Source organism: Rosa rugosa, chromosome 5, assembly GCF_958449725.1.
Source record: "Rosa rugosa chromosome 5, drRosRugo1.1, whole genome shotgun sequence".
Taxonomy (NCBI): Eukaryota; Viridiplantae; Streptophyta; class Magnoliopsida; order Rosales; family Rosaceae; genus Rosa; species Rosa rugosa.
In genome coordinates this window covers 33304931-33365878 of record NC_084824.1, presented here as the reverse complement: position 1 = coordinate 33365878, position 60948 = coordinate 33304931, and the positions used below count along the sequence as shown (strand labels likewise).

Genomic DNA, 60948 nt, shown 5'->3' with positions numbered 1-60948 from the left:
AATCTGATCCTCCAACTCATTCTTGGACTCCTCCACCTAGTTACATGAAAGTTAATGTTGATGGTTCTTGGGATGAGACCTCTGGAAAGGCTGGTATTGGTGTTGTGATCAGAGATACCAATGGTAACTGGGTAGCTGGTTCTAGCACCCATAGCACATCCAATTCAGCCATTGAATGTGAGGGAGCTGCAATTATTCATGGTTTGCAACTGGCTAGAGATTTAAATATTGACAAGCTGATACTGGAGAGTGACTGTCAAGAGATAGTTAATGCTCTGAAGAACAAAATTTCCAGAGGAAACTGGAAGATTTATCCATTTCTCAATGAGTTTCATAAACTCAAAAGCTCCTTTTCTTGTGTTAATTGGGATTGGATTTCAAGACAAGCTAACCGCGCTGCTGATGCCGCGGCCAAGCTAGCTAGAAAGAGGTTGTGCACACATGTTTGGACCAATGGTCCTCCAAGCTCTATGATCGATGTTCTGGTGAATGATGGTCTCCCATGTCCACATAGGTCTATATGAGATTTTATCCCAGTCTATTGGACTGGTTTTGTTGCAGCTTGCTGCTGTATTTTTCTCTTTTTTGTGGTTTTGCTGTAATTGTGTTTTCTGATCTTGTATCTTTGCTCTTTTTTAGCTTTCAATTGAAGTATTTTTCAGACCAAAAAAAAAAATGCAGGAAAATCTGTTATGGTAATCTCCAATGGTGTTCAATATTTGTGTATACATGTTGGCACATATGGAAGTGGAGGAATAAAATGGTGTTTGATGAGGGGTTTCACTATCCTTTTAATCCTGGGAAAGTTGTTATTGATTCTGCCAGGGAATGGAAATCTGCTAATACTTTCAAGCCTCAACAGTCCAGTAAAACTTCTGTTAGTTTGTTGTGGAAGAAACCTCCTGAGCATTACTTTAAATTAAATGTTGATGGTGCTAGAAATCTTAATGGGAAAATTGGTGCTGGTGGTGTCTTGAGAGATTTCACTGGTGCTTGGATTTCTGGGTTTTATGCTAACCTTGGTTGCGGTTCTGTCCTTCAAGCGGAAGCTTGGGGATTACTTTTGGGACTACAAATGGCTCTCTCCCATCATTGGCGTCATCTTCTAGTGGAAAGTGATTCTCATGTGTTAGTTTCCCTAGTTCAGCAAGGTGTGGATGATTTGCACCCCTTAAAAACTATTATTGATTGTTGCCAAGCTCTCCAAAGACAATTGCACAGCTATGATCTTAAGCATGTCTATCGTGAAGTAAATCAGGTTGCCGACATTCTCTCCAAAGCTGGTTTGGATGCAGAGATTGGAGCTCAATTCATGGAGCAACCCCCTCCACAAGTTATTTCTAGCTTGCTTGATGACTTGTGTGAAAGTCCTAGAATTAGGATTATAAATTCTGAGATGTAATTTGTTCTTTGCTTTTGTTGGGCCTTTTGGTCCCCATATATCCAAAAAAAAAAAAAAAAATCTACTTCCTTTTCTAGATGAGGGAAAGTTAGGGTTAAGAAGCACCCACGAAATTACTATACCTGATCTTCAGACAAGGAGATACTTACAAAATTTCCCGTCTGATTTATCCAGAAGATGGACCATCACTCTAAGAATTCTGAAAAATTGAAACTATGGACAAGAAAGTATTGCAGGAGCACGATAATATGCAACTACAAATAGGCTCCTAAAGGAGAGTAAGGATAGCAATAGCTATTGCTTCTGTAAATACTTTCAAAATAAAGCTTTCCTCAAGAAATCGTGCAAGACATGTAGCCTCTTCAATAGCGCACCAGAAAAAGGTATTCTAATACCAAATGGAAGGATTTTTAAATTGTATTGCCATTGCATCCAGCAGAAACCTGACGAGAATTTCCCTTTCAACCTCCTTTTCCTTCTTCAGTTCAAGATGACGGACCTGGAGATACAGTTAATCCATCAGTGCATATTCAGGAAAAATTTCTATCATGGGGAAGTCCCAAGTCACCATCAATTAGTGCCTACACTTAATGAATCAGCTCATAAGGTTCAATTAACATAGTAGTCCTTGCTCTTATATCAATAATTCCTCTTACGCATATATGATTCCGATAACTCAATGACAATCCCAGATGTTGAAAATCCCCAAAATGTTGACAATTTTATATAGATCAAGCATGAGACGGATATCTTTGCCAAAAAAGAAGAAGCATGAGACGGATCTAGGTGGTCCCTATAAAACTTACAAGAACAAAAGTGTATGCTTTATATCAGCTATTAGTTTAGAGTAGGGCAAATTATTTATTACTTCATTTGTATGCTACAATTTTTAGAGAACACAAGACCACGCTTCATATCAGCTATTAGTTTAGACAAATTATCTATCATTTTATTTGTTTGCTAAAATTGTTATAGCGGGAATCTTGTATGACCTGTCTAATTATGGTTTCGGTGAGATCTATCCTCCCTGGGGCTGAAACCACTGCAGCTAGATAAAGAGCAACCAAGCTGATCAAGTATTGACTGTGACTCCTATCATTCATATGGAAACTTATCTAATTTTTTTGGTACAACCTTTCTTGTTTTTGATAATTTTATTTTTCTTTAGGAACGCTTTGGCACCTTCTATTTAAGCACTGGCATGACTCTTGCAAAACTTTGACGTACACAGTTCTTCAGAAACTATGATTCAAGACGTTATGCTGCACAGGGGCCTAAAATGAACTTATTGGATGGTTAAAATACAATATAGGATGGCCCCAAATGGATGTTCACACTTCACTTAAAATGTGGGCATCCTATTTTGAGAATTTACTACACACACACACACACACGCGCATAGTCCTGCTTCTTAAACACACTTCTGAATCGCTGCTATCATGGATGTTCCATGATAGATATAGTTTTAATGTGTTCATGTAATATATATGTGATTTATATTAATAAGCTATATATATAGCAAACTTATAGAAAATGAGACTCCTACATCAGTACAAGTATTACCTTAACAGAACCTTTCTGAGAAACACCAGTGTCTGTTATGATGACAAGACATTTAATATCATGTTCGTTGGCATATTCATACTGCTCCGTAAGGCTTGGATCTGGTGTTGGGAGAAACTCAGCCTGACAGACATAAGATTAGGCAGTCAGAAGTCAACATCAGTCTAGCAATAAGTCTGAAGCATAAATCTTTCAATCTCAAAACCTTAATGTTTTCTTCCCAAAGCTCATTGACTAGTTCCATGCGTTCTGCCAATAGACCCCCTCCTCCTTTTGAACAAACAAGAACACTATTGCTAACTTCATTTCTGCTGCAATAAAGAAAAGGAAAAAAAAAAAAATCAAACAGATAGAAATAACGATCTAACAAACAAATAATACAAACATTCTAATTGGCTTAGTGGAAGCCTAGAGATAAACAAAATCAACGAATAAGACATACCTAATTGGTTTAAAATCCACAGGAGAATGCTGAATTATGGTCTCTAAAGCAAGGCTGGTCCCAACAGAACCAGGAGGATTAGATTTCTGAAAGTCAGAAAGCAGAAAGCAGAAACAATCAGTAATGGTAAGAGAAAGGGCAGATGTAACTGCAACATAATATATTTGCATATGGCTTGTAATATGAGTTGCTGCTCAATATGTTCACTATAAATCGATCTACAAGGAAATGCAATAACTAAGAATCTGGGAGTGTCTTAGATAAAACCTTTACATTATCATGTTCTTCAATTACAAGACTGGTTGCAATAGAAAGAGGGGCAAAAACAAAACAAAAAAAACAAAAAAAAACAAAAGGAAGGTAATAATCATGAAGTCCAAACAAGATGCTTAACAAACCATAGGTTGAGAATTTGCGAGATATGAGGTACAGAAAAGATGACTCTTTTATTTACTAAAAACACAATCAACTACAATTATGAGTAATGACAGCACTACCAATGTTATCAACCAACACAAAACTTTGGATGAATGCTACATGAGAAACATTACACTTGAGCCTCTGGCCTTTTCGTTTTACTATGCAACTACTTTGAAGTTTACAAGAACCTTCCATAAGTAAAAAAGTGCCTCCAATGCATGTGGCACCAGGCTTACTAACAAAGAAGAGGTGATGCAGAATTCCCATGCAATATTCACATTGTGGGTTGTACATTTAACATTCAGTTCAATTCTTTATTAAAATTTAGGCAGCAATAAGGGCATTATCATATCGTACATACAACAACCGCATAATTTAAACTGTACACCAACATCTATTTAATCAGAAACCTCTCAGTTGACATGCTTTAAAGAATGAATGGTCATAGAAAAAAGTTGAGCTGTATAACCTACATGTTCAAGACCCCACATATGATGAAGCAAATAGTCATACCGACCCCCAATTGCAAGTAGTGCACCTTCGGTAAGTGATCCAGGATTACTATCCTTCACCAAATATACCTGGGAAAGAGATAATTTAACTTTAATATCAGAAAGAATTCCATCACTTATCAACTGTTTCTATGAGACAATTTGTGTATGTGTGCATGCATGTATATATACATATTACATTGTTAATAATTTAATAAAATATTGGTAGGACACTTGCTAAAAAGAAATTTGTAACAAGCAAATCACGCAGGCTTGCAAACACAGAATTGTGCCCTATAGAGAGTGCCCGATAGAACACTTATATATCTTAAAATAATAATATGTAAACTTATTGCTTCAAAGAGAATGCCTGCTTCTTATTTAGACACAACCATTGAGACTTTTGTGGCAGCTTGTGTTATCAGGAACACATGCAATACATTCTCATTGAGAACAATAAAAGTGCTCCCATATGAAGTTGACCTTCATGTCCTGAAGAACCTCAACTTGATGGACACTACAGAAATTTATTGTAGAGAGTATGCGACCAATGCCGCTGTCGATACACCCCAAGATCGGAAACTCCAATCTGTACTTAATTGACTTTTGGATGTCATTGGACCAACAAAAGATTAGTGATAGATAAAAGATGGATGTGGGAAGGTTGTTTTGTAATTTGTTATAAACAAGCAGCATATAGCCTAATTTTATAATTCATTGGAATCAATTTTAAAAGAAGAGGTTTAAGTGGTATCTTAAAATGTCAAGGGAATTTGAGAAAAATATATAGAAGAAAAAGATAAGCAATTGCTATCGGCACTCTATTCTAGCTCCCTGCACTCCAATGGAGTGCAAGGAAATTGTAAGATATTCATTTTGGACTGCAAGAGGCTATGCGTGTATAATTGTACATATACCTAATATTGATTTCTAAGTAGGTAACTAATCATAGGAACACTTTGCAGGACGGCCCTATATGCAATCCCCAAATAATCATAGATACATTACGCAGGATGGCCATATATGCAATCCCTCAAATTGATAGGGATACCTTAAATTGGAGCAATTTGGGGATTGCTGATAGGAGCATTTTAATGTGGTATTTTAATAGTTAATTCCTCACATTTTGCTTAGTTAATTCCTTAACGAATCGATTTTTAACTCAATTTCTATTTTCTTAGGTACATTGGAGTAAATGATGGTGAAATGAGCATTAGGTCCACACTTACCTATAAATGGTGGAGAAAAATGGAAATGTACTAAAATGTCAATTTTACACATTTTCCTACTCCGGCTAGGAGAAACCAAGCCAAGCAAGGAAGAAGGAGCGGCCGCCGGACCAAATGAACTTCAAATGAGCTGAAACTTTCCAGATCCATTCTAGACAGCCCAAGGATCATTTCTTATGAAGAGTGCAAGAACTTTTGTTGAGTGGAAGGCCTTCAAACAATCAGCCCAATTTTCTACAGAAGCAAAACTGGAAAACTGGACCTGTAAGAGGTCCAGCAGCATTTTCGGCCCAACCACATGGAATAAAAATCTGAAATTTTACCAGGGTGATCTACACTCATACTGGAACATTTTTTATGAAGAGGTCATAGTGAAATTGGGAATGCTTGTTGGAGAAATAATTGAAGGAATAAAGGGGCAGAAACTGATCTAAAAAACAGCTCAACATCACATGTTCATGTTTCCTACCCACATGAAAAAAGCTAGATGCTTTTCTCTTTTTCCTTGGATATATTTTTCTGCTCCAATAGATCATCATCACTTCCATACTTCTGCACATTCATGCCTTGCTTTCATTTCATCATTACTCCATCTTTTCCATATTTTACAAACCACTTTCATTATTTTTCTTCCATTTATCATTTCACTCTTCTTTTTCTTCCCTATATAAACACCTTCTCCTCTCACTCTAAACAAATTCCTTCATCCATTTCATCTTCTTTGTCTCTCCATTTCCATTCCATTTTTCTCTCCATTCTCTAGTTGCAAAATTCTGCGTTTTCAAGTAAGAAGAAGAAGAAGAAGAAGGAGCCGGGAATATCATATCCTCCATCGTCCACCTTGAAGGCTTGCTTCCAAGATTCAAGATTTCAACGTTTCAAGCACTCCATCTCCATCTCCAACTCACGGTGTAATTCATTCTTTTTCCTTATTTAATTTCGTAGGAATTTGTTTCTAGTTAACAATAACATTAAGGGCAAAGTTTAAGCCCAATTTCTATGTTTGAATAAAAATTGTGATTTCTTTATGTTGATTTTTATGTTGCTTATGTGAGATTGCTTAATTGATTTTGGATTATGGAAAACTTTTATATGTATGTGTTCTTTGATGGCCAACTTAGGATATATGCATGTAATTGGTGCTAGATTTAAGTAGTAAAGGCTTTGGACAAAAGTCGAAATCAATTAAGGAGGATTGCAAATAGATGGACTTTTTCATACTAGGTTGTGCACTTTGGTTGACATCCTTTCTTTGTTCTTCATGCATTGAATGTGTTCTTGATTAGCTAGCTTTCTAGACTATGATTGCATGTTCAATAGGTTTAATTTAGGTGCTTTCACTTAGATTAAATATTCAAGGAAAGTAAAATATGGGAAATCATTTGCTTCGAATGTTTCACATGATCAACTTATTTCTCATGACATAGATAATCAACTATAGGAATTGTAATTGGATTTCATTCATATGATTGTAGTTTTGATCTTTGTTTCTTGTGTTCCACCCTTGTATATGTGTTTTTACACTTTCTTTATTTCATTTAATTTTAATTCCAATTCTATAATCTCAAAACCCCCCCTTTTTATATTAACTTGTATATATTTTTATTCTTTATTTTATTTTTGTACATAATACTTTTTACTTTATTATTTTAATTCTTTATTTGTTTTTGACAATGACAGGTGTACCCTCAATCCCCGGAATAGAACGATCCCTATTTGCTTACACTACTAACGATGTTTTCAGGGTTAAATTATGCGCTTGCTCAAAGCGAACCAATTTTTGGCGCCGTTGCCGGGGATTGAAAAATCACTTGTTTTTGTTTATAATTGTTGTATATAAACTGTTTGATACTTAGTTTAAATTAACTAGGTTGTTTTTTTTTTTATTTGTTGAATACGAGTTTAATTGTGAGTTGTAAATTAAAGAAGGAATAGGTGAAGTCGTGTTTATTAATATTGGCCTAAACCCCTTATTGGTACCTAGTTCAGGTCCCTTAAGGTTGAGGGCGGCCTTTATTAACATTCATTGAACTGTCTAACACACTTAGGACCTTTTACATCCTAGTAAGAATATCCTATGTGAGATGGTGTCTAGGAAGGGGATAACGTTCATGACGGGTTTTTGAATCCAGAAGTGCATATAAATGGGCTTAGCTCATGCCAAAATGGATTTTTCCTCTCGTGTTCACCCTCCCCTACCTGGCCATTTCAGTAAGGTTGCCCAACGGATGTAGGAGGGACTTTGTGTCTAGACGACTATACTTGGGCCGCACGTCCACTTGATTTACCGCTTGGAATTAGATTTGATATCAATAATGTTTATAACAAAAGAAATACTTGTGCATACTCTTTACGTGTAAATTATTTTGTTGTTTCACACTTTATACTTGTAAAAATACTTTTTACGTTTTATACTCACTTGTGTACTTAACTTGTGTCTTATGTACAAAATACTTGTTAATTATACTTGTAGTTTGTAATTCATAGTTACTTGTTTTTTTTTTTTTGTATTTCTTTGTTAATATTAAGTTACTAACTTTATTTAATGTAGGTACCGTCTGGCTGCAAGACGTAAAATACAAGCGCTGCTTGGGAGGCAACCCAATTCAGAATATAATCAGATTTGCTTTCTCTTCCCCTTTTACTCCTCCATTTTCTTTTTGTTTTAGTAGTTATTTTCGTAAATTCCATCCCTATATGCTTACTTATTTCATTGCATGCTTTTAATTGATTACATTGAGGATAATGCAATATTTAAGTGTGGGGGAAGGGATTTATATTTTTGTCTTTCATTTTGAATCCTATAAATATTTTTGTCTTTCATTTTGAGTCCTATAAATATTTTTGAGTCCTATATTTAAAAAAAAAAAAAAATAATAATAATAATAATAATAATAATAATAAAAAAAATAAAAATAAAAAAATAAATAAATAAAAAAAAATATGCATTCATTCAGTCTTATTAAATTCAACTATTTACAAAAAAAAAAAAAAAAAAAAAATAATAATAATAATAATAATAATAATAATAATACTCTATACTAAGCCATGTCTGCATCTCTGTAGGAGTTGAGGCTGAGCTCAAGGGAAATGTGAGAGCCACCGCCATAACCGCTACCTCTCTCGGAAGTAGTCTTCATGATGCCCAAGATGTCCTCACCATGCATGGGGAACAATGGAAGGGTTTCAATCTCCTGGTGATCTCCTCCTCGTTGTTGCAGGGATGTTTGTCCTCCTGTTGTGCCAAAAGAGTTGTACTGGTATTAGTGTTGAAGTGTGAGGAAGAATATGAAACAAAATTTAAATCAAGAAATCCTTCATTACCAGTAGAATCGGTGGAACCAAAGTTGAGATTAATGGATCTACCATCATCAGTAGAACTAGTGGACCCAAAATTGATGTCAATGGATCCACCAGCTGGCCCAAAATTGATGTCGATGGATCCACCAGCACCAGTAGAACCAGCTGGCCCAAAATTGAGATCAATGGATCCACCAGTACCAGGAGAACTAGTTCCCAGGGGCACTTGAGCAGCCTGATTGCACCTCTTCATCTGCTTCTCTCGAGCCCTGACATTCTGGAACCAAAAATAAATGTTCTTGCCCTCAACATGTCCATACTGGTTCAGCTGGAGACAGATCTCGTGAATATGCTCTGTAGTTGGGCACGTAACTCCCTTGTCGTAGTAAAGATCCTTGAGGATCCTTATTTGATCTGGAGTAGGAACCCACCTGGCACGGCTTCGCCAGAAATCTGTGTTGGCACTACTCCCGGCTGCTTGGTTGTTTCCTCCATCCTCGATTTGTTGCTGGGTTTGTAGCTCCATCAGTTGCAGAGTTCGTGGTTCCATGGTGATGGGTTGAGGGGATGTGAAGATCGAAGAGTAAAGTTGTCGAGTGTTTGAAGGAGTTGTTGTTAAAGGGATTAAGGATGATGATGGTGTGTTGGAGATCTGAAAGTTCAGAGGAAAGATGGGATTGAATCAACTAGATGGGAGAGAAGATCAGAAGAGAAGGATTGAATCGAAGAAGAAATATTTTGAGTTTTGAAAGAAGAGGAAAGCTGAAGAGTTGGGAGAGAGGGGCTGGAACTCAGGAGAGATTTTCGTTCCTTTGGAGTGAACAGTTGCGCCCTCAGAATGCACCTATTTATAGAGCGAGGTGAGCAGATCTCCACCGTTGGATGGACGATTCCTGTGATTCATTCTACGCGTTGGATTAAAGTCGCCCTGAAACCCGGAAAAGTTGTTGGCGCGTGGAGAGCGTGTAAGGGGACCGAGGGAATCTCGAGGCGCTGTGGCAGACAGCTGTAGCCGAAAGCAGATTTGACTGCCGTAAATCACGGAAGGGATAAGCCGTGACACAAGTGGGCCGTACTTGGGCCTGTCTCAGATCAAGGCATCACTGTAGCTGTGGGTGGAGGCCTGATGGGCCGAGTTTCAGAAACAGTTTTGGACATGATGGGCCGAGTTTCTGAAACAGTTTTGGATGAGTTGGGCTGGGTTTCTGCAACAGTCTTGGATGTTTTGTGCCGAATTGTTGAAACAGTTGAAACAGTTGGTTTAAATAAAAGGATTGGTATGGATAATAACGTGAGCAGCCGTGCTCGAGTGGTTGAGTGTAAAGTTCGTGTACAAGAGGTCTGAGGTTCGAACCTCGCCTCTCGTTTATTTTTATTATGTTCGTTTATGACATAATAAGTATAAAATTTGTACACATTATATTAAGCACAGCTTGTGCTCCAGTGGTTGGGGACAAAGGTTTCGTGTAGCAGGTTAAGGTTTCGAACCTTGCCTCCCCCGTTTTTTTTTATTTATGTCACTCCATCAGAACCCTCCTCCGAAGGCTGAAACCAGCAAGAAGGCTGCCACTCGCCCGCATACCGCTCCTCCAAAGGAGTAAATGGAGGTACAAGTCTAGGCTGAAAGACTTTAAACATTAAGCGCTGCATGGGAGGCAACCCATTTCAACCGTAGCTGTGGAGGAGCCATCAACGCAGATTTGCTCTCTTAAACTCTATCTCCTCTATTACTATTTTCTGATTGTATCTTTGTTATTTGCGTTTTTAGTTTTTGTTTTTAGGTTTTCTTGAGTTAATCATTCCATTCACATGATAATTGTTCATTGCATGCTCTAACTTGTTTAACATTGAGGACAATGTATGATTTAAGTGTGGGGGGAAGGATTAATGCTTGTAGTTAGTTTTTGTCATAAAAATAAAACAAAACAAAAAAAAAAAAAATCGAAAAATGTCAGAAAAATAAAAAATTTCGTTGCTTTTGTTTTTGTTTTGAGTCTTAGGATGCCTTTCAACTGTCTGGGATGATTCTATATCTCTGAAATCATGACTAAAAGAGGATCACAACATTGAGATGATTTTAAACATGGTATTCTTTGGTTAATTGAGATATATGAAAAATGTGTGCCTTGTAGTGGATATGGATTGCATGACCTTGGTACAGAATATGAGCATGTTAAGATGAGTTGTGATTCATAAAGCCATGTGAGATAATTGAACCATGTCCCTTTTTCTTGGAGTGAAATGAAAAATATATTCTTAATTTCTTGGCGATGTTTTGATGATCTCATTATTCTTTCATCTTGATTGACTGCTTGCCATAGATTAAGTTTAATGGACTAGAGAATGCTAGAATTCGCTCTTGTGCTTGTTGAGACGTGATATCAATACATGGCCCTGATTCTGGAAGGGATAGAGGTTCTCTAGGAATTACCACCATTGCCAAATAAACTTGTGTCCCCATTTGTGCCCGTCGTGGGACCCCCCTAGATAAGCCCCTTTGAGCCTACTTTGAGCCTTTTCGTTCATCACCCTTAAAATCCTTAACCATGAAGCTTAGTATAGTTACAACCCTACCCTTTGTTCTAAGGACTTAGTGGAGCTATCTTTTGAGACATACTACATGGGTTTGGTGCTAAGGATGAAGATTGAGAAGAGGTGAAAGTTCAAGTGTGGGGATAGACTTGTCCATAAAGAAAAAGATATGTTGAAGCCGTGAAAAATGAAAAGAAAAGAGAAAAATTGTGTACGGCTAAAAAGAAAAAGAAAAAAAATATATATATATGTTTATGGACTTTCATCCCCCATACTTAGTGATTTTGGAGTTTGCTTTGAATTGAAGGCCCACTACAGAAAAATTTGGCCTTTGTCCATTTCACTAGAGTTCAAGGGAAGTTTATATTGAAGATTGGGCCCAACATGAAGACATTTGGCCCTCTTATATTACCTCTATGGGGAAGTGACGTTTTTGCAATGCCTTGGTGAAATATTTCGAGATCTCTACATTCATATGAGCTCTACTAGGTTTTTAGGACACTTTGATAATCCTTACCTTTCATTTCTTTAAACCTTGAGCCTTAGCCCCATTACAACCTTTGAGAGGACCTTCTTGATCCTTAAGATGGGACAGCCTTTGATGTGGAGATGAGTTACAAGAGTTGAACCTATGGCTTGGGTCCATTCGTGCAAGTAGTTGATATCCTTCATGAGATCTTTTGAAAAAAAAATTATATTCACAAAGTGCTTTTCGTTTCTTATATATGTGAGCTATTTGACTGCCTTAAAATATGTTCTCTCACATATAAATGAGTGATTATAAGCTTTTAAGCATTGCCTTGATCTGAGAGAAGAAAAAGTGGATATACCTTGTGAGGATATGAATCATACTTGTCTGAAGCATGCTAAGCTAAACCCCAATCACCATTATTACAACCAAGTCCTACTTGTGTATGTGTGGATCATATGTTTTAATTAACTCTCGAATGCTTAACATTGATTCTTGGTTGAGTGCTAATCTTGGTGTTGTGAAAGTAAGAGATTTCTGAGACAATATGTTAAAGGGCAATAGAGGTCTTTGTGATGTCAACATCTTGGTCTTTGTCTTTGAATTTACTCTTTTATGTGTGACGTTTTTTTTTTCTTTGTGTTTTGCTTTGTGTTTTACGTTTTTGGTTTCTTTGAGTCTTTGTGTTTTTGTTTCCATACTTAGTCATTTTTTTCGTTGGTTTCTTTGTTTTGTGTCATAGTCTTTTTGGTTTGTTAGTTTTTGATTTTGCTAAGGGACTAGCAAAAGCTAAGTGTGGGGGAATTTGATAGGAGCATTTTAATGTGGTATTTTAATAGTTAATTCCTCACATTTTGCTTAGTTAATTCCTTAACGAATCGATTTTTAACTCAATTTCTATTTTCTTAGGTACATTGGAGTAAATGATGGTGAAATGAGCATTAGGTCCACACTTACCTATAAATGGTGGAGAAAAATGGAAATGTACTAAAATGTCAATTTTACACATTTTCCTACTCCGGCTAGGAGAAACCAAGCCAAGCAAGGAAGAAGGAGCGGCCGCCGGACCAAATGAACTTCAAATGAGCTGAAACTTTCCAGATCCATTCTAGACAGCCCAAGGATCATTTCTTATGAAGAGTGCAAGAACTTTTGTTGAGTGGAAGGCCTTCAAACAATCAGCCCAATTTTCTACAGAAGCAAAACTGGAAAACTGGACCTGTAAGAGGTCCAGCAGCATTTTCGGCCCAACCACATGGAATAAAAATCTGAAATTTTACCAGGGTGATCTACACTCATACTGGAACATTTTTTATGAAGAGGTCATAGTGAAATTGGGAATGCTTGTTGGAGAAATAATTGAAGGAATAAAGGGGCAGAAACTGATCTAAAAAACAGCTCAACATCACATGTTCATGTTTCCTACCCACATGAAAAAAGCTAGATGCTTTTCTCTTTTTCCTTGGATATATTTTTCTGCTCCAATAGATCATCATCACTTCCATACTTCTGCACATTCATGCCTTGCTTTCATTTCATCATTACTCCATCTTTTCCATATTTTACAAACCACTTTCATTATTTTTCTTCCATTTATCATTTCACTCTTCTTTTTCTTCCCTATATAAACACCTTCTCCTCTCACTCTAAACAAATTCCTTCATCCATTTCATCTTCTTTGTCTCTCCATTTCCATTCCATTTTTCTCTCCATTCTCTAGTTGCAAAATTCTGCGTTTTCAAGTAAGAAGAAGAAGAAGAAGAAGGAGCCGGGAATATCATATCCTCCATCGTCCACCTTGAAGGCTTGCTTCCAAGATTCAAGATTTCAACGTTTCAAGCACTCCATCTCCATCTCCAACTCACGGTGTAATTCATTCTTTTTCCTTATTTAATTTCGTAGGAATTTGTTTCTAGTTAACAATAACATTAAGGGCAAAGTTTAAGCCCAATTTCTATGTTTGAATAAAAATTGTGATTTCTTTATGTTGATTTTTATGTTGCTTATGTGAGATTGCTTAATTGATTTTGGATTATGGAAAACTTTTATATGTATGTGTTCTTTGATGGCCAACTTAGGATATATGCATGTAATTGGTGCTAGATTTAAGTAGTAAAGGCTTTGGACAAAAGTCGAAATCAATTAAGGAGGATTGCAAATAGATGGACTTTTTCATACTAGGTTGTGCACTTTGGTTGACATCCTTTCTTTGTTCTTCATGCATTGAATGTGTTCTTGATTAGCTAGCTTTCTAGACTATGATTGCATGTTCAATAGGTTTAATTTAGGTGCTTTCACTTAGATTAAATATTCAAGGAAAGTAAAATATGGGAAATCATTTGCTTCGAATGTTTCACATGGTCAACTTATTTCTCATGACATAGATAATCAACTATAGGAATTGTAATTGGATTTCATTCATATGATTGTAGTTTTGATCTTTGTTTCTTGTGTTCCACCCTTGTATATGTGTTTTTACACTTTCTTTATTTCATTTAATTTTAATTCCAATTCTATAATCTCAAAACCCCCCCTTTTTATATTAACTTGTATATATTTTTATTCTTTATTTTATTTTTGTACATAATACTTTTTACTTTATTATTTTAATTCTTTATTTGTTTTTGACAATGACAGGTGTACCCTCAATCCCCGGAATAGAACGATCCCTATTTGCTTACACTACTAACGATGTTTTCAGGGTTAAATTATGCGCTTGCTCAAAGCGTATCAATTGCATGTATAGAAAGGAAAACCCCTTGATAAAAAAAAAAAAAAAAGAACAAAATCTAACCTGGTAGAGTTATTACGTGGAAGTGCTAGTGTGGGACAATCCATTTTGACCCACGTGCCAAATAAGCAAAATAAGGTGTATAAACAGAACTTTTATGCATTTTCCAGGAAGGTTAATACTAACTTATCTGTATGGTTATGTGGAAGAGGAATGTAAGATACCTGGAAAAACAAGTCTCTATGGTAACTCTCAGTTGGGGGGATAAGTGGATCTATATAAACATGTTCTTCAATCCTCCAAGCTCTCAAGTAGCTACAGAGATCTGACAACTCATCAAGTGCCTTCCGTGTTGGTTTATCTACATTAAATTACTGCAAATGATTATCATCCCTCGATTGATGTACATCAGCAATCAATATTTTGAACAATACCGTTTGGCAGGGCTCCCCTAAGTCTAGGAAGTGCCTGATCTGCAGCTCCACAGAACCTTAAACCAACAGTCTGCAACCTATTCACAACAGCCTCTTGTAAATTAAGTTCCTGAGAAATATAAACATTAGATGATCATTCAGACTGACAATATATTTAAAATAGGAGATTTTCACATCATATGGTAATTTCAATAAACTACTATTTGAAAACAGAGTCAGATGAATAGAAAATTCAAAGAATGCTCCCCCCCCCCGGGTAATATAAAGCTCTAAGGAGTCTTGCTACAACCAGATATCTTTATGCTCTATGCTTGTATTTACTGTTAATATTAGGTGGAGTACAATGATGAGAAGACATGAGACACGTTCACACCTGGGAAGAACATTAGCATCACGTATTCTACACAAAAATATGTGTGTCTATATAGATATAGTACAAAACAAAAAACCCTACATGGACAAAAAGAAAAATCACCAGATTACTGAATTATCAATAGGTATTGGTTAACTCAAAAAGGGATGCAAAAATTGATCAAACCGTGGACAATTTGGAAAAGTTTTTATTTTGAACAAAATTTCTATAACCCGACCATCTTTCACAATTTGTCTATTTAAATAGCTTCACTAATTATTTCACAGCAAATTTTTAAGGAAAGCACAGATGTATATGCACAAAACCTGAACAAATTTTTGGACAGGAAAATAACAATATTGGAAAGAAGATCAAGCCAGTTACACACATTCTATCTGGTTTCTAAATCATCATGACAGTAACATTCATTTCTGCTGAAGTGGTTGTTAACAGACTATAGAGTGTGCAAGTATTTTATAAAGTCATCAAACCTGAAAAAGCTGACGCCTTATTACCACCCATTTGGATTTCCGTTCAGAAGACTGAGGACGTAAGGAGCCCATCATAGAAAGAAGCTTCATTAAGCAAGGTGTGCAACTATCAGTACTTCACAATTTTACGTACTATCAATGAATCTTGCATATTGATCGCAGAAATATCCGCAGTATACTAATTGGTTACCTCCGCTACTTTTTGTCTATGGTCTGCCTTGACTCCTACCCAAGACCAAATTGCCTCCAGTAAGTCCCCGTGGTTTAGATGAATGTCGCAGAACTCCCAATTGAAAAAACGGGTTACAATGTCCCTTGTCACCTGAAAAATGACACTTATGTGAAAGATATGTCACCACAAATCATTTGCCAGTGCATACTAGTAATTTTCCATTACATAAACTAAATATTGACTGGAAACAACGTGAAAACATGTTGAGTAGGACACTGAAATAATTAGATATCAGATGAATTTCATAAATGTTCACATTACTTTCCCCTCTAGGTTCACACCTGTCTCCGAAATTCTTAGAACAGAATGAAAAGGAGACATTGAGAAACAGTGTGATTTTCCCGTGGCGCAGAAGATATATAAAATTTCCCTGTATTTTTTATGTTCCCCAATACAGTTCATCAGTTCAATATATTTCTAGGCCAAAAATATCATTTCTTATCCACCGTCTGCACCAAAAGATTGCAAACCTCATTCCTCTTGCGTTTCCATCCTCATATTTTACAGGTCGTTATCCTACTCAGAAAGGGCATACCCGACTCTAGATTCTCACAATGCCAACCTAGTTCATTGTACCAGTCAACTTCAAATTCATTGATAATTTAATATACATGTTTGCTGGTACTCCATTTTGGTGGTTTGATTATAAACATCAAGGACTACTACACAGCTGCTTTTTCAAGTTCTCCACATCGCTTCATACAAATGCTGCTCATTATTTTTTTATGCTGCTCATATTTTTTTGCCAGCAATGCTTCTGAAGTTTCTTTGTTTCTCCCTAAGTTGTTAACTGAGCAAACCACAGATCTTAAATAATGACATATCTAAGGGCCTAAACAGCTGACCTGGATACCCCTAAGTAACTAGATGACCTATGATACTCCACATACTGTAGATGGTCAAATCAGATATTCACAAACTATAGGTGCTACCCTTTATTTTTAATTGCTAATCACTTCTACTCTTCCCTGAACAGAATTTTAATGTTACCAAGAAACCATTTATGATGCTTAGCTTATTACTCCCACAGCTTAAATATTACTTCAAATAGAGATCAAAGAGATCTTCTTAATGGGAGACGTGTACACATGTACTGACAAAACATTACACATTAAGGTTTTGGAACAAATTTATTATATCCAAACACGTGTACAATACCAACAGAGAGAGAGAGAGAGAGAGAGAGAGAGAGAGAAACAAAACAATGCATCACCTTGATCACTTCTGCCTCTGTCAATGCTGATGCACCTCCAATAATGTCGAAATCACCCTATTTGACAATAAATGTTGTACAATTAGAGCATATGCACCCCAAAGGCAAGGGTTTGCTTCCAAACCATCCAGAAAGGCAAGGGCAAAAAACAAAACAATAAGAACATGTAATAATTATACGACTGTTGAGAATGATTATACACGGTTTAATCTAATGGTATTTTTGTGCAACAGAAATTTGCATTAATGCAAACAGCTTGGAATTCATATTTCTGACTAAAAACCAACAATATAATTACAAATATAACTAAGTATATTATAAGTTAGTGGGAGAATTTTGGAAAGGTGAGTTGTTATGTAACAAATAGCTAAATAATACAGTGGAATATACTAGCACAGCTAATATGTCCAATTGGTTAAGGCCTTGCTGTTTCTTGGCAATGGAAGGGGTTCAAATACATATCTGCATAGTAGCAACATTTTGAAAAATATGCAGAACTAATCTTAGCCCTTGATTACAAATTTACAAGTGCTGGCCATTAATTATGAGGGTATTGCACACATGACATATTTCACAATTCAGCAGTGTGGATCTCTCGGGATGGACCACAGGCTTCTGCCTGTGTATTGGTTGAGTGTGCCACAAATGGAACTAAAATCTGGCTCGGCAAACCAATTTTTCCAACTTTAGCCGCATTTGTGGTCTTGGAGGGGCTGTGCACACGGTGCATTGGCTCTTGAGCACCAATAAAATCAATTTAGGCAGGAAATACATCTAACTTCTTTTTCTTTCTTTTCTTTTTTGTTGAAAGAAAAGAAAAATACATTTAACTTCTGAAAGCAAAAATTTTATATCATTCAACCACCACAAAATTAGAGAGAGAAGGAAGAAATTAACAGAAAGAGAGCTACAGAAGCATTAATGAGTGCATACCTGCAGGTAGCGACTTGGGGGTGCATGTCCAATTGGTCTTCTGTAGACACATGAAATTTCATATCTTTTGAATGAAGATTTCTACACGAAAAGTTGATAAACGGCCCAGTTATGCCTACTGACTTTATCTTATAGCCCAAAGTCACATTAATTTCAGTATGTCTAATACCTGATTCGAAATCACCCAACTAACAAAAGGCAAACGCAGCTCATGCAAAAGTTCAAGCATATCTCCTCCATGGGTCAAAAGTTTGACAGTGTTCCTTCTGATATAACATGACAAATAATTAGCATGAGCTAGCCCACAACAAGAAAGAGATATTTTCTCATACAAACATTTGAGTAGTATGGCTACAATGACATCAATTCAGAGAAAAACCTCATAAAATGTTGGCAATCATCCAACAGACGCATGGGTATTACTTCAAGGTGCTTCGCACAATGTTGTCTGAACACCTCCCTTGTGATCTCAACAACATAATCACGAGCCTCCGAATCTAAATCTGCATACTGAATCGCAGAAGTATCGCTACCAGCCAACCTCAACCTACCATCATGATGTTGCTGGTCTTTCAAGCTTAGCATCTCTTCATCAAATATAGCATTCAGAACTTTATCATACACACTTCTGTCCTCTGAGGTTTGCATTGTTCGTAGAATATCTGATAATATTGAAAGAAAGCTGTTTTTAATAACAATAATAAAATAATTATATCAGCAAAGAATACACGAGTATATTATCGCAGAAATAACATTTACAACATCCTTCTCAAAGCTGATTGTGGACCATATCCTTTCACCAAGAGAAAATTATCCTGATGATTATCCACCCAGCCAATAGATGGTGTAAATACAATCAGGGCATATTTCAATATTAAATGTGCCGCCACCACCTAACGATATAAATCTACAGGGGTCAACAAACACATGCATAATAATGTGGGGAAACTAGAAAACAGGTGGCTGAGCCATGCCATTGAAGTCTCCGCCTCTCCCTCACGATCTCTGTCTACCTCTCTGTGAACTTTGCTTCAACACTCGATTCAACTAGTACGCCAGTAATAAAAGATAGTTCCTATCTGTCCACCACTCTACCCACCATGGGAAAAATACTAACTGTTAGGTCATCTATACTTCAGGAATCTATAGTCAAGCTGGACTTGGACGTCTTTGCACCAACTTGAGATGTGTTGGAAACAATGTATAGCACATTTCTTATTACTAAGATATTGTCATATATTTGTTTTATTCTATATTATTCTTGACTTTTTGGCTATTATCGTCAAGCGAAAAGCATTTAATTAGTTTATGTTCTTATACTGAGTCAAACAATTACGGCCATATTATTTTGCACACAAAGCAAAGAAGAAAGCATAGCTTTTATATAAATGGAACATTTAAGCCAGAGGTACAAATGAGATGCAAGGATCTTACAAAGGGCTCCACTTAGATTAACTCGATATAGTAAATACAAAGATCGTATTTACTTACTGTCTAGCAACTCAGATTCCATTCGTGGTGGAAATGCATGCTTTATAAGTTCTGTAGCAGAAGGGCGATCTGACGGACTTGGGGACATTAAGCTCCGCAACAAGGATGCTTGTTCCGGAAATTCAGCAACCCAAGCAGAAGGCAGTTCACCCTTCTGTTTCAAGTCGGATAGGACAAGGTGCCGTTCCATTGCAGTCCCAAATGGGTGCCATAGCTCGAAAAATACAATTCCCAAGCTGTACATATCAGCCTGCAATCCAAGTTGAAAGTGATGTTTACCTGATTATTTTGAATAAACGGATTACATTAAAGCTGGATTACAACTAGCATATTCCATATTGGGTAAATTATTAGAAATATCAAATAACACAATGAGAAGTACAATCAAACATATACCTTTTCATCAATCTTTGGCCAGCCTTGCTCAATTTCAGGTGCGGTGTAAAAATATGTACCAACTTGACCAGTACCATCGAGAGAAACTCCAGTTGTATCTGCAGGAAAACTTGGATCTTGATCCAGCTGCTCCAACTTCAAAAACTTGGCTGAAACAAAACAATTACACTACGGATTCAGTATACATCTCCCAAATTCTATCAAACAAATATATGAATGTAAATGGTTAAACAAACAGGATTTCATTTGCAAGAGTTCTTTATGACAGCGAATGCTTGTGAACAGAGAGGAATGCAATAACTTCTTTATGTCCTAGGACATAATATACTTTTGAAAATCACAACACTTTCAAAAACCTAACGTCATGTGCATGAGAAGCAGAACAATCTACAGAGTCTCAAACTAGCATTTAAATTAGGTGCAACGAGATCATTTACAAAATCTGTAACTTACCCAAACCAAAATCTCCAATTTTAATATCATTACGTGCATCAAAGAATATGTTATTTGGTGTTAAGTCCCGATGGATGATTCCTTGTCCATGTATGTGTGCCAGGCCTTCAACAATTTGACGAAACAAATGCCATGCTAATTCTTTGTCAAATTGACTATACGACTCAAAAACCTGGCGTAATGTCCTACAAAACAACAAAAAAAAATTTAAAAAGAAAAAAAAAACTACTTAAAACAAAGAACGTATAAGAACAATTAGCAACGGAAATCTAGTTTTAAATCATTATAGGACTAAAACAAAGAAAATATAAGAACAATCAGCAATGGAAATCTAGTTTTAAATCCATATGGGATTAAATAAAGGAAGGGTAATAGTTTTGAGTTCAACTTATATAGAATTCATTAGGGGAAAAAAAAATTATGCTTCATCATTCATCCATCAGCTGTTGAGAAAAATGTCATTCACTAAGTTAAACGGACCTACTGCAGAGTTGAAGGGATGATACAGATGAAACAAAAAATTGGGTCAGTAGAGACAATTTCCTTCATCTACCTTGTTTACTTCACCTCGTCTGGAAAACTTCTTCCATCTTGTCTACATTCTTCAGATTAATCATTAAGACAATTCTTCAGATTAATCATTAAGACAATTAGCAAATGTCTCTTTAAAAAATTACTTTAATCCTGAGTTCCTGACGATGATAGCAACTTACTAGTTTCACTTCATAGACCATGAGAAACTATGTACTCTTGAAACATAAAAAAGTAAAAATATTTGTTAAGACTCAAGTAAGGTACCAGTCAATGAGGAGAATAAACAATGGGTTTTTTACTAACTACAAATATTTAGCATAGCTCAATGATCTCAGTGACAAGGAGAAATGTAAAATTAACAAAAGAAAATGCAAGAAATCAAGAAAAAGCCAGTTTATTGTCAATATTCTAAGTGCAATTAATAACTACAGATAAAAAGAAAGAAAAAAAGGTAAACATCTTAACATAAAAATTAAAACTAAATAAAAGCAATAGAAGTTTTACCTAGGGCAGTACTCCATTTGAATGTACAAATATGTTGATTCAAGTTTATTCTCATTCCCAAGATCATCTGCTGAGCTTGTACCTTTAAAGCTAAAAGTGGAGCTGGCTGCAGTCCTTGAACCCCAGGTAGTATCACCATGAGCACCAACACCTCCTGTTTCAAACCAGGCCTGGAAGTGCTTACAAATGTTACAAAATTGTACATAAAACTATTGCAAGCAAAAGAACTTCCCTTTTAAATAACCTTTTCAATATTCAGGAAGAGTCACAAAGATAAGTAATATGCAGCTTTAGTTTGAAAACCCAAAAAGGGAACAGGGGCATCTTTTTTTTTTTTTGAAGAAGAAGGCAGTAGCCAATATATTGATCAAAGGCCAGAATGACCATTACATACCCTTCCGCTGTCATATAAGACAGACAAGAAGATGTGTTAGTACCCACAGTGGTACATAGAAACTAGGACACTCATTTGACATTGAATACATCATAGACATAGCGGAATCCCCCTTTGGTACTACGCCGGAGGCGCTAGAAAACTAGAAGGATCCAGCCCTCCCAACCTAACCCGGAACACAGTACATCTAGTCGCCTAGAGACCTCAATTGGTGTACAACTAGATATACTGAGAATTAAGTCGACAAGACTAAGACCCAGTACTACAACTAGATAAGGAAAAAACCACTAGAATGCCCAAAAAAGGCCTACAAAAAACTAGAAAATAAAAGGAGTAAAAAGCCCGCCCACCAGATACGGCCCAGTAGCCAAAGGGAGACCCAAAGGCCCAAGAACCAAGCCAAGGAGCGCGGGTCGGAGTGTACCCGCCTGTGTAGCCGGACCAGCACCGCGGCTTCCGACAGATCATCGTCGCCGCATCAAACCGCCACCAACTGACGACGTCGGCAGGAACGTCGTGGATCACGATTCCAGACCGAAATTTGATCCAATACTGGTTCGATCACCACAGCCTCCGTCCTCCGTCAGACCTTCTCAACCCCAAACCAGGGCACCGCAATGACAACCTGCCTCCGCCGCGCACCAGAATCCCTCCGTCGTACCCCCCTTGCTCGAAAAACCTCCGCCGCGCAGATCGGAACGAAAAACAAGGACGAGCCCCTCTGCTGGTCGTTCTCTCTCCGGACGCGACCAAGCCTCCAGCCCTCTGCTCCTGCCCAAAAACTCCTGGTCCTCCCCGGTGGACTGACACAACTAGTTCGCCCGTCCGACGACGACGTCCCATGGACGCGCCGCCGGACGCAGCATAGAAAAATTTCTTAGGGTTTTCGCTGCTCCGACTTTCTTGGAGCTCTCGGGTTTACCTAATTGTTCTCTATTGTTTTCTGAAACAGGGGCATCTTGAAATGAAAGTAGGCCAGGAAAATCATTGCAAAAACCAACATATAGCAACTAAGAAAAGAAACACAAGAAATTTATACCATATTTTATGACAGAAACGTCCAATCATTAAAGCAGGTAATGAGGATGCTCTTACCTGATAGTATCGTACAACATGTTGATGTTGCAAACGAGAAAGTGTAGCGACTTCCCTATGAATTGTGAAAATATTTTAGAACTTCTTAGTGACAAAATTAAACTTCATCTCATTGAAGATGCAGAGAATATATAATAAAAGAAAATAATAGAATGTAAGCTTCAAATTAATTAAGCAGGGAAGAAAATTAGGAAGTTAACTTGAACTTTAAAACAGCTGGCCAAAATGGCTAAATCCAGATAAATATAGAAAGAGATGCCAAGCACAACAATGGCATGTTTACTTACATGGAAAGGGTATGAATATAAGGGGAGCTATTCCGATTCATGAGTTCCCCTGTGTTGACTAACACAAAGGGAATCGAAATAAGTTGGTCCCACTTCAAAAAGTAAGTAAATTCCCCCTTTCCTTCAAGAATTAGATTTCATATTCCTTCAGGAGTTTTTCTCCAATTCATCCCTTCTCCACGTCAAGTAAGTAAACATGCCATAATGTTTCATACAACACCTATTACAAGATGGTTTATTAGCATTATTTTCTTGTGGCATAGTTACTGACTTAAGGGCCAGCAAACCAACAGCAGAACAAAAATAAACAAAAGAAATGAAAAACATAGAAAATTGTAGTGTTGGAATATCTCTGAAATGCTTCATTCGGGACACCCGAAGAGAATCTAAAATTTTACTTCTATCCCAACTCCCGAATAAAATCCACTTCCTCTACCTTATCATTAAAAGTATTAGTTATGTCCCAGTCAAAACCAAAGAATCCACATGGAAGCCAAGAGAAAAATCCTCACAACTTTTGGCAACCCACACCACTACATACACTTGCAGTAGCCTATTAGAGATTATAATTTGAAATTGTAATAATCAAGATAAGCGCCAACAGGAAATGCCAAATCATTTTCTTTATTTTTTATTTTTGGTTTGGAGACTGCCAAAAGATCCTTGAATGATCTCTAAGCTATTCTTGTCTAGTTATTTTAAATGTACTATGTGATTCAATTTCCAAATCAACTAAATAAAAACAATTAATAAATGCCAAATCTAATTTGAGATATTACTACTCAAAAGAAGCAATTCTCTAAGCTATGCTTGGCGCCTAGGCTAGTTCTTTCAAATGTGTAATGCAACTCATTTTCAAATCAATATATAAAAACAATTCATAAATGCCAAATCTAATTTGACTATTTGAGACATTATTACTCACGAGAAGCAATTTTATATGGCTGCTAAATTTCATTTAGGATGCAGTAAAAATTAATGTACCTCAATATGCGGTCATCAAGTGGCAGGCTTTTATCCTTAAGGCGGATTTTCTTTACTGCATACTGCCTTCCATCTAGCTTATTTTTGCACAACACAACATGGCCAAAGCCACCATGACCTATTACCAAAGTGTGAAAAAAGTTTCAGAGGTGATAGTTAAAATAAAATAAAATGTTGTGACAAGAAAAAATATAGGCAAAAGGTGATGCAAATTATGACGGAAATATGCAAGAGAAATCACTGAAAAAATGAGATAACGTTTGTGCTCTGTTTTGACAGAAGCAAGAATTCATTAATGAATATGAAAATCTACATACGGGGAAGGATTCCACTGATATTTGATGGACCATTCTATCAACAACTAGAAACAAAAAGAAAAAAAACAAACAAATAACAGCAGTACTAACTGAGAAGCAGCAGTAGAATGGGAATGAAAAACCTATAATAGCACCATCTATAAACCTTACAACCTTTTGGAACTTGTCAGACATACAGCACATACACATTGGAAGAACCATACACTATCCTACATGAAACTCAAATACATATATTTCCATTACCAAGAGACTGTAGCTCCTCAAAGTCATTGAGATATCGAGAACTTGGGAGAGATGTACTTGGTCCTTCTAAATCAGAAGTGAGCTCCCAGAATTGAGAGATACGGGATGAAACCTAGATATAATTAATAACACAGAATTTGAAATTGATTTTTGCAGCCAGATCACATAGTCAACAAAAGAAGAAAGAGTATGACCAACCATCTGTTGTCCGAAGGCATGATTAAATGTTCGATTTAAAAGTGAAATTGGTTTTGAAGCTAAATCCCTTGCCCATTCTGATAAGACCTGCAAACCAATTTATCACGATCGGTTTCTGGAACGAATACGAGTTATCAAAACTAAGCAGAAACAATGAAACTACATACCCCTATGTTTTGCAGTTCTGTGGTTATCTGTGGCAAAGCATCAGCCAATGGTCCTTTAGTGCAGGCGAGACGGAGCAGATGAACCTGACATAAAAGAAAGCAACACCCACAAAAAAAAAAAAAAAAAAAAAAAAAAAAATGTAAAATCAAATCCTGGGCATAAATACAAGAAGTGAAATCAATAAGAAATTACCATTATTAGATCCCTTTTAACATTTTGGGATCCTTGCTCATGAGCCAAGGAAGTAAAAGAGAGCGAGTCCGACTGCTGACTTCCGAATTCCCAATCATCTTCTGTTGAATCCTCCTCAAGAACTGAACTCTGTGAAACCATAGATATCCCAAGCATAGATATGCTTTCATATGAGAAGATTCAGGAGTTAACATGAAGAAAGATACAAGAATATATAATTAACACAAGAGAAGAAAAACTTAGAAAGAAAAATGCAATTTTAACCTATATAAAATTGCGCATTCAAACATCAAATAAAGCCAGCTATTCCATTACTTACCTCTTTCTCAGTTTCACCACCATTTCTGTCCATTTCTTCCAACAAAAATCTACTTGAATCCCTGCCTTCACTCTCTTCTTCAAGCGTTTCTAACTTGACATTAGGGGAAAGTACTGGCCCTTGCTTTATATCTTGTGATTTTAAAGGTTCTGCTTGCTTATCATGTTTCTTTTCCTGAATCTCATGCGTGAGTTTGGACCCATCCACCCTAGGCAATGGGACAGTAGAATTTATCCCTTTAGTCTCGTCAACTCCAAAACTCCAACTCCAAGACTTTCCAGAGCCACTGAAGAGGTCTATGAAACCATAAACAAAAGGCCCCTTCTTGTTACTAGAAATTGCAGTGTCATTTTGAAACAACTGAGCACTGTTATCCGTAGTTGAACATATTACCTTCCATAAAAATGAATAAAGCAAAGCATCAATAAACTAGATATCAAGTAGGGATGATTTTTTTAGCACTAATATTTTGCAAGGATCATCTTTGCAGATGAACCTAAAGAATCTTTGATTCGATCATTGAATTAAATTGCATGGTGGCAGGTAAAGGAGGAGGTCCATAAAAATTAAACATAAAAGTATCACCAGATACGATGAATATCTTACTGGTCCCTGTAATTGACCCACTGGCACAATTTCAGATAGAAATTCCTGAGCTGCCTCGACCAAATTGAAGATCATTACCCGTCCTTCTCGGGCATTGGAATTTGCCTAGATAGAAAGAACAAAATCAGAGTAGAACCATAAACATAAGGCAGGTTGGAGACAAAACACATTTACTACCTAGAGCATTACCCAACGATATTTTCAATGCAAGTCCAAATGTTAAAATATATTTCATTTTCTTTATCAAGGGGATTCACTTAAGAGAAGATGGAATGGGATATTGGAAAACCTTCCTCATTATTCAGTCCTGATTCTGTAACTACTAACTTAGTGTCAGTGGAGTACCACTAGGCAGTCAACAGCATGTTCTCAAGGCTACAATACAAAGGATGACATAGCAAAACTATACACAGCCTGCCCCCACCACTGAAAGCCAAAAGATAAAATTGTCCAGGCACACACATAATATATCTGATGAGTTCAAATTTTCCTAAATATATGACTATCCTCACACCAAATTGAAGATTATTACATTTCAGAATTTGCCTAAACACAGCAGATAAATCAACCTAGAAATATAAGATATAAACACATCGGAGGCAAAACAAATTTACTACATAAGAGGATTATCTTACAATATTTTCAGTGAAAGTACAAAACATTTATTCTATTGTTTTGAAAATATGTTTTGCATAGAAAGCCCTGTTCGCTTCAGAGATAATGAAATAGGAGGAAAAATTTCCTCATTGTTCAATATTTTTTATTCTGTAAATACTAACTTGGTGTGAATGTCACTTATCAGAGCAAAAGCAATGTTCTCAAGGGCACAAGAGATGGTAGAGGATAACTGCACAACTAAATCTAATAATTAACATGAATACAGGGGTACAAGGAAACGGACTTAATAGGAGAAAACTGGCCTCTATGGCAGCCCTGCAATCAGCACACATTTGAAAAATATATATATATATATATATATACAGTCCGGCTATGGTGCGGACGTCCATACCGTGCGGACGGTACGGATTTCCCCTTTTCCCCCACTTTCCGATCACATTTTCACATATTAACCGTTTAGTTTTTAGGTCCTAATGTATAGATCACCTCTGCAAAATTTCAGCCAATTTGGTGATCGTTAAGGCATCCAAAACTGCAAATTACAACAATGTACACGAACGGTTCCGGTTCGACAGATTCGGTTCGTTCGTATAAATTGCAGTTTTGGATGCCTTAACGATCACCAAATTGGCTGAAATTTTGTAGAGATGATCTATACATTAGGACCTAAAAACTGAACGGTTAAGATCAAAATATGTGATCGGGAAAGTGGGTGAAAACCGGAAATCCGTACCGAAATTTCGGTTCGGTACGGACGTCCGCACCTGAGAAAAATCCTATACATACATACATACATACATACATACATACACATATATAATATACAATCAGAATAGGATTTAGACCTAAAATTGAACTCCCCCCCCCTACCCACCCCGCCCCCAGATAGCCTCCTCCCATCCCCTTTATAAATTAAAGGGATCCTTCCATATATTTTGCAGCACACCACCTCCACAGCATCCATCTTTATTTTATTTAAAATAAAAAAGCAAAATTTAGCAACTAAAATGTCAATTGTAAATGGAGTTTTTTTTTTTTTTTTTTGTGGGGGTGGTCCGGAATAGAAGAATCATAGAAAGGTCTCAGTGTCTGAACAAACTTCATGACCCAATAACCCCTAACACATGTTGATTCCCTACACTAGAAAATTCCACCAAATGACCATAGCATACATAAACAGTGTTCTTCAAAAACAAATACAAAAAAAATACATAGATTGATAAATTAGTCTGCAAACTTCAAAGCTTCCCCTTAACTATACTTTTTATTTTATTTTATTTTATTTTTTGTGCAAGAAACAATGATTTTCTTAAAATAAAGAATAACTTCCAGTAGCTCAAAACAGTTTCCAACCATTATATAAAGGATAAGGGGAGTTGACAAAGACATGATCCGCACTCTCTTTCCCAGATTTGCATAAAATGCACCAATTAGGGCAAAAACACATAAAACACCTTGGTAACAATTCACTCGTGAGGCACCGTTACCAGAAACTGCATTTTTTTCCTACCTATATCTCACAGATTTCTCTTGGGAAGAATGTTCTTCGACCACCCCATGTTACATGTTTGCTAGTAATTGCACAAAATGTGTGTGTGTATGTGTGTGTGATTAATTTACTATGCAGCACCGTATCCCATACAGTACTAAAACAAAAATAGCATTTACCACAAAAAACAACTGAACTTACCAGAGGAAAAAAAAAAAACTGAAAACTAACAAATTCACCAGAAAAAACCAAAACAATTGCTATTGCAAACTAAAGGCTGTGTACTAGAATTTTCATTCTTTCTTATCAAATGGTATAAGAGCATTTGGTATAAACTTGAAACCAAACTCATGGAACAGTAGTTGTTAGTTGCTACTATTCAAGAAAGCCAATATTTTCTGGAATGAAAAAAGTCGCATTTCCAACGTCACTAAAAACTCCTTCATAGAATATTCCAAAAGACTTTTATCAAATTACCTGATCATTGATAAGAGATAATAGCTTATCAGAGTCACTTTTCGATAATCCTTTCTCTGGAGTTATCTGCAACTTGGGACACTTGTAAGGATACCCTGGTAAGCACCTAGTAAACAAGAGAAGGTAAAAATCCTCGGAAACGAATGTTCACTGAATTAAGATAAAAGCAATATTGGAGAGAACCTTACTCACCTAACTAAAAGAAGTGCAGAGACATCCAGATCCTCATAACCCATATCCTTTGAGTGAGGCCTGTACAGATAGAAAATAAAACTCCATCAAGAGGAGTATAGCTCATGTACGCTATTGATTTTAAAAAATAAATAAAACATACCTAAGCTTGATGGTGATTTGAGGTTGTGATCCGGACGCAATTTTGCAGTCATCTTGAAATATTGCACACCTAAAGATCACAGCAAAGTAGCCATAAGCATTATGAATCAGAAACCGTTATGTTAATGCCTCATACGATTTTACTAATCCTTCCCAGAGAAGGCTTCTGCATTTTTCCGAACATAAAACACTATATTTTAGATGATCAGAAAAGACGACAGAAATTAATCAACCAGATGACGAGCTACTGTCCCTAGAAAGACATTTGATATTAGATTCTGCACTAAATACAAAGAAGAGACAGTAATTTTACTCGAATTGCATCAAGAGTAAAAAACATGTAACACTTGGTAGTGAGAACGTAGAACAACTAGAATAAGTAAGAACCATTCACATCTTCAGAACCATTTTCCATGGTCAAACTGCCTTATTGTATCAAGTAAGAACAGATAGAACCATGAGCCACAAAATTGGTTTGACTAGTGAGTGAGCCACAGAATCCAGTTCCAAAAATCAAAATGAAAATTTGAGTATTAGAGTCAATATATGCAACTTGGAGTGAATTTGGGGCATTCGAAACAGAAGAAGAAGAGTGGCTTACAAAGCAGTGATCTCTTCAGAAAGAAGGTCATTATCGTAAGCCCCGGCATGATCTTTCAAGGGCTTCTTCTTCTTCCCACTGCCTCCTCCTCCTCCTCCGCGCTTCTTCTTCTTCGAACTATGTCCCATTGAGGCCCACCCACTGAAGCAAACCCTTGTTTGGGCTCTCTCTATCTGAGAATGAGCTTGAGGACTGTCTGCGTTTGACGAGTTGATCAGAGTGATTGGACAAAACGCCAAAAGGGCGATTATTATAGTATATATGCGCGCAAACAATCCTTGAATTGGGTTTTGAAACTAGGAGTGTCACCCTACAAAATTACAAATTGCTCCATTACTCTAATAACAATAACAATTGCTTTGTTACAATAAATAATTAATTGGAAGAGAATTCAAACCACCACTATTTTATGTTCCAAAAAAAAAAAAAACAACTGTTATGTTTAGTTGATTCATTTTTCATTAAACTCACAATATCACTCGCAACATATGCGAGCACATTGCTATTACTAACTAAACTGTGTCTTCAAAATTGCTTATGTGGAACGCAAGTGGCACACATGTGGTCATTAGAATATGAACAACATGGTCAATTCATTTTTATCCAATATCACATAATTAAATTATTTCTAATCATAATTTAAAGAAGAAAGGACAGGAGGAGAATTTCTTATTTCTTTTTTAAATAAAAAAAATTAAGAACTCTACCATTCAAAACCATGAACTTATGACCCTATTTTGAAGATTTTCCTTTCTGTTCGTTTGAGCCCAAAAGAATTTTTGGCAAGATCCCTTAAGGGGGTTCAGCGTAGCGGGCCGATACTTGCGGCCCAAAATTAAGTCTACTTAGGTTTGGGTTACAGCTTCGCTCATTCCAAAATCCATAAGGAAAACGAGCCCTTATAGGAATCGAGTAGCAGAGACCAATTAGGAATCTTCAATCAATAATCCTTCTATGGCATGGAACAGTCGAAACCCTAGATATAAATACCGGGGTTTAAGGACACAGACGACACAACAACTCTCCAATCAATCTCAACGATTATCAAAGTCTCTCCGAAGCAAACCTACCTTCAACCTAGTTGAAACCAACGAAGCAAGGGTAACGCCATCGCAACCCAACGAAGCTAAAGTCACGCTTTAGCAAAACCCATGCTTTCTCCTACTTCCCGGTGATTGCTCTGCTTAACCTACAACATTAAGTATCGACTCAGTGACGCAAGAGATCACACCACAAGTCCTTATCCGTAAGGCAAGAAGTCATTTTCCAAAAGGCATAGAAAAGAACCTGGTGACGAGGTTGGTGCTCTCCTCGTCCATAGCGTTTGAGAAGAAGTCAGGTCAAAGGACGCCTCGATGACTGCACCGCACGCTCGCGCACTCAAAAGAGACAGTTTGCACCCAGACTGGTTTTGGAGCCAAACATTTTTGGCACACCCAGTAGGACCTGCATTAGCATTTCTTCGCGATCGCCACCATTGGGAAGTCAAGCGGAAACCCTTATCAAAAGGTTTACGTTAACTGCCCGAAACACAAGACCTCCAGCTATAGCCTGCACTCTCGTGCAGACTGTCGTGGTCTTTCTGACGAACAAGTAATTCAACGATTTTCTCTTAACCCGCCATTATCCGACATGACAACCGAGCAAGGAGGAAATCACCAGCCCATTACTAAGGGTGACATCCCCACTATCCAGCCTAATGAATCTGGCAATGCATTTAACGCCACCCAGGTGGTTGAAGACGAGGTGATAACAGATGGTTATGTGCCCATCCCTATCCCAGAGAATGCGAGTGTAGAGGAGCGACTTGCCATCTTGCAAAAGAACAATGCCGCATTCTATGCGAAGATGAACAAAGGCCACGCGGAGCAACGACAGTGATTTGAGGGCATTTCGAGCGCGATCCCGGAACTCGAGCAAGAGTCATGGAGAGCACATGAGCGTTTGGGGGATCTAACGCGACAAACCCAGGAAAACCACGAGCAACTCATGGCCATGATTAACGCCCAGGCCGCCCAGAGCAAGAACATCGCTACGGAGGTCGCGGCTATTCGCAATGATGGGTCCAATCTCGCAACCCAAGTTGCCATGCAGAAATCTGACTTGGATCATGCTAAAGAGGTTCTGAATAAGACATTGGGAGATCTCAATGTTATCCTTGGTTCTCTTGGTCAGCCCGCCAGAGCCGGCAAGTATGTGCCACCAAATGCTCAAGATAAGGCTAGCAGCAGCACTGCTACACCTTCTACAGCCGTTACTACTGCATCGGCCAAGAGGAAAGAGAAGGCCCTGGTAATTGGTGGCAAAGATAAAGCCACACCACCGGTCACACAGAAGAGCAGAACTCTGAAAATTGGTGAAGGCACGCTGGCTGATCCTGTCGTATTTGCTCAATACGATAGTGATGGGGCAGAGAACGTGTACCAGGAGCTTCCAGGGAACTACTATGGCATTAACCAGGCAGGCAATCCGATTAGGATAACGGCCTTGGCAAAGGATGTGTCTACGCCAAATTTCACGCTTCAATAGTCAAACATCCCTCGAACCATTCGCCTGAGGGAAGGACCAGCGGCCGCTAGCTAGATTGCATCTACTTTGCAAACTGCTCACCAAATTGTGGCGACACCTCCTCCTCCTGGCCCAGATTACGTGAGACGTGAAGAGGTGGAGGAGATGATTAGGTTGGCTAATCCTAGGGTCCACCTCGATGAGGTTTATGAGGGGCATTTTCCGCCACATATAATGCTCGCGCCTTTTCCCAGAGGCTATAAGAATATCATATTCTCTACCTTTTCAGGTGAGGATACAGAGAATGCGGCGACTCATCTGGCCAGGTTCAAAGTGCAATGCGGCCAGTACTAGAACGATGACAGTCTTAAGTGCAAGATCTTTAGTACTTCTCTATCAGGAGCTGCTTTCACCTGGTTCTCTAAACTCCGGCCAGGGTCAGTCGTGAATTAGCTCGCGATGGAAAAACTCTTACGGGAAACCTTCGGTGCCATAGAGCCCGAGGTTGATTTGGCCTCCCTTACCCAGATGGCCCAGCAGCCCACTGAATCTGCTGTTGCTTATCTTCAACGATTCTAGATCCAAAAGGCCATGTTGAACATGGTTCTGCCAGAAAGAGAATTGATTAAGTTGGCAATTAAGGGCTTAGAACCTCGCCAGCGAAAGAAGCAACATGGCAGCATGATCAAATCCATGGGGGAGTTAATCACGGAGGTAGACAGTTTTGAGCACCTCCTGAGGGAGACGGATGCTAGAAAAAATGCATCCAAGGGAACATATGTTCCTGGGAAACACCGCACCGTGGCTGCTCTGAACTATCAGCCAACCACATATGACCCCTATTATCAGGGCGAAGAGGTGTTACCGGAGGAAGATGAAGAGGAGGAGAACGATGTCTCCGCCTTTGAGCTAACTGGAAGAAAGAGCTCTGCTCTCAAGCAGCTGAAGTTAACTAAGGAACCGATCAAGCTTAAGTCTGTGGCTTTCACCAAACCTGAATTCGCGACATACACGTATGATGCCAACAAAGCACATGAAATTTTAGATGAGATGATAGCCGCGAAGATGGTAAAGACAGATTTTGGGCCTTTTCCCAGACCAGAGCAGTTAAAAGGAAAAAAGTATTGCAAGTTTCACAATCTGTGGAACCATAACACAGCGGAGTGTGTCAAGCTGAAGGATCAGATTCAGGTATGGTTGAATAATGGGAGTCTGCAGGTAGAGTCTTCAACCACCGCGGCAGCGTTAGTGGATCTAAATCCCTTCCCTGATACTGGAGTGAATATGGTTGATGTGACTTGGAATAGCAAAGGCCAGAGGAAATCAACCCTTGACTGGACTACCAGGGGACAGAAAGATCGTGAGGAGGAAGAAGCCTCACCGCGGAAGAAATTCAAGCCCATCAGAGAGGCCTCACCAGTGGTCCTGTGTTCGCGATGCAAAGAGGAGTGTGGCATCAAAGTGTCACATGAAGAGATTAGCGAAGCCAAGTTGCCCCATTCATCTCGGGGACAAAACGAAAGTTCGGTCAGTTAAGCCCAGGAGGTGGGGCGCAGAAGAAGAGCAGCTGACAGAAGGGGGTCTCCCACGCTTCTCCGGCATGCTCCGCGCAAGGGAACCTCAAGAAGATGAATCCCCAGAAGGTGGTATCCCAAGCTAGGAGCTCCTCATGTTCTTTAACCTATCCGAAGCCTAGGATGTTCCACCCAAGCTTTCAGAAGCCAAAGAAACGCGGCTGCCTGAGATTAAGCCATAGGGGCCGTGACCACTTACCCATTTTCAGCTTAAAAATGCCCACTTACTCCACTAAGAGTTTTTTAACCCCATTTACCCAATCTAACATCCATTGACAGTTTTGCTCCTATTTTAATTAATAAATTACATCTCAACTCTCAGACTCTCTCTTCGATCTATTTTCTCTCTCTCTCTCTCAACTCGTCTCAGACTCTCTCTCTCTCCATGTCTGCAGATCAAAAATTTCCCGTTCAGGTTTGAATTTGGGTTCGGTTTGTCGGGCCTCCACCATCAAGCCACCGCACCCACCACTCCACCGTCGATGTCGGGCCTCTACCGCCGACGCTATGTCCCCACCGTCGGACCACCAGAGGATCACGCCATCCAACTCCACGATCCCAACCCCTCTGGGCTTCGCCGGTTTTGTTCGTCAAATGTCCGGGAAGCTGTCCACGCCGGAATCGGGTTTAGGCTTAGCCGGTTTTGTTCGTCAGATGTCCGGGAAGCTCTCGACGCTGGAATCGGGTCTGGGCTTAGCCGGTTTTGTTCGTCAGATGTCCGGGAAGCTCCACGCCGGAATCGAGTCTGGGCTTCGCTGGTAGGGCTCGGACGACGTCGTTTTGTTTTGTTTTGTTTTTTTTTTGGAAAATTTGGTAGAAGGCTTATAAGGAAAGAAGAAAGAAGAATGAAAAAAAAAGTTTTATTGAGTAGTTATACATGTCTATTGCGGGGCAATAATGTGATTATTGGGAGGCAATAATATGAGTATTGGGGGGCAATAATATGCATATAAATTGATCAATTGTGCTTGTAGTGTATTCATTTTGGTTTTAGGAGTTTATGCAATTCACTGGAAGGCAATAATATGATTATTGGAGGCAATAATATGATTATTGGGAGACAATAATATGCGTATTGAGGGGCAATAATATGATTACTGGGGGGCAATAATATGGTCACTGGGTATTATTTTGGGGCAATAAATTCAGACGCCGGAATCCGGTCACCAGTCCGGTAGCCGGATTCCGGATTTCGGTCGCCGGATTCAGGTCATCGATTGCCAGATTCCGGTCACCGGTCGCCGGAGTCCGCCACCGGAGTCAAGAAAGGTCTCCAATGACTTATTTCTCTAAGTGACAAAAAAGGAAAGGGCAAAATTGTCCCAAAAATAAATAAAAATGAATTAAAAAATACTTAATTGGGTATTAGGGAAATAATCTCTTAGAGTGTTAGGGTAAGTGGGCAATCTCTTAGAGTGTTTGGGTAAGTGGGCAATTTTTAAGCTAAAATTGGGTAAATGATCATTTCCACTAAGCCATAAGGCCTATCTCAGGCTTGAGATTTCGCTATAAGGCCTAAGATCTAGAGGCTAGAGGTGAGGTCATGGGGAGAAGATTTTTGGAAAAGAAGGAAGAGAAGTAGGGCTTGCAAAGTCATTTCTGGGTAAGCCATGGTTCTGATCTTCTCATCCCCAAAGTACAGGTATATATAGGGCCAATTCGAGTGGCCTCAGCCCTTGGATGGACAGTTGGAGGGGTGATCAACGCCATCAATGGGAGTAAATGCCATAATCTCGGAAATGAAGGAGAATTAAAGATGCGTGGGTAACAGAACGGTCTTCGAGGAGGTAACCGCTCAGTTTCAAGATTATCTGTTCTGAACCATTTTAATTTGTAATTAAGGCAAATTGAAAGAAATTGATGGCTACAAAGACAAAGGCGCGTTTGGGCCAGTAAGTGGGCTAAAATATAAATAAATAATAATATTATTATTGGATTAATAGTATCCATACAAAAGATAATGGGCCTAATGCTAGAGGCCTAAAGTCCCCGGGCCGCATAAGACAAGCGAAGAAGATGATCGTCCAGATGGAAGCCAGCTTGGACAGCGTCGTGTTCGGCTTGTTGGGCTGCTCCGCGGGCCTGATCCAAATCTTGAGATAGCACCTCGGAAGCAGCTAGGGGTTGCTCCAATTGGGCTTCTTCATGAGCAATTCTAACCCTCATAGTGGCCAATTGGGCCTGAAGATCCCTGATCTGAAACTCGAGATGTTTTTCCTCGAGCTCCAGATCTCTGAGAGAAACGGCATGTTCACCCAAGGAGTCTCGCAAAGCGTCCATCTGTTGGACAAGGGCTTGGTAATGTATTTGGGCCTGTCTGGTTCGCGCTTCCGCGGCTTGCACCACGTAGGGAGGCCACCCAGCAGTTTGTCTGTGGCGCGGAATTGAGCATCAGAAATGGCGGTTTTGCGGCGAAGTACTCTGAGATATTCTAATGCTCGCGCAGGCGCGCTAGACGGTAGTAAGTCAGGGCCCAAAAGTCGGCGAAGACCTTCCTTCGCATATCCTCCACGACGCCAGGAGGGGTTACTTCAAGGACGCAAGCGAACCGCTCTGATCTGGAAGGTTCGGCAGGAGGCACTGGTGGCGGAACGGGAGCAACAATGACAGGGGCCTCAAGAGGCTCCGCGACGGGTCCTACCGCTTCAGGAACCAGCTGAGGACCTGCTTCTGCTGCTACCTCATGAACTTGGGGGCCATGGGAGGCAGGATCGCTATCGGCTTCATCCACCAGGTTTGGATCAATATGAGCCTCGCCAACGTTCTCCTCAGTACGGACGGGCCTTTGATCCTGAGAAGGGGGACGTCAAGTGTCAAAGTGGGCTAAGATTAAACAAGTCATTAGGACAGGAGGCAAGACGGAGGGTACCTTATCAGCAAGTTGCGCATGGGTAGCAACGGGAACATCCTGGGCTCTTATTGCGAGAACCGGCGTGTCTGCTACTGCCTGTTCTTGGTCACCCATAACGGCATCATGTCCAGAGTAAGGCACTACTTGCTTCAGAATGCCAGTCCTTGGTAGTTCCTCGCTGGGAGTGTCAAGAGGGGGCATCCTTTCCTCGGTCTCAGGCGAACTGTCGTCGATTATCTGGACCGGCACCGGGGATGGCGGTGGAGGGTCTGTAGCGTGGACTTAAGGCCAGGAAGTGATTGGGCTTGAGGGCCTTTGGGCCTGTGAAGGGGATACTTCTCCTCCGGTATTAGAAGGGTCTTCCCCACTCTGCCTCGAAGGGCCTGTAGTCCTATGACGAACCTGTAAACAAGGAACGCTGTAAGGCGAAAGGGTGAAGTAAAGCAACAACTTCATTACTCATTGAAATTACAAAAGTACCAGTCGATAGGCGAGTGGTTCATCATCTTCCCAGGCGTCGCTCTGAGGATCAGGACGACTGCTTTTGCAGGCTAGAGCGGCGGCGACTTGGAGAGAAGAGAATTGAAAATCAGGTTTGGGACCATGAAAGGGTGTCAGAACTGAAAATAAGGGCAAATTGGATAAGTAGTTTTACCTCCTCAGGATCTTCATCATCAAAAGAGTCTGCGATGTCAGGCTCCACCACTACAGTTTTTTGCTTCGTGGCCTGACCTGTGGAGGCGGAAGAAGTATCGACCGGCTGACCACCAGACGGTGGCGCACCCCTGAACCTCAGATTTGTCCGCTAAAACAAAGTATCGGTTAAGATAATGAAGGCGAGAGGGTTGAATTTTATTAACACAGAAAAGAAGTTACCTCTTGTGTTGGTTCGCCGATTATAATTCCGGCTTGAGCAGGACGCGGGGCTCGTGTGGGTTGTGGAGCTTGCACAGGTCGCGGTGGTTGTGCTTTGCGGTCAGGGAAGCGAGCGAGTATTTCAGAATCGGTTGCGTGGAGGTAGTTCAGGTGGCGAAAGTGTATCGCGAAGAGTTCATCATCTGGCAGATCCCAACAGTTAACAGAGACTTGAGCCCACCAACGATCATAATCCTCGGTGACTCCGCCGACGGGACAAAGGTCATCAGACCAATTAGGGAGGTTGATTAAGGAGAGCATGCTTTGGGCTGGAGGAGGCCCGGTCGCGGGGCCAATCCTTCGCCAGGAGGTGTTGTAGTTCCAGGAATCGTAGAGAGGGAAAGGCACCAACTGGGCTAACCCAAGTTGGCGAGCGAAATGGTCAGGGGCGTAAAGTTCGTAACTAATGTCGTCAGTGATGCGCTCAAAGCAAGCGCATAATTTAACCCTGAAATGTCATTAGTAGTATAAAGTAAATAGGGATCGTTCTATTCCGGGGATTGAGGGTACACCTGTCATTGTCAAACAATTAAACAATTAAAATTAAAACAAAGTATAATATTCACACATATGCACATTATTTACGAATTAAAAGGGGGTTTTTGATTTTGGTTTTTCGAAAATAAAACTAAGTTAACAAAACAATTAAAATGCAAAAACATAAAAATACAAATGGAATGCAAGAACAAAGATCAAGGTCGAAACTCATGATTAAAATTTATTCAAGTTCATCATTGTTCATCATAGTCATGCAAGAGGAGTTGATCATGTGAAACGTTAAAAGCAAACAATTCCCCATATTTTACTTTCAAGGCTAATTAATCTAAGTGAAAGCACATAAACTAATCCTATCAAACATGCATTCAAGCCCTAGAAAGCTAGTCAATCATACATGTTTAACGCAATAAGCACCTAGAAAGGCTATCAACTCGAATGTGCAACTTAGTATGAAAAAGTCCACCTAATTGCAATCTTCTTTGATTAAATTCGGTTTTTGTACAAAACCTTTACTACTTATTGATTCAAGAACACAAAACCAAAAAGTTGATTCATGTTCTCAAATTCGTAGCAACATTCACATAAAAACCCTAAATGTTTCGAACCATTCAAGATTATCATACAAAAGATTTCTATCATGCAAATTTAATCAAACACTTACACAAAAGCAACCATAAATCGCAATATATGAATCTGAAAATTAACAATTAATCATAAAATTTCAGAAACCAACACTTGTTCAAACATATGTGTCAACTAAGGCAAAACCAACGAAAATACAAACAAAGTTACAAGGAGAATCGGATTACACCGTGATGAAGGTGAGATGAATGAAGTGATGATGTGGTCTCTTGAATTTCGAAAGCAATCTTCAAGGTGGAGGATGGATGATGTTCACGGCTTGTCTTCTTCTTCCTTGGCCTTGCTTGCACTTCGTGGTTGCCCTAGAGGATGGAGAGGAGCACGGCTAGGCTAGAGAGTTTTCTGATTTTTTTCTAAGTTGTGAATTGTATGGAGAGAGGAACCTTTTGCGTTGAGAAGAGGGGAGAATATATAGGGGACGGCCCCTAGGTCTCCAAACCGTGCAAACCCTAAGAATCCTCACGGCAACAATGTGCTAACTCCACATAATTTCCTCCAATAGAATCTTGCCAAGTAAGCCCTATGAGGTGTTCCAACCAATCACAAAATTCTCCTTTAATTCTCTAAATAATCTTGGCCGAAATCCTTGAGATAATTTCTGATTTTCTGCTTTTAAATTCGGCCAAAACTCTTTAGGGAATGTAGGAATGTATCTAGACTCCTTTTTGGCCGTTTCTTGGTCTCCACACTTTGGCTTTCCTTAAAACTCTCCCCTAGAATCTCTCTTGGCGTCATCCTCTAGGGTTTCACTTAACTTGGACGGCAATCCCTTCTTTTCCTCTTCATTCTTCACGGCAAACTCTTCTAGGGTAAGTCTCCAAGTATATTTCTTTCCATAAAAATAGCCCTAGAAAATCTCCATCGAAATCTTCATATATTTTCTGATTTTTTTCACGCCAACTTCCTTGTTTCTCTCTTGCTTTGGACGGCAACAACATCCTAGGGTTTATTCCATGCGTCACAAACCCTAATCCCTTGGGCCTTGTTGGGCCTTGATCCATTTTGCCGAAAATCCACTTCATTCTTGAGAGTTCTTGGGCTTCGTTGCTTCATCTTCAAGCCTTCTTATTTTCCAACGCAAAACACTTCATTTCTTTCATTTCTTTTCATAGTTGCGTTGGAAACTTCATTGGTAAGCTCTCCTCCATTTCGCAGGGTTTCCTGGTTGCACTAGGAAAGCTTGTTTCTTCATTTCTGCTCAAATGTGTGGACCGTTTTCTCTCATATTTGTTCGTCTTGATGTACACAGGCTCCTCTTTCCATTCGTGCGTTCATTTCCACTTTTTAGCTCGGAGGTCCTGAAAATAGAAACTAGTATGAGAAATAGAAACTTACCTAATTTGAAAAATAGAAACTTACTAAAACTGAAAAATAGAAAGTTACTAAAAATGAAAAATGGAAACTTTCCTAAACTGAAAATGGAAACTTGCCAGAAATGAGAAATGAAAACTACAAAAATGGAATCTTTCTACAATAAGGAACTTTCCCAATCAAAGAATGGAAACTTTCCTAAACAGAGTTTTACTAAGGAAATGACGCAATAAATGTAAGGAAATGCAGTTAAAACGTCGCATTAAAATGCTCCTATCAAATTCCCCCACACTTAGCTTTTGCTAGTCCCTTAGCAAAATCAAACAATGACACACACTAAGACTCAACGAAAATTACAGACTCAACCAACCAAAATGACTCTATTGCCCTTCAACTATTTGTCTCAGCAATCTCTTACTTTCACAACACCAAGATTAGCACTTCACCAAGAATCGATGTTTAGGCATTCGAGAGTTAATTAAAACACATAATTCACATATACACAAGTAGGACTTGGTTGGAACAATGGTGATGGTTTCTGTTAAGCATGCTTCAAACAAGTTTGATTCAATTCCTCACAAGGTATATCCACTCTTTCTTCTCTCAGATCATGGTAATGCTTAAAAGCTTATACACTCAATTATATGTGAAAGATAGCAAGTATATCACATAATGCAAGAAACGAAAGCACAAGTATAATTTTCTTTAAAGATCTCATGAAGGATACCAACTACTTGCACGAATGGACTGCCATAGGTTCAACTCTTGTAACTCATCTCCACATCAAGGGCTGTCCATAGGGCTCGTCGTCGATTAGCAACCCTGTGTACATAGGGCTCGTCGTCGATTAGCAACCCTGTGTTGGTGAGAATGTCCAGCAATGTTATGCTCATCTGACCGAATCTGAAGTCGAAAGTGTTGCTGGCGGTGTTCCAGAAGCAGAGGATAGCGGCCAGGGGCGAGCGATTGCCGCCGCTGGGGAGTTGAAATCATAAATCAATGGTGTGGGTAATGCCTACCTCGTCCCAGTGAGCCAGATCCCTTTCTCTAACCTCGCGATACCAAGCGAGTTCTTCCGTGCTCACCGAGGGTAAAAACCTTATTTTGGTTTTGGATTGACGCTGGCCCCAACTACTGAAGTCTCCAGGAGTCCTTCGGAGGACTGGAATGGGGCGACGAATGGGTAGTCCGTATAGGGCCATGACGTCTTCTAGGATGGCATCTCACGGAGTAGGACCCAATCCGGCTTGAGAATTGGGGAAACTGAGTAACAGGGGCCTTTGGATGGTGGTTCGAGCTAAGCATCGCGCGCCAATGCCGGTTCCCCAAACATGAGCGGCCTTTTCTTTGATCTCCTCTTCTTGATCGATGATGATTTTCTTTTGAGGAGCCATTTCTGGGTTTTGGAGAAAGAAAGTATGGGAGGAGAGACTATTCTGGATTTAGCAAAGAGATTGAAAGAGTTTCTGATGTGACAGATCTTTACGACAGAATTTAAATAGAGGATTTTGAGAGGGAAACGATGCGACGAAAAGACGTTTAGCAGTTAAGCAGACGCAAACCCACATTTATGGCCTTGTTTCTGTCATAAGTCATGTTGCTTAAGTCCTCTTCGATCAGTTATACATTCGCGGGCCTGATCTCGAGGCCTGGGAGGAAATGTTTGAGCCCAAAAGAATTTTTGGCAAGATCCCTTAAGGGGTTTCAGTGTAGCAGGCCGATACCTGCGACCCAAAATTAAGTCTACTTGGATTTGGGTTATAGCTTCGCCCATTCCAAAGTCCATAAGGAAAACGAGCCCTTATAGGAATCGAGTAGCAGAGACCAATTAGGAATCTTCAATCAATAATCATTATATGGCAAGGAACAGTCGAAACCCTAGATATAAATACCGGGGTTCAAGGACACAGACGACACAACAACTCTCCAATCAATCTCAACGATTATCAAAGTCTCTCCGGAGCAAACCTACCTTCAACCTAGTTGAAACCAGGGAAGCAAGGGTAACGCCCTCGCAACCCAGTGAAGCTAAAGTCACGCTTTAGCAAAACCCGTGCTTTCTCCTACTTCCCAGTGATTGCTCTGCTTAACCTACAACGTTAAGTATCGACTCGGTGACGCAAGAGATCACACCACAAGCCCTTATCCGTAAGGCAAGAAGTGCTTTTCCGAAAGGCATAGAAAAGAACCTGGTGACGAGGTTGGTGCTCTCCTTGTCCATAGCGTTTGAGAAGAAGTAAGGTCAAGGGACGCCCCGACGACTGCACCGCACGGTGCTGACACGCTCGCGCACTCAAAAGAGACAGTTTGCACCCAGACTGGTTTTGGAGCCAAACATTGTTGAATACTCTTCACTCCCTCACTTACCTCAAAGTTGAACAAGAACAAGATCACCACTATAGTTATGGATACCCAACGGAGGATAAGTGACCTCAAGTTGCTTACTCGATCTACTTTCCAATTTTGTTCAAGTATCTTCAATGAAATTGCTACAGTTTACGGTCGACAAGATCCAGTCTCAAAAAAAAAAAAAAATTTAAATTAAATAAATAAATAAAAACTCAATATGTTGAATATGGCTTGGTATTGAAAGCAAAGAACCCACTAGGCCAATTTTTCAATCAGACGACAGTTTTTCACTATCGTCTGATTATAGGGGCTGCTGTTGTCTATCTCAATGTCGTCTGATAGTTGAATCAGACAATACCATGAAACTGTCGTCTGAGATTATTTTGCACAAGAACACCGACTAACGTGACTGTTGTCTGAACACCAGAAAGAACAGCAATGCCCAATATCTCAACTCTTGTGCAAATCTACTTCAGTCAACAACATTTTGGAGGAAAGAAACTTGTGAAGAACAGTCAGAGAACATTGGCTTGTAAATAAACTGTTGTCTGAATGAAGCTTCTACATCAAATGACTTGTTGTTTTCTATTGACTGGATTTAAACAAGACAACAGAAAATTGAAGAAAGCATTAATTGTCTGTTTGTATTTGATACTGGATGCTTCTTAAAAAACTGTTGTTTGAGTTTTATTGGACAATGGTTTCGATGTAGAGTCTTATTGTGCTGGAATGGCTCCAACAACAATATTGCTGTCCATTTAGTTGTGTTTAACTCCCTTAGACAATTGGTTTTACTTAGTTAAGAGTGGTATGAAAGTGACTCTGATATTTTACTAAAAGCAACTTTGAGAATAAACTCCAATAGATCCAACAAAGGCAATTTCATAAAGCATTGATCTATTTCATTAGCTTAACAAGCTTTCTAGTTGCATAAGGTTCACATGATGATAAAGAATAATACAATTTGTTGGGTTTTCCAAGCTTGATCTCCCAATGACTGCACATGGCCTTTCATTTCCACCATCTCAGTTCAAAGCCTTGAGCAGTAATTTGATACAAAATTTCCCATAAGTGGTTGATCTGCAAAAGATAGAAAAGATGTTGTGATTAAAGAGTAACATTAAAGGAGAATCCATATACCAACTGCAAGTATATTTTAGCCAGGCAAGTATTTCCAACATTTTGTTAGCAATCAAGGAGAATGCATATACCAAAATTGGACATCAGCACCAACTTTTAATAAAGTTATCTATAACAAAATCCAACATAGAAGTGCATAATGTCAACTTCATGGGATTTGCAAGTCTTGTTTGTGCAAGAGTCATCTCCTTCCTTATAGTCGCCCAACTAGCAATACAAAATCCCTTTTGGTTTGAAGCTCCCAATATATGAAGGAAATGCCAACGTAAAACAAAATATTTTGTACAAGTTTAGAGAAAAATGAAAAGAACAAATCCATAGTTCTATATGTGTGATGCCCCGGAAATTCGTATTTATTTTCCAAGGATTTTTCGGAATCTAATTTGTGGTTATTGGACGGTTTCGTGGCTCGTGGATGGAGCGGAAGTGTTTCGGGCGAATAAATATTCGAAAAGTGTGGATTTAGGGGGGGGGGGACAATGATATTGCTGGAAAGGTAAACACGTTCAGAAAACATGTAGGTCTGTTTGAAGAAGTTTGAAAAAGTTTTCCTCATATGTAGGTCTACTGGGCCAAAGATTCATGTGTAGAAAACATGTAGGTCTGTTGTACAAGGCATTTGTAGGTCTACTTGTGAGCTTAATGGTAAATTGGAAAATAAGTAAATGACTTCAATGTTGCACAAGTCTTCCACAAAACCACAAAAACCTGCAACTAAACTACATTGCCTATCGAATTGCAAGTACAGTAGGGTGTTACATTCTTAGCCTACAAGTGAACTGAACTAGATCCCAAAAACCTGCAAGTCTTCCACAAAACCACAAAAACCTGCAAGTAAACTAGATTGCCTATCGAATTGCAAGTACAATAGGGTGTTACATTCTTAGCCTACAAGTGAACTGAACTACATCCCAAAAACCTGCAAGTCTTCCACAAAACTACAAAAACCTGCAAGTAAACTACATTCCAAAATCACAAAATCCTGCAACCTTCCCTCACCTGCTATGACGGACATTTGATGCCACACCTCTCTTGGATTGAGCTCTAGTGTGAGGTGGTTGGACGATTGGGTTCTTCACGGTCCCTTTCTTCGGTGCTGCTTTAGTTTCCCTTTGTACCGTCTTAGGTGTAGAACATATTGGTGGTGGCCGAGTTTTGATGGCTTCCTCGATCCATTTCCAGCACTCATTGAATTTGTTCCTTACCAATTCAATGGTTAAGTCCATGCGTACCTCTTCTGAGTTAAACTGCAGTGTTATTTGAATAAGTAATGTTAAGCTAAACTATTACCAACATGTCATTCAGATTCATACCTCATGCAGAAATGACAAACATACCTGATGCCACCACTCAGATCCATAACACTGCATGTGTTTGATCACATACACCCTATAGTCAGAACCGCCCTCTTGTTTAGGGCATTGAGCCGGCTCGAATACATGGAAGTCAGCAAACTTCTTCACAACATTCTTGACTTTGAACTCCACATGGTGGTAGATAATGTCCAGTGTTTACAAGGCTTACAGGGTTTTCAACACAAAAAGATTCAAATGCAAGAACATCATTTACAGCGGCTTTGCACAGATTCATTCGTCTCCTGTTACATTGTAAGCTATCTCACACTTCTCCTGTCTGATTATCAAGACGCACAACAAGGAGGTACCAATGATTGATGTCATGCATTGGTATGAAAATCTGTTGAAAATATGAATGTGAGAATGATGTGCGATCGAGAGAAAAACCAATAATTATTGCTAAACACAAAGAAAAACCTTTCCTTTACCTTCTCGCACTTAGGTATGCCATTCTCAAATCTCTTTACACCCAAACCCTTCGAAACTGCCCTTGCCGAATCTCCACACATGTCTTTGTCATTGTAACTTTTCATCTTCTGACAAAAGTATGTTGTGAAGTAACAACATCTATTGCTTGGGAAGCGTCCTAGAAATAGATAGTCACTAAACAAATTGTTAAGTCTAAGGTGTACTGGTATTGATGTGCCTAGGAAGCATCTAGCCGTAATTTATTTCAAAAATTATCAAATTTAGCATGATGCAAATGTACAAAGATAACTCCTAATAATGATCATAACAAAAACAAAATGATCGATGCATTCAAAATCATATGTATTTAATATAGGGTAAAGCTATGGTATGTTAACATTTCTCATACATCAACTATTTTTACCACTTTAAGGACTCATGTTACCACTTTGAGGACTAATATTACTATTTTGAGGACTCATGTGGTAACTAAGAAAATTTATCACTTTAAGGACTCATGTTACCACTTTGAAGACTAATATTACTATTTTGAGGACTCAAATTACCACTTTTAAGGCAATTGTATGCATGTCATACGTTAACATTTTGTAGAATTTTCCAGTCAAAGTACAGTTTTTAGTTTATTTTATTTTAATAATAATAATAAGATAACAAATGTATGGTTTTGTCTAGATATATAATTTAGAATTTTTTCAACAAATTTTTTTTTGTTTATTTAGGCTAATGGGTAAGCAGGTTATCATTATTGAATATTCTGAACCGTTAGATATATTCACATTTTAATTATATCCAACAGCTTAAAATATTCAAAAAAGTTAATGTATAACATACGTTAACATACACTAGAATTTTCCTCAACCTATACACCAAAAATTATAATAGGTGTATAAAAACAAAAAAAATACTCTAGGTGGTTGAAAGTCACTCGCTGGTCTACGATATTTGTGATATATCTCCGATAAAGTGAAGAATTTTAGGATATATCCCCAATAAAGTGAAGAAATATCTGTAAAAAATAATTTTACACTTTATCTATAAATAAATATCTGTAAAAAATGATTTTACACACTCGCTGGTCTACGATATTTGTGATATATCTCTGATAAAGTGAAGAATTTTAGGATACATCTCTAATAAAGTGAAGAAATATCTGTAAAAAATAATTTTACACTTTATCTGTAAATAAATATCTGTAAAAAATGATTTTACACAGATATTTCTTCACTTTATTTGGGATATACAGATATTTACAGATAAATTGTAAAATCATTTTTACAGATATTGCTTCACTTTATTGGGAATATATCCTAAATTTTTTCACTTTATTGGAGATATATCACAAATATTGTAGACCGAAAATGATTTTACACAGATATTTCTTCACTTTATTGGGGATATACAAATATTTATTTACAGATAAAGTGTAAAATTATTTTTTACAGATATTTCTTCACTTTATTGGGGATATATCCTAAAATTCTTCACTTTATCGGAGATATTGCACAAATATCGTAGACCAACGAGCGGTTTTTAACCACCTAAAGTAATTTTTTTTGTTTTTATAAACCTATTATAACTTGTGGTGTATAGGTTGAAAAAAAAAATTAAATAAAAAATTTTTAAAAAATTAAAATTAAAAATGAAGAAACAGAAAAAAAATAATAATAAAGATTTTTTTTTATTTTATTTTTTTGGTCTTGAAATGACCATTTTACCCCTCAAAAGTCAAAGTTAACGTTGATTTTGGACGGAATAGAAGAAATTGGACACGGCTGATTGAAATTGGAAAGTTTAGGGGGTAAAAATTTAAAATTGAAAGTAGAGGGGGTGAAATGATAACACCCCCAAACCTCAGGGGGGTAAACTAAAATTAATCCTTGATAATATCATCTTCAACCCATCCGTTAGGTTTAAGTGAACAAACTGCTTTCGACTAGTGAAGAAATTTTCACTATCCACAATGGTCTCCTTCTCTTCAGCTGACACATCATAAACAAACCTGAGCACTCCTTTGTCAGCCTCCTCCCGATCTCCCTTGACTTTGAAGTTACCAATCTTCTCTATGTTACTCTTGGTCGTGGGGTTGGCATCAACTTTCTTCATACTTTTCAGTGGGCTGACTACAGATGTTGAGTCAGATAGGCAAATCAAGGAGGTATTCTTTTTTGGTTGCAAGTCTTCCCCATGTACCTGTAACACCTACGTGAGATAGAAAGTAGTTGCGTGTTAGTAAACAGAATGGGAAAGTAGATGCATTCAATAACAGTGAATAGAGAAGGGATACATTGAAAACTAACTTTATTAAAACCCACTCATCTCTTATTACAAGGTGCAACAAATGCACTGCACAAACGGAAACACCACAGCAACTATAAAGAAATGCAGTGAATGCATTCCTTTATTGATCAACCGCCAAGAAACACAACAACTATAAAGGAATGCACTATTCATTTATTATTGATCAACTAACAAGAAACACAACACTTCGTTTCATTCTCCATTCACTACTGCCCACAACTTCATAACGTCATACCTCCTGTTGCTCTCCAGCTTTCTTTTTTGAAACTTTCTTGGGGCTTACTTTTTCTGCTAAGCCATCAGTTTGAAGGTTCTGATTGACATTCACATTTTGTGCAGTCAGAGTGTTCAACATACTCAAGACTTTGTCCCTCTTTCCCATCATATCATCTCTCAGATTGCACATATTATTTCCCATCATATCATCTTTCCCATTATTGATACGCTCAAAGCAAGCGCATAATTTAACCCTGAAAAGATCGTTAGTAGTATAAGCAAATAGGGATCGTTCTATTCCGGGGATTGAGGGTACACCTGTCATTGTCAAACAATTAAACAATTAAAATTAAAACAAAGTATAATATTCACAAAGATATTCACAAGTATAAACAATTATTTACAAAAAAAAATGGGGATTTAGGTTTTGGTTTTCGAAAATTAACTAAGTTAAGAAAACAAATAAAACACAAAAACATAATTACACGAATGGAATGAGAGAACAAAGATTAAAACCAAGTTCATGATTAAATTCGAATTAACCCTACATTGTTCTTCCAAGTCATGTGAAAGGAGTTGATCATGTAAATTGTTAGAAAGCAAACAATTTCCCATATTTTACTTTTCAATGCTAATTAATCTAAGTGAAAGCACAAAGACTAATCCTATCAAACATGCATTCAAGCCCTAGAAAGCTAGTCAATCATGACATGTTCAACGCAATAAGCACCTAGAAAGGCTATCAACTCAAGTGTGCAACTTAATTAGTATGAAAAAGTCCACATAATTGCAATTCTCTTTAATTAAATTCGATTTTTGTACAAAACCTTTACTACTTTTCGATTCAAGAACACAAAACCAAAAAGTTGATTCATGTTCTTAAATTGTAGCACCATTCATATCGAAACCCTAAGTGTTTGCAACCACATAAGATTAAAATACAAAAGTTATCTATAACGCAAATTTAATTAAACAAACCCACATAAGCAACTTTCGAAGAACAATATATGAATCTGAAAATTTCTCAATTAATCTTAAAATTCCAGAAATTAATAATTGTTCAAACACATATGTCAACTAGTTCATAACCAACGAAATTCAAAGCAAAGGTTACAAAGAAGAGGTCGAATTACAACGTGAGATGAAGATGGTGATGAACGAATGATGTGGTAGTCTCTTGAATCTCGAAAGCAAGCTTCAAGGATGGTGGTGGATGATGATGCTCACGGCAATTCTTCTTCTCCCTTGGCCTTGCTTGAATTCCGTGGAGATGACTAGAGGATGGAAGAACTCACGGCTATGCTAGAGGGATTTTCTGATTTTTCTGAGTTGTAAAACGTATGGGAGAGGACCTTTTGACGTTGTGAATAAAGGAGTATATATAGGAGCACGGCAAACTTGGTCCCCAAGCACATATTTTCTGATTTATTTTCCAAGGAATTAAGTTAATAATTCCACATAGCTTCAACCAATGAGAAATTGCCAAGTAAGCCCTAGTGTGTCATCCAACCAATCACAAAACTCCATGGAGATTCCCTAATATATTCTTGCCGAATTCCCTTGATTATTTTCTGATTTTCTTCTTGCAATTTCGGCCAAAATATACTTAGGGTTTCTAGGAATGAATCTAGACGCCTTTTGGTGCTTTTCTTGATGTCCACACTTTTTCTTTCCATAAAACTCTCCCTAGAATATCTTTTTGCCGAATTCTCTAGGGTTTCTTCATGAATATCACGGCAACTTCCTCCTTTTCCTCTTGGCTTGGACGGCAAGAGTCTCCTAGGGTTTATCTTTCCATTAAAATTACCCTAGAAAATCTCTTGCGTAATCTTGTTTTAATTTCTGATTTTCACGCCATCTCCCTTGTTTCTCTCTTTGGTTTTCACGGCAAAACATCTCTAGGGTTAGGGTTTTGCGTCACAAACCCTAATGTCATGGGCTTTGATGGGCCTTGGTCCAATTTGCCGAATCCATAGAGTTCTTGGGCCTCGTTGCTTCATCTTCAAGCCTTCTCATTTTTCAACGCAAAACACATTATTTTTCCATTTCTTTTTCATGGTTGCGTTGGAAACTTGCTAGGGAAGCCTTCCTCCATTTCGCAGTGTTTCCTGGTTGGACTAGGAAAACTTCTTTTCTTCATTTCTGCTCATTTCTGTGGTCCAATGTCCTTCATTTTTGTTCCCCTTGATGTTCGCAAGCTCCTCTTTCCATTTATGAGTTCATTTCCACTTTTTAGCTCGGAGCTCCTGAAAATAGAAACTAGTATGAAAAATAGAAACTTACCTAATTTGAAAAATAGAAACTTACTAAAAATGAAAAATAGAAAGTTACTAAAAATGAAAAATAGAAACTTTCCTAAACTGAAAATGGAAACTTGCCAGAAATGAGAAATGAAAACTACAAAAATAGAAACTTTATACAAATAGGAACTTTCCCAATCAAAGAATGGAAACTTTCCAAAACAAGGATTTTTCAAGGAAATGGCGCAGGAAAATGTAGAGAAATGCAGTTAAAACGTCGCATTAAAATGCTCCTATCAATTATATCATCTCTCAAATTGCACATTCACTTTAGCAGCCAAGTCAGACATTTCTTTCTTAATCACCCCATATGTTTTGGCCTGATCTCCACTACCAACACGATCGCCAACCTTTGCCACAAGAACATTATATATATATATAGATTATATTTTATGATATCGATTATATTTTATAGTTGTTTATGATGCAAATAATTTTTGTAGGTTCTTACTAACACTAAAAGAATATGTTCGTAATCGTGCACATCCCGAAGCGTCAATTGCTGAAGGGTACTTGATGGAAGAGTGCATGACATTTTGCGCGAGATATTTGGATGAAGTAGAAACGATGTCCATGAGACCAGAAAGAAATTATGATGGTGGTACTGATTTTGGTCGTCCTTTAGGTAAAAAAGTTGAAGTAAGCTTTGATGATATTATATGGGCGCAAGCACATAGTTATGTGCTGGCAAATAGTGAAGCAGTAGCGCCATTTCGAAAGTAAGTTATTACTTGATTTCCAATTTAATTCTTTCTATATTTAATCAACTTCTAAGCAATGAATCTCTTTTCAATCAGAGTTGACGTCCCTAGTGCCATGGATGCTGAGGTACTTGCTGTTATTGAGGCCATTCAAGTGGCTTGGGTTCTGCGTTGGACTCATATATGGCTTGAGACGGACTCAATGCTTGTCTTACATTATTTTCGAAACCCAGGTCTTATTCCTTGGAGACTTAGAACCCGATGGCATAATTGTTTGTTTCAAGCTTGTCAACTCACTTTTCATGTCTCACATATATATCGAGAAGGCAATAGTGTTGCAGATAAGCTAGCAAATTATGGAGCTTTGAATGCGGGAGCTGTCTGGTGGGCTTCCCTTCCTTCGTTCATCAGTACTCAATTCAGTCATGATTTTAATTCACGTACTAGTTATCGATTCCTTTAGAGTTGTTTCTTTTTGTTTACGCACTGGTGTAGACGATTGTCTTGTGCACCTTGCTCGTTTTTTGTCTTCTGTTCATTGTTTTGGTTCTTATGTAGCTCGGGGTTCAGGTTTTATGTCCCCCCCGATGCAAAGTTTTATTTTAATAAATGGAACCGAGCGTGGGGCTGAGCCTCCCAGCTTGGCTGGGTTCCAAACCCCTTAAAAAAAAAAAATAATAATAAAAAAAATCTCTTTTCAATCAGGCAATATCTTGACTTACTTACACAGGAGAAGCCTGATCAAGGAATTCATTATATCCAGAATTTTCTCAATAGAACATTTCACACATGGTTTAAAAAATATGTGAGTACTTTAAGTTATTATTTACGATAAGAATATAAGGTTGACCAAGTATTATTTATAATTTTATTTTATATTTATGATTGTTATATATAGGTTTAGACACAACGATGAACTTTTAATAGAGTATTTTCTGACGAAATCAACATTTTGGCTAATGGTCCTCATAAGGAGGCTTGAAGGTTCAAAGGATATTTTATCAATGGCTTTCGATTTCGTACAAAGAGTAGAGAAAAAAAAAAGGCCACCCAAAATTCTGGTATTATGATGGACACTGACACTATGAGTTATGCTAGTACAAGAGATAGGAATCCTCGAAAAAGTGAGGAGAGATTGTATGGGGTATTAACAGATGTGCTTGAAATCCGTTACAGCAATGACATGAAATTTGTCTTATTCAATGGTGATTGGGTCAACAATCGAATGGCATTGAAAAAGATGAGTTTAAAGTGTGAATTTTAATCATCTTATGTACAAAAACAATGTAGCAGGGGAAGAACCTTTTATTTTCGCATAACAAGCAAGACAAGTTTGTTATGTGCAAGACCCGTCGGATCCTAATTGGCATGTTGTTCTTCACATGACTGTTAGAGATCTATTTGATATGTATTCGAATGATTCTTCTTGTCGTCCAGTAGAAGTGCCTCAAGTTGAATTGTATGCACAACAACATTTGGATGAAATTATATATCAAAATGATGCGGATGTTAGTTAGGTGAGAGAAGGAGTGGATGGAATAGAGGTGGATGTAATTGAACATGGTATTAATGATGAATTGGATGAATGCAATTGACCGATGTTTACTAGGAACTTTTATTTGACATTATTTTTTTCTTAAGATAATATTCTGGTATAGAATTTTACATTATTGAATATTATTTGGTAGCAGACCTTTTCTTAGTGTTTCACATTGTGATTTATTGTATTTGGCTGCATATAATTTATTATCCTTATTTTTGTTCTTGTCTATTTAATGGTATTAATTTAATTTTTCATATATAAATTTGGTTGATTGCAAGGAAAAATTTTAAGAACAGTACATGAAGTATAGGCCGTTCCGAAGTTCGGTGTATTTGGTTTCAAAGAATTAACTTTGGTACATGACGTTACAATCCCGACCCAAAATCAGTGTATGCCATTACGGCCCCCGTTAGTCAATCTGATTTTAGTCAAATTTGTAAGGGCAAATTCGTCTCTTCATGAATTAACAAAAAAAAATTGCAGAAGAAGAAGAAGGAGTAGGAGGAACACTACTAGAATTATGCCCTCAGACATCGGCCAAAAACCGATGAGAAAAAGAATTCCGACCGATGTCTTAGTGGGTGATGAGAAATGTCCGGAAAATCCACACATCGGTTTTTAGCCGATGTCTAGTATCATTATACACATCGGTTCCTCATTATAAATCGATATAAATACGTTTAAATTATAACAAACTTGTATGTTTATATATTGTCAAACCCTCATCTTATTGCCTTTAATGCTTAAAGAAATATATATCCTACAACACAACTATGCATTTTAACATCGTTATTCATTTAAAAACGATGACTGATACTGTTTCACACATCGGTTTTCTGGTCTTCATCGATGACAATATTTATACTGGACATCAATCTCTATCTAAAATACGATGTGCACTAGTTTGTGGCACATCAGTTCCAACATAGTAATTCAATCTCTTATGGTTAATGGGACATCGATTTTCATTTTGAAACTGATGTATTTCTCTTAATAGACATCTGTTTTTATGGTTATGACTGATTTAAACTTTATGTATAGACATCATGTTCTTTAGATGAGGATGATGTCCACAAAATATATAGCTGCTGCTATAAAATGCAATCCATATTTCAAAAAAGTAATTTGAATATTAGAGTATTCTGTCCAAAATCATTATCCTTGACAGTTCACAAAATAGGCAAAATAAAACCCCAGTTAACCTACAAGAAGTCTAGCCTAGCAATTTCTATTGTAGTTTTGTTCACAATTGCTGCAGTCACTTCATCTGTCACAAAAAGGTGCGAATTAGGTGCGCTGCAAGACTGAAGAAAGCATATGGATAGTTCACATCACTCCTAATGCTTCTGTTGAGTTGGCAGGCACATGTAATACAAAATTCCAAGTATATGAATTAACATTTTCCTGAAGATTTTCACCTACTCTAATTGTTCTAGTCTCTTGCTCCTGAAGATTACACTTTGCAAAGGATTTACCTTGTGATATGACCAAATGTATTTGCAATAGTTACGTTCCTTCCTAGTGGCCATACTAATCGAAACAGTCCATTTGCCATCTGGCTAATACACAGCAGTAGAAGGAACTGTGTGAAAAACCTGTTACAAGTCAACAAATTTTCATAATTATATTTGATAACCTACTAACTTGATCTGTCTGACCAAATAAAATTAACTTACTGTGTGATTAAGTCCAGCATCAGAAAATATGCGCACTTCGCCTTGGTGTTCATCTCTTTTGATTTCCACCTATAACAATCATTACCAATGCTTTATTTTTCAAAAAGACTGAAACATCCTCCTTTAATATACATGCAACTTATTTATTAGCAAAGAAAAATCATTGTTCAAATAGCAGGTGAAATAAAACTTTGTGCAGTACTTGAAAAGATAGATAACAACACAAAAGTATCATTAATCCCTAGTCAAATTTTAGGAGCATCATAAAGGTAGGAATTGATTACCTCTAGTACTCAAAACACATTTGTCATTTGATAGCTTCTTGAGAATCAAATCATATAACTTATGATGTATATACTCTTGAATGTAGAGGAAAAGAGAAAAGAGAAAAGCTTTTAGGAAAAGAGGATACCGCATGCCCCTAAAGCCATGTCCCTAAGCCACTAAAATCAAAAGTCATTTTTTACACATAACTGTCCAATTAATCTGCCTAAACTGGGCAATATGGGCTCCAATATGTTTATACTTACAAGAGTAGTGGTCGCCAAGAACTGAATTACAATGTACAAAATATCTAAGGAGGGAAAAAAAAAAAACTGAATTACTAAAAATTAAAACAGCCAAGACTAAAATATGCAGGTAGCTTAGGTGATTTATATTTAGATTCCTAGCCACAACCAAAACAACAAAATTCATTTTTGTTCACAATATAGAAATGGCAGCTCAATAAGCCGATGAAACCAAAATCAATTTCTTTCGCAAGCCCAGACAAACATAAAATAAGAAGATATAACCCTTTACTGGGTGACTCCATCCCTATTATAAACAGCAGTCACTTTCACATATATTCTTAGAGCATGCACTTGAATAACAGAATGACAAGATATTACAGTAGCAGACTTCATTCCCAATTACAGTAACTTCCAAATCTATTCTTAGAGCAAGCTTTCCAATAACAAAACGGCAACGTGTGTACCCAAATGGTAAGGATGTCCACAGCTCGTCTTTCATCCCTTAGCCATGGGTGGGCAGTGAAGACAGTAGATAGATCAAAAAGAAATAACTATACATACATGAAACTAGCAGGAAAAACTAGTGCAATATCATAATCAAAGAGGTACTAGAGAGAGTGTATCAATTATTTATTAATCCACTGAAGATCGTATGGAATATTAAAAAAAGACTTACTTAAAGCTTGAGCAGCAGCCAATTCTTTTTCTGTGATCCTTGTTCGGAAGCCTCTTGACAAAATCTTTGGCTTTTGGGGACACTATGGGCCAAGGTGTATCATTAAAGTTAGGATCAGCTCTTAGCACCGAGCGGAAGATTCCTGATTCAGTTCGTGCCCAGAAAGGTCTACTTCCACAGAGCAATATATATGTTATTACACCTATGCTCCACATATCTGCTTCAACACTGTAGGATCTATGTACCACTTCAGGTGCAACATAGTATGCACTAGCTACCAACAATATCGTTGAGGCGCTGATCTACACAAGTAGAACTAAGGTTCTGTGAAAAGTGAAAATGATAACTAAAGATCTTGTATATTGATTTCTAGGAAGGCAATTTTTATTTTTCAAACAATATGGCCAACATGTCAGGAAAAAGAATCCTAAACAATCCAAGGAAATAAACAGAATCATAAATGATGCAGAAGAGCTTCATAGGAAGAAAAAAAAAACAAATAACAAATAACACTACAACCACAACTAATATAAGCAAGAAGCTATTGGACTATTACAAAAGAAGTCCAAGGCATGAATCAAAGTGCAGTAACACATTCTTGAAGCCAAAAAAAATAGTACGTGGAAGCATTACCAGGCCTAATAAAATCGGAGAGACCAAAATCAATAACCCTTATTGAAGCATCCTCTTCTCTTGTGGCAAAAAGAAAATTCTGCCAAGCAGTCAAATGAAAAGAGTAATTGGTAATAGGTTCGGACGAGAACTGAAGATGTAAAACAAACTACATGTGGAGGGGACTTCCAATTCTATTCCATCCAAATGCAAGAAAGTAGTGGAAAGTGGAAACTTTGAATGTAGTTGTACCTCTGGCTTTAGATCACGATGCACAACACCTTGCAGATGACAATAGGCTACAACACTTTGAATTTGCACAACAATAACTTTAGCATCTTCTTCTATGTATCTTCCACCCCTGCCACAAGGAGTTACTGAGAATAAATCAAATTGAAATCATAAATCTGAAAGTGCCCAACTACAAGTTTCAATATAAAGAATATTATTCTACCTGGACAAAATTTTATCCAGTAGTTCTCCACCTTCACACAACCTGAAAGTGAAAGAGATGAGCGAAAATCATATCAAATTTCAAAACAGGTTTTTCTGCCAACAAAAGTGTTCATTCTTCTCAGTTCTAAGGCCATCTCAATCGTTGCTTTGTCACTTTGAACCTCAAAACTTGGCTAAAAGGCTTGATCACCCTGCCAAAATCACAAAACCAATATAGCCTCCTCCTTTACACAACCATAGATGCTCAACAACACGTACACTAATTTGAAATGTATTGTAAAATAGAGAAATGCAAAATTAGCTAAGCACTGACCTCTTTCACAAACCATGTAACGTCCCGAACCCAAATTCACCCGTTTACTAGTCATTTGGACGGTAAACGACCTTTACTTTCACTTTTACTTTCGGTTTAGTACCTTTAGTGGCCCTAAAAGTTGACTTTTTGTTCGGGTCAAAATTTGAGAAACGTTTCTTCATGGAAGTTGTAGAGGACGTTAAACCGAGCGCGTGCATATGTGGTTCGTAAAAATCGGAGCTCGTATGCGATAGTTATAAGCGAAATAGTAAAGTTACTGTTTACGGTTACTGTTCATGGTAAGTTTCTATAAATAGCCAAATTACTGTGGTAAGTTTCCATTTTTGGAAACTTACCCGGCCTTTTCTCTCTCTTCTCCCCCGACATTTTCTTCCTCTTCGGCCCGATTTCTTCTCCCTCCGGTTTCTTCCTTCTCCGGCCGACCCACGACGGAATCCGGGCACCGGCAGGTTCGCCTCCTCCTCCTTGTCACGCCTGGGGTGGTGTTTTGCGGTGGCTCGACCGGTGGAGCTCGGAATTGAGCTATGAAGGTTACTGTAGCCGATCGGAACTTTCATCGATTTCCGGCGATTCCGGCCGTTTCCGGCCACGAAATTGGCATCGAAGGTTCGGTTTTCATCACTGATCATTTCCCCTATGGCCTTGTGTCACGATTTGTTGTGTAGAAGTCGAATTGATGAATTGAAATTTTAGGGTTCTTGAGAAATTTCTGGGCTTGTGTTCATCGGCCGAATTGGAGCTCTTTCAGGTAAAATTGGAACTTGTTGTAGTTGAATGAATGGTTGGGTGTGTTGAGTAGATGCTACTGTCCAAATTTGGTGGACATCGGAGGTGGTGGCCGCCGGCGCGTGGGGCCCACGCGCCGCCACTGTTGGTGGCGCGTGGAGGCGTGTAGGGCAGTGTTTTAATTCCAGTTTTTAGCCCATTAAATTCTATAAATGTTGTAGAGCTTGTATGTGAAGTTTGGTGATTTTTGGAGAAACTTGGAATTAATTATGAATTTTTGAAGTTTAGGGTTTCGATTATCGAATTACGAGAATCCGACCGTCGGATATCTCTCGGTTCTGCTTTGGAACCTTTAAATTAACGAATTGGTATTAGTGGTATAATTTGGGCTGAATCCGAGGAGAATGGGAGATGTAAATTATGAGGAATTGAGTTTAGGAATTATATTAAATTGTTGAATAATTATTCAAGGAATATAATCGTGTACAGGATGTCGTACCGAGCCTTGGCTCGATGAAGGAACTCGTATACGTGATCGTCGGAATAGTACTGTGAGTGGACTTTTGTTTTAAATAATGATGCATGCGTTTATTTCTTGAATTAATTCTTTATTTAATTATCATATTACTTTTCAAGCATATTATTTGTTTCCGGAATTTGATTATTGGTTTATCTCCTGGATTGGCTTTCAATAATGATTTTCTGAGATGGATTATGATTTACCTCGGTCATGAATTTCGGATATTAATTCGTTATGCTCGGATTCGAGTTTGTGATTTATGTTGATTTCCGGAGTTTCATATTTAATTTCATTCATCGATTTGAGATTTCTGAAAGATTTTCGAAATGGGATTTCGATGGAATTATTTCTTAATTATTTTTTTTGAATATGAGTTTATTTTTGGTGTGGGACACGCCGTTAATTTATTGATCTTTCTTATTTATTTATCGACTTTCGGATTTTGGCATTGGGAATGCCTTGATGATGATTTTGGAATTGGTTTTGTTTCGAATTATGGAGATTATGATTTATTATTATTTCTCGCATTTTTGCTATTGATTTGAGATATTCTTGGCGTGTGGGACACGTCGTTGGAAATTCATTTGCGAGAGTTGGGGGAAGCCTTATGTATTTTGGATTTACTGGATTTTCGGTTATGTTTCCCTGTGCCATACTGAGGGGTGATTTTATCATGCTAGCATTGATTTTCCGCCTTTGTGGCGCGGTGATGGGATCACCGTAGCCCTTCCGCCTTTGTGACGCAGGTTACTGTCTCTGTGACAGTAATTCTGTAGCCCAGTATCCTATCGCTACACTTAGTGGCGTAAGGGTATATTACGGGAGTTATGGGAGTTCTTTAGCCTGGGAGGCTATCACCCAACCAAGCCTGCGTGGCTTATTCGTATGGCTATCATCTTCCCCTACTTATACTATTTTTGACTAGCGGGGACTAGTCTGAGTTTTCTTAACCAGCGGGGCTGGACTTATATTTTCGAGTATTGAAATTTCAATCTTTTACTTTGTTGTTTTGACTAGCGGGGCTAGTCGGTTTTCTGGAGTTCAACGTTTTTCGGGTTATTTTCTTAAGTGTTCTATAAATGTTGCATGCATCCGGATTTTATATATCGAAAAATGTGGGAAAGTATGAAGTTTTATTTTGTTTTATTCATATTAAATTATTTATTTTTGTCCACTCACGCTAACGTTTTTATGTACTTTCCCCTGGGCCCTTCGGTTTCAAATGCCCAGTTTGCAGGCGAATTAGTGGAGGTCGGGCGTACATGACATTTGAGGCATAATTGTCACCACTTCCGCATTGTAGGATCCCTTGATCATTTACTCTACTTTTTTATTTCCTTGTGAATTAGTATTGCTCTGATAACCTTTGGGATTTGTATTGTTAAGTTGAGTTTTGTGTTTTGCGAGTTGGGGAATGTTGATTTGGGGAGCAGGGTGGCTCCAGGAGCATAAGGATGGGCGATTTAGAAGTGTGAATTCTCTTTCTACAGGTTTTGGGTTGTCCATTTTAGGGGAAGTTCCGCCAAATTTTTGGTAGAATTTCTTCAAAGGTGGGCCCCGCAGGGCCACTTCGGATTTCAGGGTGAAATTCGGGGCGGGTCTTGTCTAACCATTTGAGGAGTTCACACTCAGCAATGCCTTCACCGGTTTGAGCCAATTGGCACATCAACTATACCATTACCACTAGTTACATCACTCGATGCCTGAGCTTATATTGAGTAAACCAGCACCTCTTCACATTATGAGTAATATGGCCAGACTGCAACAATTGCACAACCAAATACGTAAACGATCAAGATCACAGATAAAATTACAAAATTTATACAAAATCAGGCAACTTTCGATCTTGGACTAATCATTCGATCAAAACCCAGACCAAAATCTGCTGAAAGAGACTCACTCTAGGTATCCCATCAACATATCGACATGAGCTGGAAGATGAGAATACACGAAATTGAGAGGTGTGATCTGAGCACACCGTCGTCGGCAGTAGGCTCGGAACAGCTCACGATTAGAGCCAGCGGTGGCCGGAGACCAAAGCCCGCTTGCTCCAGCGGTGGCCGGTTACCTTCCCAGACTTCCATCCTAAGACAGGAGATCGGAGAAAAATCAAAGGCGTCGGAATCTGCAAAGTGGATCAGGGATTTTGGAGGCAACGACGGAGGAAAGTCGAACTGAGCTTCGGCGTAGTCGATCTGAGCTACCCTATGACAAGCCCAACAAACAGAAGAAAAGGACGATGAAGAGAAGATAGAAGAGAGGAGAGAGAAGAGAGAGAGGATTGTGGAGGAGCTGCTGGTTGGGTGAAAGAGTTAGGGTTCGAAAGTGTTTGGTGTTGAGTCAAAGTGAAAAAATAGTAAGTGTTGGGGGGGAATGAAAATTTGGTCCCCACGCCTCTCAAACTTTTTAAGTTAGTCCCTCCGCGTTTTTTCAAAATTTTTGAACGAGACTTTACACATCGGTTAATTTAACGACCAATGTTTATAATCACAATAGAAATCGGATATTTGATGAACCGATGTTAGATCGTTTTTTTACATCGCGTGCAATTCCGACCGATTTAATAGTGATGATGTCTGATGGCATAATTCTAGTAGTGGAAGAAGGAGAAGGAAGACGAAGAAGAAGAAGGAGGAGGAGAAGGAAGAAGAAGAAGAAAAAGAAGAGGGAAGAAGGAGGAGAAGGAAGAAGAAGGAGAAGGAGATGAAGAAAAATTGCAGAAGAAGAAGAAGGAGAAGGAAGAAGAAAAATTGCAGAAGCAAAATTGCAGAAGAAGAAGAAGGAGAAGGAAGAAGAAGAAGAAAAAGAAAATCATATTTGGGTACCCAGATTTTGAGTGTCCAAATCAAATCGGGGAGGGAGGGAGGAAGAAGAATGAAGAAGAAGAAGAA

General features: G+C 38.3%; 1 protein-coding gene and 1 pseudogene across 2 annotated transcripts; both read right to left on the bottom strand.

Moving 5' to 3' along the window:
• Positions 1 to 1496: 1496 nt before the first annotated feature.
• On the bottom strand, positions 1497 to 30215 carry LOC133708469 (eIF-2-alpha kinase GCN2). 2 transcript variants are annotated; one of them, XM_062133943.1, is made up of 29 exons: positions 29934 to 30215; positions 29334 to 29402; positions 29192 to 29251; positions 29000 to 29105; positions 26416 to 26520; positions 25810 to 26202; positions 25491 to 25619; positions 25298 to 25381; positions 25131 to 25217; positions 24933 to 25044; positions 24373 to 24490; positions 23102 to 23156; positions 21613 to 21782; positions 20575 to 20759; positions 20122 to 20270; positions 19726 to 19975; positions 18614 to 18896; positions 18404 to 18500; positions 18235 to 18315; positions 17302 to 17358; positions 16047 to 16178; positions 15857 to 15940; positions 15014 to 15122; positions 14804 to 14940; positions 4301 to 4408; positions 3408 to 3493; positions 3171 to 3273; positions 2966 to 3088; positions 1497 to 1901 (listed from the first exon to the last, which is right to left on the bottom strand). In XM_062133943.1, the coding sequence occupies exons 1-29, from the start codon at positions 30059 to 30061 to the stop codon at positions 1791 to 1793; spliced, it is 3711 nt and encodes a 1236-aa protein (XP_061989927.1). In that variant the 5' UTR covers positions 30062 to 30215; the 3' UTR covers positions 1497 to 1790. The 2 variants fall into 2 exon arrangements, with proteins under 2 accessions (XP_061989927.1, XP_061989926.1); XM_062133942.1 differs by having other exon boundaries at positions 3171 to 3276; positions 29934 to 30213.
• Positions 30216 to 53655: 23440 nt separating this feature from the next.
• LOC133711559 (CDPK-related kinase 1-like) lies at positions 53656 to 56733 on the bottom strand (annotated as a pseudogene).
• Positions 56734 to 60948: the final 4215 nt, after the last annotated feature.

What these genes read in the sequence shown, in the direction of transcription:
- LOC133708469 (XM_062133942.1), bottom strand. Translation starts at nt 30,061, where the DNA reads ATGGGACATAGTTCGAAGAAGAAGAAGCGCGGAGGAGGAGGAGGAGGC. An exon ending in TCTGAAGAGATCACTGCTTT is followed by an intron (nt 29,403 to 29,933) that starts GTAAGCCACTCT and finishes TGTGATCTTTAG; the next exon opens with GTGTGCAATATTTCAAGATG. An exon ending in ATGCCTTCGGACAACAGATG is followed by an intron (nt 25,045 to 25,130) that starts GTTGGTCATACT and finishes AATTATATCTAG; the next exon opens with GTTTCATCCCGTATCTCTCA.